General features: G+C 35.4%; 8 protein-coding genes across 8 annotated transcripts; 3 read left to right on the top strand and 5 right to left on the bottom strand.

The window, feature by feature from the left end:
• Nucleotides 1–10687: 10687 nt before the first annotated feature.
• On the top strand, nucleotides 10688–16422 carry LOC110710389 (polyvinylalcohol dehydrogenase-like). Its single transcript, XM_021888680.1, has 4 exons — nucleotides 10688–11512; nucleotides 12384–12844; nucleotides 14277–14880; nucleotides 15131–16422. The coding sequence occupies exons 1-4, from the start codon at nucleotides 11396–11398 to the stop codon at nucleotides 15596–15598; spliced, it is 1650 nt and encodes a 549-aa protein (XP_021744372.1). The 5' UTR covers nucleotides 10688–11395; the 3' UTR covers nucleotides 15599–16422.
• Nucleotides 16423–16535: 113 nt separating this feature from the next.
• LOC110710406 (F-box/FBD/LRR-repeat protein At5g22660-like) lies at nucleotides 16536–19331 on the bottom strand. The gene has a single exon (XM_021888699.1). It carries the CDS (start codon nucleotides 19086–19088, stop codon nucleotides 17562–17564), a length of 1527 nt encoding a protein of 508 aa, XP_021744391.1. The 5' UTR covers nucleotides 19089–19331; the 3' UTR covers nucleotides 16536–17561.
• Nucleotides 19332–22900: 3569 nt separating this feature from the next.
• Nucleotides 22901–28417, top strand: LOC110710164. Its single transcript, XM_021888426.1, has 4 exons — nucleotides 22901–24939; nucleotides 25681–25934; nucleotides 27132–27341; nucleotides 27791–28417. Exons 1-4 carry the CDS (start codon nucleotides 23553–23555, stop codon nucleotides 27914–27916), a joined length of 1977 nt encoding a protein of 658 aa, XP_021744118.1. The 5' UTR covers nucleotides 22901–23552; the 3' UTR covers nucleotides 27917–28417.
• A 631-nt stretch (nucleotides 28418–29048) lies between these two features.
• On the bottom strand, nucleotides 29049–30903 carry LOC110710355 (F-box/FBD/LRR-repeat protein At2g26030-like). The gene has a single exon (XM_021888643.1). The coding sequence runs from the start codon at nucleotides 30818–30820 to the stop codon at nucleotides 29318–29320; it is 1503 nt and encodes a 500-aa protein (XP_021744335.1). The 5' UTR covers nucleotides 30821–30903; the 3' UTR covers nucleotides 29049–29317.
• Nucleotides 30904–37369: 6466 nt separating this feature from the next.
• LOC110710240 (polygalacturonase-like) lies at nucleotides 37370–39543 on the bottom strand. The gene is made up of 3 exons (XM_021888513.1): nucleotides 39097–39543; nucleotides 38129–38647; nucleotides 37370–38038 (listed from the first exon to the last, which is right to left on the bottom strand). Exons 1-3 carry the CDS (start codon nucleotides 39541–39543, stop codon nucleotides 37817–37819), a joined length of 1188 nt encoding a protein of 395 aa, XP_021744205.1. The 3' UTR covers nucleotides 37370–37816.
• A 6575-nt stretch (nucleotides 39544–46118) lies between these two features.
• LOC110710239 (F-box/FBD/LRR-repeat protein At5g22660-like) lies at nucleotides 46119–47612 on the top strand. Its single transcript, XM_021888512.1, has one exon. The coding sequence runs from the start codon at nucleotides 46119–46121 to the stop codon at nucleotides 47610–47612; it is 1494 nt and encodes a 497-aa protein (XP_021744204.1).
• Nucleotides 47613–52087: 4475 nt separating this feature from the next.
• LOC110710342 (putative F-box/FBD/LRR-repeat protein At5g44950) lies at nucleotides 52088–57261 on the bottom strand. The gene is made up of 2 exons (XM_021888627.1): nucleotides 55684–57261; nucleotides 52088–52320 (listed from the first exon to the last, which is right to left on the bottom strand). Exon 1 carries the CDS (start codon nucleotides 57191–57193, stop codon nucleotides 55742–55744), a length of 1452 nt encoding a protein of 483 aa, XP_021744319.1. The 5' UTR covers nucleotides 57194–57261; the 3' UTR covers nucleotides 52088–52320; nucleotides 55684–55741.
• A 1011-nt stretch (nucleotides 57262–58272) lies between these two features.
• On the bottom strand, nucleotides 58273–59495 carry LOC110710313. Its single transcript, XM_021888597.1, has 3 exons — nucleotides 59317–59495; nucleotides 58933–59061; nucleotides 58273–58588 (listed from the first exon to the last, which is right to left on the bottom strand). Exons 1-3 carry the CDS (start codon nucleotides 59372–59374, stop codon nucleotides 58416–58418), a joined length of 360 nt encoding a protein of 119 aa, XP_021744289.1. The 5' UTR covers nucleotides 59375–59495; the 3' UTR covers nucleotides 58273–58415.
• Nucleotides 59496–64123: the final 4628 nt, after the last annotated feature.

The following is a 64123-nucleotide window of genomic DNA, read 5'->3' as shown; positions in this document are numbered from 1 at the left end:
TCAGTCTCATGCGGTATCTGGACCGCCTGGCTGAGCAAGGTGATCTTGACACTTATGTCAAGAAATCTACGGGGAACACTTCCTCGAAAAAGCAGTCGGCCAAAAAAGAATCAACAGGCCGAACAGTTCCGATACAGATGATGCAGTCGTCTACACCATTGCAGGCGGCTTCTCAGGAGGCGGCCCACTATTAGGGGCAACAAAGACAATATCAGACGGTTAGATGTAAATTCCGTTCACCAAGAACGGCCCTCCAAATATTCATTTCCTGAGATTGTCATCACTGAAGAAGATCTAGGAGGGGTAAGAGGGCCGCATGACGACCCTATCGTTATTGAATGTAAAGTGGCCAACCAGAGAGTTGGCCGAATCCTCATAGATACCGGAAGCTCCTCAGATCTCATCAGTAGCAAATGTCTGTCGAAACTAAAATATCATACTGATTGCATACATCCGGCATCCCACCCTTTTGTAGGGTTTGGAGGAGGAGTCGTCCACCCAGTGGGACGAGTGGATTTACCCATCCGCCTGGGTGAAAAAGGGGAAGGACGACACATGGTAGTCCGGTTCCTGGTAGTAGAAGAACTCTCGGCCTACAACATGATTCTGGGACGACCAACCCTGAATAATTCCAAGGCTGTTATAATCCCATCTCTTATGTTGTTCAAGTTTGAGAGGGATAATGGAACAGTCGGGTCCCTAAGGGGAGATCAGAGGATGGCCCGAGAGTGCTATCTCTCGGATGTCAAGCCCACTGTTATGGCCACTATGTCGAGCGGTGGAAAAATAGACCTTGACAATGTCAAGGAGAGTGCGCCTGTTCAAGAAGCAGGCGGCAAGAAGAGAAAGGCATCCCAGACAGGGGCCGCAAGAAAAGACAGAAAATAGCAATCATTGGCAGAGGAGCGGTCGGATGAATTCCGCCCTCAGCCAGCTGGTGAGCATACGGACCTGATGTTAGATGACTCGCGTCCTGACAGAACAATCAAGGTTGGGACGACTGCTCTAAGGGACCTGGGTGACGACTTTCACAAACTATTGAAAGAATACAAGGACATCTTTGCATTCGAAGTCCATGAAATGCCAGGCATTAGTCCTGATCTGGCGGTACATAAACTGGTCGTGGATCCGAAAAAGAAGCCGGTACGGCAGAAGAAGCGGAACCATGGCGAAGAAAGAAGTCAGGCGGCAGCCGCCGAAGTTAAAAAATTACTTGATGCAGGGTTCATTCGGCAATGTTACTTCCCAGACTGGGTTGCAAATGTGGTGCTTGTTAAAAAGCCGAATGGCACCTGGCGAATGTGTGTAGACTACACAGACTTAAACAAGGCGTGCCCCAAAGACAGTTACCCTCTGCCTAAAATTGATAACCTGGTCGACTCAACAGCCGGCCATGCTTTGATGAGCTTTATGGACGCCTACTCTAGTTTCCATCAAATTCCTTTATGGGAGAAAGATCAGGAGAAGACGGCCTTCGTCACTGATCAGGGGTTATACTGTTACACGGTCATGCCGTTTGGTCTTAAGAATGCCCCGGCCACTTTCCAGCGAATGATAAACACTGTGTTCTTTGATCAGATTGGGAGAAATGTCGAGGCATATATTGATGATATGATTGTCAAGTCTAAACTTCAGAAAGATCATCTGTCGGACCTCCGAGAAACTTTCGCCACACTCAGGCGGCACCATGTCATGCTCAATCCCAATAAATGTGTCTTTGGAGTTGAGTCTGGGAAATTTCTCGGATTCCTTATCAATCAGAGAGGAATAGAGGCGAACCCTGAGAAGGTGCAGGCGGTCATCGACATGCAGTCGCCTCGTACCATCCGAGAGGTTCAGAAGTTAACAGGTTGTCTGGCGGCCTTGGGAAGATTTCTAAGCCGATCAGGCGACAAATGCCTATACTTTTTCCAGGCAATTAAGAAAAAGGCAAGGTTTGAATGGGGGCCGGATGCTGAGGCGGCCTTCCAGAAATTGAAAGTTCACTTGCATTCCTTGCCGAAGCTGGTCAGCCCTTTGCCCAAAGAAGTACTCTACATGTACCTGGCCGTCTCTGATCATGCGTTAAGCGCTGTTCTCCTTGCTGAAAGAGACGGCTGTCAGCTCCCGGTCTACTTTGTCAGTCATGTACTGAAAAATGCCGAGTTGAGGTATCCCTTAGTGGAGAAATTTGGTCTTGCACTCTTCATGGCTGTTAAAAAATTGAAGCCCTACTTTTTGGCACATGCAGTCGTCGTGTATACAGACCAACCTATCAAGCGGCCACTGACCATCATGGAGTCGTCAGGCCGAATGATCAAATGGGCCATAGAAATACAGAGCCTCGAAGTTACTTTCGAGCCTAGAAAAGCAGTGAAGGGGCAAGCCTTTGCTGACTTTATTGTTGAGATGACTCGTCCTCCTGACTCTCAAGTTACAGACCAAGTCTGGAAGGTATATGTGGACGGAAGCTCTACTTCAAATGGTTGTGGAGCAGGCGTCATATGTCAGTCGCCAGAGGGCGACAGGTACGAGTATGCTCTACGCTTCAGTTTTCAGGCCTCAAACAATGAGGCAGAATATGAAGCTTTACTAGCTGGAATCCGCATGTGCAAGGCGGCAGGGGCAAGAAAAATAGACGCCTGTTCCGATTCACAATTGATAGTGAGTCAGTACAATGGCGAATACGAAGCAACCCATCCGGCCATGATCAAGTATTTACAGGCGGTCCGACAAGCAGTCGGCTCCCTTGAGGATTTCCATCTGACCCAAGTGCCGAGATCAGAAAACAACCAGGCGGATGCACTGTCAAAATTAGCATCATCCGCCTCCTGTGATACTCCTCGAACTGTTTTTTGGGAAGTAATGGAGAAGAGAAGCATCGAGGAAGACCCTATTGGAATCCTAGACAGAAGCTCAACCTGGATGGATCCAATCAGGGCATATCTGACAAACGGTACCCTGCCAGATGATCATCAACAGGCGGCAGCACTGAAAAAACGAGCAACCAGTTTTGAAATAATAAAGGGAGAACTTCACAAAAGGGGGTACCTTCAACCCTTCTTAAAGTGTGTTACTCCAGAAAAGGGACGAGAGATACTAGACGATCTTCACTCTAGTTACTGTGCTTCCCATATAGGCGGTAGGACGCTTGCTCAACGGGCAAGGCGGCAGGGCTACTTTTGGCCTACTTTAGAAGCAGATGCAATGGAGATGGTGAAAAAAATGTGACAAGTGCCAAAGGTTTGGCAAGCTAATTCACCGTCCGGCTACTGACCTCACTACCATTCATAGCCCACTACCGTTTGCTAAGTGGGGCATGGATATTCTGGGTCCATATACGCCTGCTACAGGCGGAAGGAGGTACATACTTGTTGCCGTCGACTACTTCACTAAATGGGTAGAGGCGGAGGCTGTAAAGGGAATCAAGACGAAGGATGTAATTTCATTCATTTGGAAAAATGTCATCACTCGGTTCAGGGTTCCCATGTCTATGGTTTTTGATAATGGTCCCCAATTTGAGACGCCTGTTCTCAAAAGCTGGTTGGGTGACCAAGGAATTGCACACTACTTTGCATCTGTCGGCCGTCCACAAGCAAACGGCCAGGTAGAAGCCTTTAATAAAATCATCTCAGACGGTCTCAAGAAAAAGATTGAACGAGCAGGCGGCCTATGGGCGGATGAATTACCACATGTTCTCTGGGCCATTAGGACGACTGAAAAAGGGGCGACTGGAGAAACTCCATTCCTCCTAACTTATGGTGCGGAAGCTGTTCTTCCAATAGAACACTACGAGCCGACTCTTCGAGTAATGCTATATGACGAAGAGGCAAACTGGGAAGCCATGCGCCTGGCATTAGACTCACTTCCTGAAAGGAGGGGCAATGCTGTCTTGCGCCATGAAATTTACCGCCTGAGAATGACTAGATCATACAACAAAAAAGTACACAGGCGTCCACTCAAAGTGGGGGACTTTGTACTTAGAAAAATGGAAGCAGTTGGAAGGGCTAATGAGTCTGGCAAACTAACTCCCAACTGGGAAGGACCCTACCGAATCTGTGAAGAGGTCAGGGACGGTACCTACCGTCTGGAAACACCAGACGGCCAACCGTTGCCTCGAACTTGGAATGCAGATAATCTTAAGAAATATTTCTTTTGAATGATATAAATAGTCAAGGGCTACTTAATAAAAGTTTGCATACTTAATATTCAATTTTGTACTAAGAGGGGCACGCCTACTAACAAACAGTCGGCTACTCTCCATACTCAGTTTTCATTTTTACTTAAGAGGGGCATGCCTACTGACAAACAGTCGGCTACTCTCCATGTTTAATTTTTATTCTTATCGGCTACCCTCCTCTTACTTAGCACCTACGTTCACCAAGAACTAACCAATTCCACAAGTCGAATGATCAGTCCAGGCGCCAAGCCAACTGATCCAATCTTTAAACTAATACGACCTGTCCCAACATCATAGCAGGCGTCCGGCGGCATCCCTCCGGATGAAATTCGTCGCAGAGAGCAGCTCCCTTTTGGGTGGAACATTGCTCTATAAACTAATTACACGGCACCTATACGACTGTCCCCAAGGGAAACCACGTAGCCGTTTTTGAGACAAGGATAACTCTATCACTAACCAAACTAGTGGTAGCAGTTGGCATCTGAGTCAGATGACCGCCTGTATTACTTGGGATAAATGCAGGGGGTACCTCTTGAGTTAATAGCCAACAAACATTGGCGAATCAAAAGGTTCAGCCGGCCTCCGCCGCCTGGTACCTTTACTACTCAAGCAGGAGTGACGGCGACTGAGTAACACCAAAGTTAACTCATAGTCACTCTCTCAAACTTAGTATGGAGCCTAAAAGGTATGAGTCGTCCGCCTGTTTTTAGCAAACAGGGGCTCTCAACCACTACTCCTGCTAGGTTAACAACCTATGAGTTAAAAGCCAACAAACATTGGCGAATAAAGGGGAACAACCGGTACCCACCGCTTGATACCTCTACTACTCAGTTACTTGGCGACTAGGTAACAATCATGTTTACTTGGTCACTCCTTAAAAATTTTAGTATGAAACTAAAAAGGTGTCATACAGCACCTGTTCACACTAGATTAAATATGGCGGGAAACAGTCGGCCTAGACGGCCTAAAGTCTCTAGCCTAAAAGCATGACAAGTAGGAAACAACTTTCCTACTTGGTTAATTTTACAAATGACAGGACCGCCTGCCTAAAGGGGATCCAGTCTTTAAAATGGTTCGAATACCGATTGGATAAATGGCCGACTGATCGTCTAGCCTGGAAACAGACAACCAGTCGTCCAGGGGCATAGGCGGCGTGACTAACTATCCGTACCTGTCTGCAACTATCGGCCATGTAAAACAGTCGGTATAGTGTACAATTGGATATCAGAATATTCAATACTTAAACAAATTTGAAGCAAAACAAAAAAATTCATTAAAAAGAAGCCGGTCATTAAAGACCGGCAAAATATTCAGAGCCCCGGCCCCCTGGCCGGGTAAATACAAACAAACGGCACGCAGGCCGTGGAAAGAAGACATAAAGCTTAAGAAGGGGGCAGATCTTCAATATTAGCAGCTGCCGCCTGGTCAGCACTCTTCTTGCTGGACTCGGCTTCAGCTGCATCCTTCTTTGATGCATTACCCCCAAGCGGCACAAGCGCCACTACCGGCTGCTCCTCCTCCTCCAACGCCTCTTCCTCAGCAGCCGCCAGGATCTCTTGATTATATCTATCAGAACACTGGCGGTACGTTTTTTCCCATGAGGCAAAGTCGGCATTGGGGAAGAGGCGGCCCCAAGTCATGCGCTGGATTTGAGCAGAGTCTTCCATCATCTCCCGGACCAGCTCTTTCTTTTCTTGCTCGGCCTTTTCCGAGAGCTCCTGAGTAAGACTCTTCTCCTGGGTCACCAGGCGTACCTTTACGCTCGCCAAGGATTTCTCCAAGGTTTCGTATGAGGACATCTTTTGGCGAAGAGGTCTCAGCTCGGCCTTGAGGTTGTTGATGGTCGCCTCCAGCTCGCTATTCCTCTTCTGGGCCGCCTCTAACTGAGCCCGGATAGCGGCGGTAGCCTGCGCCTGATAATAAAGAATATCAATGGTCATAACTTCATTTTGGGCAATTTGAAACATTGCCTTATCACAGTCAGAGGCGGCCATAGCTTTTGCAGCCTTTACCTCTTTGTTCTTCCGGTCAAGCGGCTTGCGAAGGCCGTTCACTCGGAGCAGGGCCTAAGTAAAAAGGGGAACAGGCGTCAGTTTCCAAACAAAAAAGAAAACAGGCGTCGTGGAATTCAAATACTCAAAAATATGCTAAGTATACCTCAGCAAGGACCCCTGCAATCCCGTCTAGGTCAAGGGTGCCGACACCCCTGACCGCCTTCCTTTCAGCTGGAGGAACGGCCTTGATCATAGACTTGGCCACCTCGACCAAGTCAGGCTCCTGAGGGCCGGCTGCATCAAGCATAAACAAACGGATTAGACCTAGTAAAGAAGGGAGCAAGTCTAAAATTTACAAGGATAATTTCATACTTCTAGGTGGCCCAGCTGGAGTTTTAGAAGAAGTGGCCGGCTGTTTCTCAGCCGCCACATGTTTCCTGGCAGAACCAGGAGAGCTCGCAACAGTCGTCCTCCGGGCCTTGGGGTCCGGCTGTTGGGAAGAAGAAGCTCTTGGAGCGCCCGTCTAAAAAAGAAGAAAAGAGTCAGTATATGCATAAACACAACTCCAAAAAGAGGGTGAAAGGTTCGAAGCCCACCAAGGGTGCCCCCTTGTTGGGGGAGTCGGTTGAAGACTGTTGCATGATGGAGGCCCGCAACATGGCCGCCGCAGTCTTGGAGGCGGTAATTTTGCTCATGGCGTCCGCTGCAAAAACAAATGGCAAAGTTAATAAAAGTCATAACAAGAAATGCATGGAACAACAGAGTATTCGACAGGCCGGCTACCTCTTGAGCACCGACTGCTGAGGCCACAGGCGGCCAAAAAGTACTCGTCGTAGAGCCATTTGAAGCTCGGGACGCAGTGCAGGGGTACTTGCTCTCGTACCCCTGAAGTAGGGTTCACCTTCGACTCTACTTTGAAGAGTCCTTTATCTAGGATCTCTTTCTTAGCCTTGGGGGGAACAGGCGGCATGCTGCGGCCGCCTGCAAGAAGGGGAGGATTCCTGTTCCACCTGTTGAAGCGCTTGTTCAGCTCTGTGTCTGAACTCTCAATGATAAGGAAGGTGCTCCGTCAGTCCTTCCATTTGTTTGCTTTACCTCTCGTCATGAGGTAGCCCCTGTGGCTCGTCAATTGATACCAGCCGGTACCGCCTGCCTTAGGGGTCCGGCTGAGGTAGTTCATGTGGGCGAAAGCCTCGAAGTTCGGCTCCACCCCGTGCAGTTCGCACCCGGCCACATAGCCGAGTACGTTGACCCAGGAGTTCGGGGCTAACTGCCATAACCCCAACTCATACCCATCCAAGATCCGCTGAACAGCCGGATGTAGTGGGAAGCGCAGCCCAGCCTTGATGGCCGCCTCGTAGCAGCCAAAGCAGGCGCCATCATAACTGGTACCAGCCGGCCAGACGACTGTGTCTTCTGGATCCGGCACGAACACTAAAAAGCCGGGGCCCATTGTGTGGTTTGCGATAAAGCTCTCCACTTTCTCTTGCATGGCTGTGATCCGGCCCCGAGGTATCGTGCAGTAGTAGGGGGTATTTTGCTCTCGGTGAGAGGCGGATGGCTCCGCCCAATCGTCCCCCTTCTCAACTGCGTGAGAAAGCCTCGCCTCTTGTAGGCGACTGTTTTTCTCTTCTGTGTCCAGAGAAGCATGGCCAGAAGAACTAGACTCGGAATCGTCCTCTGACGAGTCCGAAGAGGACGACTCCTCCCCTCTCCCGGAGGGGCCCGCCTCCTCTCCTTTAAAAGGAGCAGGAGAGAATGTAGAATTGTCAACTGTAAAATGGGAAGGGGTCACTTTGACTCCTCCCTCAGAACTGCCGGCTTTCAAGCCGCTTTGTTTCACTTCCACATCTGGCGCCTGGTCAGATGTTTCACTAATCGGCACCCTGTGGGAGGAGCCGTCTGAGTTTGAGATCCTGGCAGTCTTTTTTGTTCTGGCCATCATGCTCTGCATAGACACAGATACAGTCGGACTTTGTATAAAGGGCAAAGATGGGTCCAGAAAAGGGCAGGCGGCACTCCTAGTCCTAGATTCAGTCGTCCCCGGTGAGCGGCTGATCACTAACCTAGGTCGTGTCGTGTGCTTCCGTGGTGCCATTTCAAAAAAGAATAAAGTAAAGAGAAAATTAAGAGTAAGAGAACCGACGGTTACCTGAACGAGTGACGATTGATGAAGTTTTGAAAATCCTTTGCAGTCGGCTTGTCAGAGCAGGCGGTAGGCAGAAAGGGTCCAAAATGTCAGAGCAAGTTCAGGGGTCCGAATGTTCTCTCACAAAGTTTTCAAGTGTGAAAATGACCGAAGTCAACACTCCTTTATATAGGCGAAGTGAGAAGGCGAAGGGTCACTTCCAGAATTCAAAATTTTGGCGGGAGAATCTCTCGGCCTCTCGCCGAGTGACACCTGTAGCAGGCCGTCGCCTGTTACAGGGCGATACCTGTCACAGGTAACACGTGACCAGTCACGTGCCACCTATGAGGGGCAAATGATTAGGGGATTTTCCCCACCAATCACCATATGACAAGTGGACCAATCAGGTTCCGCCATGTGTCCGTCACATGGGCCAATAGGAGCCTGCCACGTGTCAAGCAATGATCCGTCCACTATGGACCAATTACGACACGACACGTGTCCTTCCCATGACACCTGGGATAACCGGTCACCTAGGCCCAACTTCCGTGGGAAGCCCAATCAGCCCAAGGTTAACCTAAACCTAGATTGGCACGTTTCCCGAGGTTATAAATACCTCCCTTAATCCTCATTAAGGGAGATTACGCAGATTACACACATTAAATTCTCTCACCTAGAGAGACCCAATCACTTTAATTTCCGCATTAATTACTCCTTAATCAAGTACTAACTTGACCGTCGGAGGCGGATCTCCAATCATCCGGAGCATCCGTTTGTTTTGCAGGTACAGGCGTCCGGTTCCAGTCTCGGAATTGTAACTCTCCCGCAGGACATCAGAAAACCCCGAAACAAGTATCACCAAGTCCCTTTGCATCTAAGTGTATTTCAGCATCTAACACCCAAGACAGATAATTGTTTCCAGTAATATCAAGAGCAACAAATTCGAGTTTTGCAAGGTTTGACATGATTCACTGATATATAAAACAATATTATAAATTAGGAACTAAGATGAAATTATAACATATATATAAATATTGGCAGTCCATATTATTAAAAACAAAAAGAGAGTTTATTAAGAATATTATAAATTAGGAACTTCATCAATCAACTTGCAGAAGCTAAGACTAGTATTTAGTTCAACTACTTTAGCCTTTAATCTTCTTGATCTTTTCGGTGATCTCTCTTATCTATTAAGCTTTTCCCTAAGTTTTTATTTTATTTTATTTTAATTGTGATGAAAATAAGATTGGCTAAACTCACAAATACACAGAAGCATGTTATAATAGATTGTGCTTCTACTAATTACAATGTCAACAATTTTCCACAATCATCAACACTTAGAGTTGCTAATGATAACATAGCTAACATCAGTCATCAATCAACAAATTGGTTCATAGAAGACAATAGCCCGGAACTAGATAACTAATTATTGACTAATTCTTACTTATCAATAAGAACACAAACAAAATCCTAAATTTAATTTTATTATTTAAAAAGAGTAAATATTACAATGAATCCATGTAAAACATTTCAAACTTAATTACTCCATTCTCCATTAATATTATTATTATTATTTTTTTTTTACTATTAATCACTACTCATAGTTCAAAATAAATAATTGAAAATACATTACATGACATGAACTCCTAGCATGATATTTAAAGTGATAATCAGAGTAATAATCCAATGCTATTTTCACACAAATTGCAGGCAACAACTCACTCTATATTACTCCTCGAAACCGTTCTATACTTCACAAAACACCAATTATATCAATTAAAACCATGACCCAATTAAACTAAGATTCAAGCAACTAATTTAATCATTATAAGTTATGAAAGTCAACTCCCTTAAAATTAGAGTGCAAGAACGAGTACAAACAAGCCCAACGAACAAGAATCGGTGGTATCAGCAGAGCAACGGTGGTTTCGGCAGAGGGGTTTAGGAAATTACTTTTCTGGTTGGTGTTCGTGAAATCAAGAGGTAGCAGTATTGGGGAAAAATTTGAGAGTATGTTGGTAGTTACTTTGATTGTTGTTTGAGATGCTTCAATTGATATTGAAATCAATCTAGAGCAATGGTGCTGATAACGTGTTATAAAAATAAGGAGAAAATATGAGAGATGGAGAGAGAATAGATCAGTTTATTATTCCATAGAGTGGGGATATATATACATGTATATTATCTAGGGTTCCATCATCGGATAAAATCAAATACCCAACTCTAGAATATTCTAGATAATACATGGGATAATAGTCATCCACATTTAATATTTTCATAACAAAAATTATTATTTTTTTTAAAAAAAAAAAACGGAAAATGGGTCTTTTAGAAAAACAGAAAATTATTTTTTTTTTAAAAAAAAAAACAGAAAATTATTTTTTTTTTAAAAAAAAAAACAGAAAATGGGTCTTTGGGTTTTTTTTTTAATTTTATTTTAATTAATTTATTTTTATTTTGATAAACCAATTAGCATGCAACACGTGTCAAATAAATAGTTTTAAATTTTTTTTAACCCTTTCTTCAAGTAACAGGTAATCCGGACCGAAGAATGAAAACACACCTCAAAGTTGGGATTATTGCACAATATTCCAAAGTTGGGATTAATAAAATAAAATCGTGCAAAGTTGGGATTAATAAATGCAATTTTTCCTTTATTTAAACGGTAAACTATGAAGAGGCCCCCACCCTATCAAAGGAATGGGGGGCTGTCAGGAATCGAACCCCCATCCTCATTCCCCATGCAAATTCAACTAATAAGCCAGTAAGCTTATGATATCAATCTTCAAAAAAAAAAGAAAAAAGAAAAAAAAAAGACCTTATGATATTAGTCTAATCTAGTGTCAAACATCAACACGTTGTTCATATATTTTTGGCGTAATCAGCACATTTTATGTTTTATATATGATGCTTGATCTTTGCAAGTCACAACCGTCCAAAAGTCAATTAAATGGTTGATTACGAAATACGCAATGATTATTCGAAGGAAGCTAGCTTAAAATAATACGTAATGGTAGTAGTCAAAGTACTTAACGTAGTAATTAAAATTTAGTTTGATCTTTATTTCATATTTAGTATAAAATTGAGGCAGGGACATTATCTAATTAATTCCATATGATTTCATTATTTAACTTCTTTGATTTGAAAATGGCAAGACGATTAAGCAATTCTTCTATCCTCCTCCTGCCTATTGCGTTTTTATGGATTCTTGTCACTGTAAATTCTTCCCTTGTAAGTTCTAACTAATTTTCTTCTATTACTTTTTATATTTTTTTTCTTTATTTATTCTATATATGTTGCCTAAAACTTAATTTACTATTTCTGTTAGAAAAAGTGAAAACTAGATAAGAAACAAAAACAAAATTTGGAGTGGTGAAGGGTGAAAATAAGGTATTTTCTTGTATTTGTGCCAATATAACTACGTGTTTTGGATATTTCTTAGTTAAATGTGCTGAATTCAGGTTATAACTAGATTTATATGCACCCATTGCATACTTTAAATATTAAATTTATATACACCAACAATATTAGAAGAGTTTGCAAAAACTACGAGCGGTTTTGTTATTTTAGGTGTACATTACTACTACATCACCCCCTTTACTTAGAGATAAACGTGAATTGGTCGAGATTTGTCCCTTAACTATCTGCTCAATTATGCTGGGATGGTTGAAGGTTTGGCGAGTGATGGGTTGGGGAAGAAGATAGTTGCATCCATTCGACTTTCACGATTGTCCATGCACAAATTTGATTATTTTAATATGGGATATGATAGTTGCTAATTAGTAAAATTTCAGAACTTTGATATATTGATAGATTTTCACTTAATTATAACTTAATCTTTTGATCAACACTTGTTTGTACTATTTCTTTTTGTTGTATTTGTTAATTGATCATCGATCTTTAAGATATTCAAATAACTAAACTTTTTGATTCAGTATATAGACTATTTTTTTTTTTCTTTTTTTTTTTCTAATTAAAATTGAAATATTATTTTCTAAGATGAGGAGAAGATTAAAGGGCAAAGAGCGTATGTATCATGACATTATTCTTCCTATACTAACATAATCATATCATCAAGCTTACTAATTCTTGATTATGATAGGAAAATTGGCCAAATCATGGAGGTGACCTACAAAATATGAGATATGCCTCAAAAGAGACCAAGATTAGTCCAAAAACTGTTCAAAATATGAAACTAAAGTGGAAATTTGAGGCTCAAAATGATATAACAGCAACACCAGCAATATATAATGGAATTCTATACTTTCCTAGTTGGGATGGCTATGTATATGCAGTTAAGGCTTCTAGTGGTTCCCTAGTGTGGAAGCAGTTCATTCAAGGGCTCACTGGTATCCCTTCGACGGGCTTAGTTGTTAATGTGAATGTGACCGTGGCTCGGGCAACGCCTACGGTGGCTCCGGACTTAGGTTTACTTATTGTTGGCCTTTATGGACCGTCTTGTGTGCTTGGTCTAAGAATCAATGATGGTTCACTGGTTTGGATGACTAAATTGGATGCTCATAATGATAGTCTTATTACCATGTCTGGGACATATTACAACAGGTATTTCGTTAAAATAAGGGTGTGTTCAGTTCACCTAATTATCACTTATTTGAATTTAGTTTTTCTTATCTAAACTTATTATTAGACCTTGTTAAAATCTATCAATGTTATAATTTCAATTTGAGTAGCCTTTATCATAACTTATTTTTCCTTAACTAAACTTATAATTTAAATTTAACTAAACTTGTTGAACCTTAAATAGTGAAAAATGGGTGAGCAGCAGGCCCTAAATACCTCTCGTATATTTATTTTGTTTATTTTTACTTTTGACATTATTTATCCACTTTACTTTGACCATCACATATATATATTGCTCCCTATGTTTTTTTTGTTAAAGTGCCCTTGTTTGACCAACACATTTGTCAATGTATAATTTTGACTAATGCTATCTTTAGTTATCTATAAGCATAGATTATAAAAAGTGATTTAGAAATTATGCATTGAGACGATTTTAACAAGGTACTACATGACTATATATATATATATATATATATATATATATATATATATATATATATATATATATATATATATATATATATATATATATATATATATATATAAAATCTAGCTTATGTGTAAGTAGGGATGTTAATGGGCGGGTCGGAGCGGATGTTGGCTTTCTCATCCCCATCTAAAATTTTCATCCCCATCCCCACCCCCGCGACGGGTCCAAAATTCGTCCACATCCCCGCCCCGGCGGGTTCAATTTCAAAACCATCCCCGCCCCAACCCCACTTGGATATCCACCACCACCTAATCGCCACCCAAGCCCCGCCTAATCCTCGCTTCACACATACACAATCATACATAATTAATATAGAATACAATTTTATTTTATTTTAAAAAGAAAAAATTCAATGCCTATATTACACGTTTTCTTGTTTATAATATAAGTGTATTACAAAGTATTATATTTACTATTTTATTTTACATAATATTTTTTATAAAATATTATATAAGTATATAATTTTGTTTTTCAAAATTAAATAGATGTGGGTATGGGGTGGGGATGGGGTGGGTACGAAGTGGGGCGGGTATGAAGTGGGGCGGTTCATCCCCATCTATCCCCGCCCCACCAACCGCCAAACCGAGACCCATTGGGGCGAGGATGGGGCGGGGATTCTACTTGACCCGCCGCACTGACATCGTTATGTGTAAGACAAAACTAACATGAGTGAGCATGATGATAGTGCCCTTAAATAAACATGGGGGAGCATGATGAAAGGTATATCTAAGTGGTGCATGTAATCGAATAGTGCCCTTAAATTATGCGTTGGTTAAAGTGGTGCATGTGATCAAATAGTGCCCTTAAATAAACATGGGGGAGCAAATAAGTGGTAACTTGTAAGGGGAGTAGGGTATAATTGTAATAGTGATAGTTAGAGGCAATGAATCGATTCCTTAAATCCAAAATTTTACTCCATTTCAGGGCCTTCTACGTGGGAGTATCATCACTAGAAGAAGAAAGAAGCATAGAAGAATGTTGTCATTTTCGTGGTAGCTTTGTGAAAATAGACGCTAAAACTGGTGTAATACTCTGGAAAACGTACATGTTGCCTAACAACAATGGACAACGAGGGGAGTATGCTGGGGCAGCAATTTGGGGAAGTAGTCCACCCATCGACGCACCAAGGAAACTTGTGTACATAGCCACCGGGAACCTCTACTCCGCCCCTCAACGAATTAGAGATTGCTCGGAAAGGGAAAACAACCAAACATTCCCTACAAACACGACGTCGTGTGTAGAGCCTGAAAATCACTCTAATTCATTTTTGGCCTTGGAATTAGACACAGGAAACATAAAATGGTATCATCAAATAGGTGGATATGATGTTTGGTTCTTTGCTTGCCATAATATCTCGAGTAGTCCTGATTGTCCTCCAGGGCCTAACCCTGATGCTGATTTTGCTGAGGCACCAATGTTACTTACTGTTAATATTAACTCTACTAGGAGGGATATTGCAGTTGCTACTCAAAAAAGCGGCTTCACTTGGGCTCTCGATAGGGATACTGGAGACCTTGTTTGGAGTACGGTATGATTACTCTACTATGTGATTTTTTTAAGTGCATCATTTTGACTTTTGCATTATTCATATACTAACCCGGAGTAAGATTACTAATTATGTGAAAATGTGATTTTTATTAAGTAAAATGTTATTGGATTAGTCACAATACACATTTTCATATCATCAACTTTGTTTTTATGTGTTTATTTTACTACTATACTAAGATATTGATTGTCGAAGTTGTGTACTAACATATGTTTCGGTTAAAATAATGTAGGAAGCTGGACCAGGAGGTTTGGGAGGAGGTGGTATTTGGGGATCAGCGACGGATGGAAAAAGAGTATACACCAACATAGCCAACACCGATCAACAGAATTTCGTCCTTAGACCTTCTAACAAAAACACTACTGCAGGTGGATGGGTGGCAATGGAAGCTCCAACTGGTAAGGTGTTATGGTCTTTAGGGAACCCTAGCAATGCCTCCGCACAAGGCCCTGTTACGGTGGCTAATGGGGTTGTTTTCGCGGGATCAACCAATAATGTAACAGGACCTATTTATGCCATTGATGCAAAGGTTGGTAATATTTTATGGTCATATGATACTGGAGCTACAATTTATGGGGGTGTATCAGTGAGTGATGGGTGCATTTACTTTGGTCATGGATATAAAGTAGGGTTAGGGTACTTTAATCCTGCTTTTAGCACAGGAAAATCATTGTTTTGTTTTTGTGTGGACAAAGATTAATATAATTCAAAGTTGGACTTACATTGTAAAACATTGTCATGTAATAATATCAACATAATATAAAGCATACAACTAACAAATGGATGTTGCTATAATAATAGTCATATATGTTGCTCTGTTGCCTCTGTATGTACGTACACAATACATGGATTATCTTGCCATACCTGCTTATTGATAGCATCAGGAATAACATGACATGTACACAACAGTACAATAAGCTCAGATTGTTTACTAATTTAATTTAACTTCCAACTTAGATGAGATCAACCCCGTTTTCCAAGTATAACTGTTCCTAGTGTTTGCTGCTTGTGTAGATTTATAAGTTGAACCGTTGAATTCCATAGTGGCTCGATAACTCTTACAGAGGAAGCATTGCTAAGCCCAAACAAAATTATATGTATACATTTTAAAAAAAAAAAATAACCAAAAAAAACTTAGAAGCCAATACCTGTGCAGATGTGCAATAATGTGCTTAGCAAAGCTTAATACTTAGAATAACTTGACATTTTTCTGCTGTATATACCTAACTTCTTCACCTGCAATTTAGTTTCCACAAGGAAGTAGACTGAACAGTTTTCTTAAGATGTGTTGTATCAAGGTCATATATTATTCGTAGAACCTTCTTTTAATATCCGTTGACTATTCTACATTGTATTTAGACCATTTTTATTGGTGAGACTCAACTTTGAGTATTGAAATACAAAATGAGTTGTTGTTTTTTACCTCCAATGGTGATACCCAATTCACTTCTCAAATTAGCAACTCATGTGAAGTCTAATTTTCCAATGGTAAGACTCTCTAAAGTATACTAATGTCACTTTCAATTTATGGCCACCAAATCCATATTATAAGTTTTTCAAAAAAATAAATAAAATATAACTTAAATAAATTACAAATATATTATAATATTAATAAAGGGTCCACACTTTTTGTCAAATGAGACTCAAAGTTGGGTATCTAAACTTAGCAACTTTCTTTTGGAGTTGCTAAGTTTAGATACCAACTTATTGGTATTCTTTGCAAAAAATAGTCACTCTCTCTTAAAAAAAACCTCCTTAAAGTCTCACAATTAGAGATAGTCTTAACATACACAAATAGAAAAATAAAAAATGAAGTAAAAAGAAGGCAAGTTTCACTTGCCAATTAGATGACTAGGGTAGTGCAAAGATCTGATTTGACTGTTTAAGCACAAAGAGAAGCTGCCTAGCTTTAGCATTCTAAACAGAAAGGGAATATACAGGATTCCTAAACTCTCATCACTAGTAAAAACAGCTTCTGCACTGTCCTCTCCTCGGAATCTTTATGTATAAAAAAAAAAAAAAAAAAAAAAAAAATCCCACCCCAACTTTTCTTAGTAATCTTTACTCCATATAAAATGTCAAATATCTATACAGATAAAAATGTATCTAACAGTTTCTTACTTTGATCTTCTGCCTTACTTTTCTATTTAGTATTTACAAATAGATCACCAGTTGCAAAGAACCCTGTTCTCATTAGTCAGCCGTACATGTTAATGTATGGGAAAATGATAGTCCTAAAATTAGTTTAGAACAACTTTCGAATTTAAGCTTCTTAATCTATCGATACACCAGTGAGCTTTTGGAAAATTTCATTACATTTATAGATGTACTTCAGAGTTCATACTACATACACTAAGGCATTAACAAATAAATGAATTACCCCGCATAACCATATAAAGAGAAGTAAAGTAGTAAACGATCTTGAATATATCATATAAACCTTACAGAAAAGAGTAAAATACATTGCAAGGCTACGATACCTTGATTGGCTTGATACATATCCAAAACTACATATCCTCCCTTTCTAGAAACATTGTTATGCCAAAATCAAAACTACATGTAATTATACATAAACCAAAAATCAATCAGAACTTAGTAGTCAATACCTGCAAGTCTGCAACGCATATGCTAGAATGTTGCATTTGGAAAACAGATTGCATATGTCAGGTGTATTCACTCAAATATATTTGACATGTAAGGAATTTACCTTCTACAGCATTACCTGATGCAGTGACAGACGTACCAGAAACCACAACCTCACACGTCGAGGAGCTCCTTGGAAGGTTTAACATTGACCTACAAAACTGACATTCCTTCCACACTGCATACGCTTTTTCACGTTCATTTTTAATATATGCCCCATCCACTGTACAAAATTGTACAAGAAGCTTTTCCAAAAGAATTGCATTACTCAGAATGTATGCTAGAAGCCTGAGTTCATCATCAATGCCCTTTAGTCCCGTTATTAGTATAGTCTTTAGCTTACTTACTAAACAATCTGGAACTGAATCCGGTGCACACCAATTCCTTTTCTCCATTATATCATCACTTAATTTTAAGCAGACCTCAAGATGCTCTAAGTTGGGAAAACAATTTAAAGAAGTCAGCAAATCCTTAAAGCAATTTGTTTCAAGACAGGTTAAATTTGAGAAGATTGGCATATTCACATAATTAAAATATCTCAAATTATTGGTCCAACTATCTAGCTTCAGCTCAAGTTTGCTAACACTAGACAATCCTCCAACAAACTTGGTCATCTGGCAAATATATTCTTTTCGTGGTCCAGATAATGAGCCGTAACCCTGCTCATCCTCCTCTTCATCTTCTAATTCCAGAAAATAACCGTCAACCCTATTCAATCCAATACACGCTTTGACTAATGTAGATGGATTCCGGAGAAAGTAATAAATTGAACTCCAATCTTCAATTTTAAGGTTTACCAATTTGGGTGCATCGATATATACTCTAGTGTCTCGAGTACTGTCTAGCATTGTTATAGACAACGACTTCAAGTTGGAAGCAATTATATTCACAACATGACTAGACATATCTAGATTGAACACTAAATCCAAATGTTCCAAAAGTGAGGAAGACTTAATTAAAGTCTCCAAACAAAGAGGGACATCATCAAGCTGGTCTAAGGAAAGCTTCTTCAAATTAGGGAGATGAACACACAAATCTTTAATTTTCGGCAATTCAAGCAAACCCAGTATTGTCAAAGTTACCAAAGATTGAGAATTGAACAGAAAAGCGGGTAATGAAAAGGAAACATCATACCCAGCATTTACACTGATATTTTCCACATTTCGGCTGCAAACTTGGAAGAACAATGATTCTGCTTCTGATACACTAATTGCAGGAGAATGGAACCACTCTTCGAGAGTGAGACCAAAGTGGCGGAGTTTCCGACAAGTAAGCTGGCGTAGGATGTAGCTGATTTTGTCCGTGGATTTTGATCGACTGTAAACATTGAGATTAACGCGGGTGACGCCGGTCCAGAGGCGGCGCCAGCGGTGGGATAAGACGGAGGTAGTGGCGGCGGAATGAATTGAGAGGCGAGAGAGAATATCGGTGAGAATGGCGTCTGGAAGTGACCTCAACCTGTCTTCTTCTTCCTCACTTGATCTTCTGGGTCGTTTTCTGACATAATATTTCATGGTTTTGCAATCCCCCATTCTCAATTTTTCCATGAATCTCACTCCTCACTCTTCACTCTTCACTCTTGCTCTCTCTGTATTGTTTTTTAGCTATTTGGGTTACAGAAGAAGGCAAAAAGGGTGTACCGGTTAAAAAAAAAAAAAAAAAAAAACAAAAAAACAAGGCAAAAGGGTGTTCAGAGTTTGGTTTGAATCACACCAAACCTTATTTTTCCAAACTTTATTTAGTAGTTTGGTTTGATTTACGGTTTTAAACTTACAGTTTAGTTTATAGAAATTTAAAATCGCATTCGGTTTATTTTCTTGAAAAATTGAAACAAATTGCAAACCATAATAAATCATTATATGCATAAAAAATATTATATTCATTTATAAAAAAATTTAATCTAATTGATGTATGTGATTTATTTTAGTAAGATGTTAGATTTTTTTTTTTTTTTTGCGTCATTTTAAGTTGTCAACTATAAATTAATAAAATTAATTTTATAATAATAAATCAAAGGAATGTAAAACCAAACCGCACCAAACCGTTTTAATGCGGCTTGGTTTGGTTTGGTTTAACATGAAATACGGTTTGGTTTGAAAACAATGTCAAACCGTATTTTTATGATTTGTTTTCTAAACCGCACCAAACCAGTCCATGTTCACCCCTAGCAAAGAAATGAAGCAAGACCGGTCAATGCCCTGATTGACCAAAATAGTCCAAATAAATCAAAACGTAAAAAAAAAATAAGAAGGTATGGAGGGAGTAGTAAAAATAATGAGGAAAAATTCATGGGAATAATCCCACCTTTGGATTATTATTTAATAATCCGACCTTTACCCCCAATTCTTTTTTAATGGTCACGGGTGACCATTGACCGGTTGAAGAGGTAAATATTTTTTTTTTGGTTTAAAATACACTTGTCACTATACAATTTGTCTAAAATTTTAAAATAAAAACAAAATTAAAAAAAAAAAAAGAAAACAAAAAAAAAGGCAACCCAGCCACCTCCTTCATTACCACCACCCCAAACCCCCATCCGCAACCCAGCCCCATCCCCACCATAACCACCACCCTAAACCCCCCACCCCGAACGCAACCACCACGAACCCCCAGCCCCCTTCGCGAATTCACCCGCCTCGAACCTAGCCATCTCGAACCACCACCATAACCGCACGTGCTCTCTCAGCCCATGCACCTCCACCCTGCGCAACCAATCAGCCACCAACCTGCAACAAACAACCACCAATCAGCCACACCTTCTCACGCACAACCTCAAGACAGCAGCAGCCCCATTACTGCCACTTCCAAACCCCTGCTGCTGCTCTCTTTCTCCACCTCGCCATCAGCCAGCAACAACAATTAATCGACCCACATCGAAACCCTAGAAACCCGAAACACTTAGCAAAGAGATGAGAAAGAGGTGGTAAAGCAGCGGTTTACGATTACAGGTGGTTTTCGGGTGTTTCGAGTGGGGTAGAAAGGTGGTAAATGTAGCGGTGGTTGGGGTTGAGTAGAGGGGCGGTTGAGTTTCGGGTGGAGGTGAAGAATGAGGGTGGGTGGTCGTGGTTGGGGTGGCTAGGGAAGTTGGGAAGGGCAACATGGTGATTCGGGAAGGGCGGTGAAGGTGGCTGGGAGTATGTCGGAATTCATGGAGGTGAGAAAGAGGGTAAGGGCAGGGGAAAGAGGAACAGGGGTGGCTGGGAGTATTTTTTTACTGTTTTCTTTTTTTTTTTTTAAAAAATTTGACCAATTACAGGCCGCCACGTGTCATGTAACCTGTTATAACAGGTTACATAACCGATTAGGACCATTAAAAAAGAATTGGGGGTAAAGGTTGGAGTATTAAATAATAATCCAAAGGTGGGATTATTAAAAACGATCGGCCCAGAGGTGGGATTATTCCCATGAATTTTTCCAAATAATAATATGGAGTATTACTCTTTTGATTGTGTTCCTAGACTCCTAAGTGTAGTTACGCTTTGCCATCCCTAGGAGTAGAGTGATTTCAACGGTTCGTTTTTCTACAATATGGTGCATTCTTTTGGCTGTAGAGAATGAACGCCCAAGCTGTCGTATAGAACACGCTAAGAGACGATTTGATCTTAAGGGTGAAGGTATTTTTGGATTTAGTTATAACATTCAGTGAACCCTGATTGATTTCTTTGGCTATCACTTTAAACAAGTCATAAAAATGTACTGTGTTTGAACTCGATGGTAAAATGAGACTTCTTGTTCACTTTATGAGGGCTAAAAAATATATGTACAGCTCCTGAAAAAAGTAAAAGCAGGCAACATGCTTGATATTTATGAAAATGAAATCGTTTAATCTTCAACTTTGATATCAATTCTCTCTCTCTCTCTTTTTTTTTTAAGGATGTCCACCCGGTTCGCCGTGGTAGTCTATGCAATTTCCCTTTCGAATTTGCTTTTGGGTTTTTGCAAATTCAGTTTTCTTCACTTGGTCCATCTCGAGTTTTTTCGGTTAGTTTGGTATTCCCGGCTTCGACGTCAATGGTGTTATGCAATTGGTAGTCTTCATCACGACACCATACCTATGTGTTTGTTTAGACGTGGTGCCTCAACTAAGGTTCATAAGGGTTTCTCTTCCAATTAGTGTGTTGATAGTAGCCCTTATAGGTTGTAATTTGTTCTTCGTTCAATGAACTTCTTACAAAAAAAATAAATAAATTATAATTCAAATCTTTATCGTAAAATAAATAAGGTCAAATCAGAAAAATATACTCAAAACAGATCAAATCGGTTTATTTTTGTTTGATTTTGTTAATTTTTCTTCATTATCGTTGATTGTTAATTGTAGATGCCGTATGCCCGTATGACTTTAATTAATAAAATATATATTGTCCTTTGAGACTTTATTTTTTTAAAAAAAAAGGAAAAATTGGTAAAAATAATTCCAACTTTCACGTATTCGCTTTAAATAATCCCAATTTTGGATTATTATTAAATAAAATCCCAACTTTGGGGGTCATCCGCTCAAAATAGGCCCAAGTGACCATAATCGGTTAAAGAGGTAAAAAAAATTGTTTTTGGCTTTTTTTGTAACACATGTCATCGTTTGATTAGCTGAAAATTAAAAAAAAAAAAAAAAAAAACTAAACAAAAAACATCATCCCCAACCCCAACCCACGACAACCACCACCACCAGCCGGATTTCCGGTAGCCTTCTCCCAACGGCAAGCCCAAGCATCCCCTGCCCCAAACCATCGCGCCCAGCCCTCCTCCCCGCGCCGGCATTCCCCTTCCCGGCGTACCTTGCCCCAAAACCACCAAACCCGCCCACTGAATTAACCACCTGAAATTTCTAAAAACTAACTTCCCGTCGCAAAAAACCCCCAAACGACCCTTCCCCCACCACCGGGACCCTAGCGCTACGGTTCCAATGGTGGGGAAAGGGTCGTTTGGGGGGTTTTTTTTGCAGCGGTGAGGTTGTTTTTAGGTTTTTCGTGGGTTTTAGGGTGGGCGGGTTTGGTGGTTATTGGGGAAGGAGCGCCAGGAAGGATAGCTGACCGGCGCGAAGGACGAGGGGAAGGAGTTATTGCCGGCGCGTGGGTAGCGAAGAGGCATCCAGCCGCCGCGATGGTGGTGGGGAAGGTGGGTGGAGGTGCTGGGCAGTTTTCATTTTTTAAGTTTTCTTTTCTTTTTAATAATTTTATTAAAAAAGTTTTGTAAAAAAATTAACTAATCACGTGATGCCACGTGTTCCTAAAACCTGTTATAATAGGCTAGTAATTGGTTAGGGACTGTTTTGAGCGAATACACCCCAAAATTGAAATTATTTAATAATAATAATTCAAAGTTGGGATTATTTAAAACGAATACGTGAAACTTGGGATTATTTTTAGCAATTTTTCCAAAAAAAAAATACTCCATAAAAAAAATAATTCAAAACAGATCAAACCGCAAAAAACTGTAGAATTAAGTTGTAGTAAACGAGGGCCTAACTCAAAGTTTCTGAATTGAAAACCCGAATTTGGGGATAAAGCCCATTTAAATAATTCAATTTCCTAATTTCTATGCATCTTTCTCTCTCCTCTCCTTCCCTCTTTTTCTCACTCTACCTGTGCTGTGGTCTTCTGAAGCAGACGACGCTCATCTTCTCCGCCTCTAAATTCACCTCCCTGGTATCGAATTCAAGCTTTTGTTGCTGAGAAATTTCAACGGTTTTCCATCTCTTTCAGTTTTGTACGTTGTTAATTGGCCTTATTTGATTGCTAATTTTTATGAGAAAAAAGAGGAATTTACTGGCTTTAACATTTGGGAATGTTTAGGCTGATGATTTGCTGAATTGGGTATTGCTTTTTACTGATGGGGGATTAGGGTTCTTCAATTTTGTTTGATTGAGTTATAATTGGCATTTTAATGAAAGTAGCGATATAGTAGTATTCAGTTGGTTGCTGGTTGTTTAATTTGATTGATTATTGAGAATTATATTGGACTTTTCATTGAAATAGAAGGATAAGATTGATTAAGTTGAATTTCGAGTGGGAAAAATGGTGGCATTGGCGAGTTTGCCTTATCCCTTTGCCACCTTTGTCTCATACAAGGCTCACAAATCACCCAGAAAAACGCTGATTCGATGCTCGATTCGTGTACCCTCTTCGTCTTTGAGGCGTGCTAAGAGGAAAAACTACTTGCGCCCTAAGATCCTTAAAACCCTTACTAAACCCTACAATATCCCTTTGGATGATCATATAGAAGCTCCCATTCAGCCAATTGAACCAAATGTTGAGGTTCCTTCGGATTCCACTAAGGAACAATCGAGTTCTAGGTTTATCGAAGAATCAGAGAATGAATCTGGTTTGAGTCAACTAGAAGTTGTTAGGGATTCTGAGGCTCGAAGTTTGGTGGGTTATGGTGGAATTTCAGGCAGTACCATTGTTAAGATTGTTGGTTCATTTGTGGGTTTATTTGTTTTACAGACTGTTGTTGCTGTTTGGGTAATGGGTTCTAATAAGTCTGATGAGAATAATGGGAGTTTGGTAGTTGGGGATCCGAAAAAGGAGCTTATGCTGGGGATGCGAGAAGGGGAAGTGAAAATAAATGGGAAAGCTTTTCTGAAGGATTGGGCTGGTGTGGGTGTGAACGAGTCAGAAATGGAAGCTAAGATTTCTGAAATTAGAAAGATGGCATGGGAGGTAAGAGAGGCTGAAAAGAGGAAGAAGGTAGAGAATAGTGAAGCAGATTTAGATGATGTGAGTGATGATGACAATGATAGTGAGGATTTTGAGAGTAATGATTCTAAGACCAACAGTGGTATTGTGAAGGAAGTTGATGTACGGTTAAGTAAGTTGAAGAAAAAATATCCAGCACCTTCGCTGAATGTTAATTTTTTAAATAAATCAGAGGGGTCTGGGAAGGAGGAGAAAAATGAGGCTTTGGATGGTAAAGAAGAAGATAGTATGTTATTGTTTAAGATGAAGCATAAATTTAGAAGTCATCTGACTAAACCTGAAGAGAAACCTAAAGGATTTCAAAATATTGATGGTGTAAGAGGGAGACATGGTAGTGGAAATGATGAAAAACCAGTGGAGGGAACAGGAAGTGGTAATGATAATAGTCAGATAATAGATGTTCTCGAGGAAACGATTCCTGAAAACCGCAATAATGGTATGGATAAAGAAGGGAAGATACCAGTACCTCAAAGTTCTGCACAATTGAAAGGTCCTGGGAAAGGGTTTGGAAGCAATGGTGCAAGAAAGAAGTTAGACAAGGTAATCAATGGTCCAACTTCCTCGGGAAGCAATGGCACAGCAAAAAAAGCGAGCAAGGGAAGTAATGAGGGTGCCAAACCAGGAAATGGTTCAACTGCCTTGGGAAGCAACAGGACAGAAAAAAAGTTGAGCAAGGAAATAAATGAGGGTGCCAAACCAGTTAAAGGTAATATGGTGTTTCATGTGTTAGCCTTCTTATGTTTGTCAAATATGATTGCCGAGTTTCTTTCTTTCAGATTAGTAGTATTCAAATTTTGTATTGTTATTTTTTTTTACTTTTTTTTTTGGTTTGAAAATGGCTCTTAAGTTGTTGCCTTTTATGGGAAGCCTAATATCTTGACTTGACAAAGTTTTTGGAAAGTGGAACATATATGATATATGAAAGCTTCGATTCTAGTGGCAGAGAGTTAGGACATCAGTCCATCAGTAGGTGTGAAGAATAAAAGAAAATACTTTCATTTTGATAAAGCTTTTGTTGCCATACAGGTGTAGTGTAGATTTTGTTACCTGAGTTTTTGGGAGTTAAAATGGTACTCTTATTTCACTACAAGTTGTTATCATGTAGGTATAGTGTGGATTTGTTGATTACTCATTCGAGTATAATGTATATGTAGCTATTTATTTTAAGGAAATTTGAAAGCTCAACCTATAAGAAGTTCTGAGAAAGCTATGGTATGATAATAAACTTCAAGAATGAAAGATTGAGGATGGCCATTCTTTCGTGTCTCTTTGAACATTCTTATATGGTGCTGTTGTTTTCAAGGCATTCAAGTCATCTAATTGCAGTTGTTAGAAGTGCTGGTCATATAGTTTACACTAATTGGATTCACTCAGAGAATACTAGTTCTTAACTTTGCAATTGTAAAAAATTATTTGTGCATCTTTCAGTTATTTGTTAAATCTTTAGGTCTTGTCCAGGACTCTAGTGATGGAAGCAGTTTGGATGAGGGTTCAGGAGCCAAAATGTACAGCACTATTGCAACTGAAGGCAAAAAGAAGATGGCTGATCATGCTGCCTCAACAACATCCGAGTCACCGATGATGCCACGAAGAAAAGGTCAACCCAATTCTAACAAACTAGAAAGAAAACTACCCCGGAGCATTGACAAGGATGACCTAGAGAATGTTAATCCTTGGTGGTCAAAACTTCCATATGTTCTTGTGAGTAGATAACTCCGGCCAACCTTATTTGCTCATTTTTCCATACTGTTTGTTTCAAACTTAATTATGTTCTGTCATCAGAGAATATGAATATATATATATATATATATATATATATATATATATATATATATATATATTTTTGAATATTGTGTTAATTTTTTCCTAAATGGAATAATCTAGTCAATTAACTTATGGATCTTGCAAGCTGAATATGTGACTATAATATAGTATTTTGCGTTTACTGGTGTGACAATTTTATGTAGAAATATGACATATTGATGTTGTGATGTCTTGCCTATTATTATTACTGATTTTCTGGAAAGGGGAATAACCGAGGCAGATGGGACTATGGGAGGCTTTTCTAATGTTTTTACAAGTATTTTTGGAGTACCGATGGTTGATGTAGGACATGAATCTGTATTTTTTCCTTGCTTTGATTAAGCCTTCCATTTTCTCTAAACCTCTTAACGAAGAAATTGGCACTCTTGTTTGTAAATAATTGTCATCATGATACGAAGTATATATAGTTTGAATAGCATATTAAATCTGGACACAGCTTATGGATCCTTTTTTTGTTGAATTTGGTGAAATCTGTTGTATGTTATTTTTTTCATTTTTTATTTTTTGGATTTTTTCCCCTATTAAAGTCCTCTGTTACGAAGTACAAGCTACTATGTTCTTGAACTTATTCTAACATCTACATTCTATGTCCCTTGTTGAACAAACTGAATGCCTTTTTTTTACGTAGTCTTTATCCTAGTCTAGACTATTGTAATAGCAGCTTGGATTGTTGTAGATGATGATTTACGGGAAAATGATATGAAGTATTATCTAAATACGCAATAGCAGTTTTAAATGTGTTGCATCCTTAGTTTTCAACCTACAGCTTTATTTTGGTATGATGGTAATTCTAAACAGGACATTCTTGTAAATAATCTTAATATTTTGCTGTCAAAAATCTCAGAATAGCTTCTGAAATTTTGTCTATCAAAAGTGTATATTGTGCTCCTCTGAAATATAATCTTTGCTTCAACTCATTTGCTTTTATGGATTTGTGATAGCATTTGCCAACTGTTCATCTTTTAAACTGGGGAACCTGTATCAAAATCCTTACAACTATTATCTGCCATTGCTCCCAATGTATATAACTTTTAAAATCTCCACATTTGTCCTGATGAGCAACACCTTTTCTAGGTCATTTTGATGCAAAATGGTATAGGTGATGAAGCACAGCGGGGATTCTATAACATAAGGATCTACACTGATGCAGAGAATCAGTCTTACTCGTCTTACACTGTTGCTTTTGAAGATCGCAATGATGCTAAGAACTTCAGTTATCTTCTGGAATCAGCTTTTGAGGATCTACCTGATGCTGCTGTAGATATCGCTCCTATTTCAACAAAGGTAAAGCTCAAAATATGCTGTATTTGCTTTTTTTTTTTTTGGTCACGGAAACAGTAGTTATTAATAAGTTATTCATTATGGCAGCTAGCCTGTAGTATCTTGAAGTTGCTATCCATAGCCTGAAATATTAATCTGATATACTTCCTCCGTCCCTAAATAATAGGCCAAATTTCTATTCTACCCTTTCCAAATCAAACTATAGCATATTATAATGTGTGATTTTCCAGCATTAATGATACCTTTAACATAAAATTTGTAGGACTACAATAGAATGATGGAGATGTGAATTTTAAGGATACTAGTGATGCATAATTTATAGGAATGAAAACAATACCTTATTAGAACTCTTTTTTTTCTACATAGCTGTGCATAGACCTTTATATCACCGGTAGGCAAGGCATATTGAACTGTCCATATATTCGTAACATGATGGGCTATGATTTTTGCAGGAATTCAAAGAAATGGCAGAAACTCTTGACAACGAAGTATTTGTTCTAAGGAAGGGAGAATTAAAGCTTTATGCTGGTCAGCCACTTGCTGATGTTGAGGCTGCTCTGAGGTCATTGGTGAAATGAGCATCAACAGTTTGTGCGACTGTCACCTATAGTTCACAGGAATGATACATTGGTTGCATCAGAATCAGCATCTAGTATGGTTTTGCATTGACCGATTTGCTGTGGATGCCCTTGCATACGTCTTACAAATACTGGGTACTTTGAAGGTCGCATGGCTTGGTGTTTTTGCTATACTCCATTGGGCAGCAAAAGAATTTTCTTTCGAGCTCCCATCTCTTTTTCGGCCTAAATCTTAGATCCTTACTGTAATACTGTTGCTAGAAATAATGGTTGAAAATAGCAAAAGTTTTGTAGGTGAAGATATTTAACGTTAATTTAATGAAAATAGTTAAATTGATGTTTTATTAAAGCTGTATTGGTGCACTTGTTTTGAGCTCATTTTAGTTTTGAAATTAGTAAAGATAGTCCTGTAATTTAGGGAGTAAGAGTTTCTTAAAACAACTCTTTCAAGCTTCTTCCTCCTGGTTCTTAGAGATGTAATATTCATTTCTCTGAGACTAATGAATCCGTGCCTACAATGTCTTTACCATTCAGAACATATATTTTGTAGGTTTAAAAGATGCGGAAAAAAAAGGAAATTTTCAATGCTGTTAATATTTCAGAATGAATTGTACACAACAGATAGGTTCAGCTAATATGGAATTTTATGTGATATTAATTGTGTTATGTGTCACAGCCAGCTTCAAAAAGTGCAGCACTCGTTCTTTGAACGTGGTTTCTCTTCGGAAGTTTGGGGTAACAATTTGAGGCTGCTGCAGTATAAAGAAGTGGCTAAGATTTTGAATCTGAACTTGAGAGCAGCTAAAAAGAGCAGGAAGGCTAGTGACAGAGATAAGCTGTATGTTATGTGCTTCACTGAAACTATCTATGAGCTCTGATTGCATAGGAATGATACTATTTTTAGGTTACACCTTACACCATAAACATATAAGGAAAGAGAGAACTAGATTCTACAATGTCCAAGGTTTTCAGTCTCACACCCTGTTAGCATAGTTATTTTTGCTATCTTCTTCCTTATTTGTATTGGGCTCAAGGTTAGTCTATAATTTCGTCAAATAACCTCAAACAAAATCAAAGGTAAAAAGAGAATTCAAGCATCTTAATCCCTTGATTTGTTAATGTATGTCCAACAAAGCTAAATTCATGTGTATGATGTATGTTTTCCCATTACAGAAAACAATTTGAGGCATACATGGATCAAAGAGCCACCTTTGTATGAGTAAAATAAGTTCACATTTAGTAATTACAAATTACAATAGCCATTGTATGAATAATATAAGCCAACAATAACTCGTTTTATATACAACTGCCATTAAGTAAAAGAAGTTAACATACAGAAAATAAAACAGCCATTGTATGAGTAAAAGAAATTATAATTTGAGTATAAATATCTACAACAGCTTAAATATTGGTATTTGGACAGCAAGAAGTTGCATATCCATTTTTGAAGACATCACTTGATGCTGTGACTCTCTTTGGAACCACAACCTCACAAGTTGAGGAGCTCCTAGGAAGATTGTACAAGGACTTATAGAAATGAGATTCCTTCAACACATTAGAACGCATTCTATGTTCGACCTTGAAACGAATTGTTGTGCAAAGCTTTTCCAAAACCATTGCATTACGTAGAATGTACTCTAGCAACTTAAGGTCATCGTCAATCCCCTTAAGTCCCTCTATTCGTACAGTCTTAAGCTTACTAACCAAACAATCTGGTACAGAATATGGTGCATACCAATCCCTCTGTTCTGTTGGAACATCATAATCTTCCGAACATAAGCTCACCTCAAGATGCTCTAACTTTGGAAAATTATGTAAACAACGCATCAAATCCTTGAAACAATTTGCTTTAAGACGCACTAGATTATTAAAGATTGGCATATCCACCCCAAGACGGGTAAATATATTGGTACGTTTTCCTACCATTAGCTCAAGGTTGTCAACACTAGACATTCTTTCCAAAAACTCGAACATCCCATTAACATACAGATCCTCTTCATCTTGTAACTCAAAATCATTAGACTCGACTATTGAATTCCCCTTCAAGTCAATACAAGCACTAGCTAATGCAGTTGGATATTGGACAAAGGAATAAAACGAATAACAATCACTAACCCTAATGTTTGCCAATTTCGGCGCATCAATAAAAATCCGACTCCGTTTCAGATGACACCACGAATTCATACATATATCCAATGACTTCAAATTCGGCGAAAACACATTCACCAAAGAATGTGGATTCTGGGGTTGTGGCAAAGAAATCAAGTCAAAACTCAATTGCACATCTTCCAACAATGGACAAAACTCAAACATATTACGCAACATGATCGGAACATCGAGAAGATAGCATAAACTAAGCTTCTTCAAATTAGGAAGCCGAATTTCAATATTCTCAGGCAATTCAATCTTAAGCATACCAATCAATTTCAAACTTACCAGAGATTGCGAGTCAAACAAACAAGCAGCAGGAACCCTAAAGAAACTCCTGAATCCTGCATTGAACACAATTTGTTCAACTTTTCGGCGAAAAATTGTTCGAAAGCATTGTTCAGCAGCATCAGGTTGATCTAAGTTAGATTCCGATGGAAATACCAGGTGAAATCCATAAAGTTTTGGGGCGATCATCTGTTGTAAGATGTTGTTGACGATTAAGAGGATGTTTGATGAAGTTTGTTCGGAGAGATCGAAGTCGAATTGGAAGCAGGTGACGGTGGTCCAGAGGTGGCGCCAACGGTGGGATAAGACGGAGGTGGTGGCGGCGGAATTGGTTGGGAGATGAGAGAGTATGTCGGTGAGAATGGAGTCTGGAAGTGAGCTTAATCGATCTTGTTCTTCGTTGTTTAGCCTCCGGCGAAGGCGTCTGCCATTGTTGCTGGTTGTGGGATCAATCTCATGGAGTTTCATTTGTGAAGAAAAGAATTTTGCAAGTGTGACCTCTATTAACACCGAAATTTGTTAATATTTAGGCGTTAAATATACTTAAAATATTATCTTGTAAAATATGTGATAGCTATCTTGTTTATTACTTTACGACACTCTATATAAAGAGGCTCAAATGGAACAAGTCACAAAGACCCCATCTCCCTACTACCAAATATTGTACATATATAGTATGGATGAAGCCGACAAGGCCTCGTACTACTCAAAAGATCTACGAGAGTTGTAACCCACAAATATATTATTGTTTCCGTATATTTTTCTACCTCTTTATTTTTATATTGCAGGTTTAAATTTTTATGGTTTACAACTTCAATTTCTGGTCATATATTCTTACTGGTTCAAAACCCGTGCTATTCACGGTTTTACAATACAATACTTCATCCGTTCCTTTTTACTTGACTCGTTTTGACTTTTACACTATTCACCACCCATCCTTTGACCATCTTTTGTGAATAATATATAAGGAAAAACATATTCATGTGAGATCTTTTTTAATTCGTCTCAATAGTACTATCATAATACTCCCTCCGTTTTTAAATACTTGCTCCATTTCTCCATGCGCGGAGTTTTAGGAGAAATTGGAGAAAGTGATAAAATATGAAGGTAGTGGGGTAGGTGGAAGAATAAAAAATTGTAAAAATCAAAAGTACTTGAGAGAATTGGAGGAGAGAGCATATGAAATTAATAAAATACTTCGTATGATTTATGTTGGGTCCACTAGTTGAGAGAAATGAATTAAATATTATTAAAGCTTTCCAAATAAGGAAATGGAACAAGTATTGAAAAGGAAAGTGGAGCAAGTATTTAAAATGGGAGGGAGTATATAACTTTTATAATTTTTATTAGTGGAGAATTAAAGTTATTGATCGTTAAAGTTTTGCATTGGCAAGCGTGATAAAAGAAACAAGTCAAGTAAAAAAAGCACAGAGGAAGTAGTATTTTATTATTCGTTTATTAAAAATCGTACAAAACAGAAAGTAAACATAAAAAGAGAATAAAAAAAAAGCGCAATAAACATTGTGATACTTTTTTATTACAAGTAATGTGAGATGGAAGGAGTAATAACATTTTAGTATTCGTAATATGAAAGCTTACCTTTATTCTCAACTAAAAAGTATTCACTATTCATGTTATTCTTGACGATAACAAAAAAAAATGATAATATCCTTAGTAGTATTTTATAGTTTAGTATAACGTAACCTTTTTTTTTTTCAATGCTTTACCACTACAATTTTTAATTTTATAATAATTATTATTGTTGTGCATTATTCCCTTCCCTAAATATAAGGCAAAAACTTAACAAACTTCTTTCAATTAGCGGGAATTTTTTTTATGAGGTGATAACACGTGTATTTTAGGAATAATTACGGGGGTTACTTTAGTATATAAGTATAGATTCTAATATTAGGGAATTTAAAATAAATTCATCAACTTAATTACTTGATTTCCCTAAAAATTGCTTAATTGTAAATTAATTTCCTATTGCGTTAGTTTAAAAACTTATGCCCATAATATTGTCCACGTATGATAAGGTTTGTTTTTGTTTTTGATTTTTTTTTTTTTTTTAGGTTCAGCAAAGAATCGCTAACGGTGATAGTGGTTCTATACTTATAAAACCTTTAAAGTCGTTAGCGGTTTTTATATTAGGTTCTTGTATTAGGAAACCTCACTGGTTAAAACCTAATACATGAATCGCTAACGACGTTAGCAGTTTTATAATAAGTATAGAACCACTATCACCGTTAGCGATTCTTTGCCGAACCTAAATAAAAAAAAAATACAAAGCTTCTACCAATCCTACGTGGACAATATTGTGGGAATAAGTTTTCAAATTGACGCAAATAGGGAATTAATTTACAATTAAGGAATTTTTAGGGAATTCGTTCAAATTAAAACTAGTGTGTGGCCCGAGCGATGTCCCGGATTGCAAGTTTGTACCAGTTTAGTTTGCTAATCATGTTCGACTTTTTTTTCTTAGTCTCTTGAAAATCATTTTTTAATTTCTTAACTTGAAAAAAGATTTATATTGAGAACTATATTCAATATATGATATGTTAAGATTTAAAGATATTCAACAACTATTGACTATTTAATAGAAAAATAAAATTATTGTTTTTCATCAAATTGGAAAATAATACATATTTTTTCAAATTTCAAAATTTAAATTGTCAAATCGTCTTATAATCATTACATAATGACAATAAAACACTAATTATAGTATTATACCAGCAGCGAATGCCAAATTAAACCCCCCTCCCCCCCAAAAAAAATATACCAACAGCGAGCTCCTGGTTTTATAAAGCCAGCACCCTCCTCCTTGCTCTCTTAGGCGGGTCGCCGGCGATCGGTGAAGGCGGCTTCTCCTCTCGATTGCCGGCGATCTCTTTTCTGCCCGGCACCACCAAATCGCGAGGACCCTTATCGCTGTTTGACAAAGCAACCTTCGTCCCCGTACGCCATAGCTCGAGAAAGCACCTTGCTAGTAAGGGTGTTCCGGACAACGACTGTCCTGCTTGCCTCTGCATCCTCCTGCCGCCTACCACTAAGGTAGTTCGCGGTTGTCCATTTCTAGCCCTTTCGCTGGTGGTGGTTTTTCCTTTTCTGGATTTCTTGAGGTTTTCTTGTTCTACTACTTTCCTAGTTTTCTTTAATCCAAAAAAAAAAAAAAAAACCTTTAAGAAAGATTTCTTCCTCCTACTTTAGTGCTTTTGCCTCCTTTTGTGGTTTTTATTAAAGTCTTGTCTTTGGTATATTATGAATTGTCGACCTTTACTTAACGCCCTTATGGTTACTCACTTGAATGACGACTATGATGAAAGTATTGTGAACTTTGCTACAAATAACTTCCCTCGAAATATATTTAATCAAGCCAAGAGTTTGAAGGACGAGGGTTACTTGTACTATAAATGTGGTGAGTTTATTTGTGCTTGGGCTAAGTATGATAAAGGGTTGAAATTTTTGTGCTTTGGTTTACCAAGGAATGAGGAGGATTGTGATTTGCTATGGAGTCTTGCTATTGCTTTGGAATTGAATCTCGCAGCTTGTGCCTTAAAGGTTCATGATTATGAACAATCTAAGGAACTTTGCCCCTTGGTCATCGAGTTTGATAGTAGCAATGCTAAACCTCTTTACAGAAGGGCTTTAGCAGAAATCAAGCTTAATTAACTGAAAGAGGCTTATGAGGACCTTGGCAAGGCATCCAGGTCAGAGCCTAATAATCAGGATATCCTTCGTGAACTGGAGAAAGTGAAGGACCTAAGTTGTGAGGCAAGCAAGACCTTTGGTAAGAGGGGTGCTGAAAATTCTACCATGACTCAGTATAACTACAACAAAAAGGGGAAAATCAGTGAGTCAACTATTAGCCTAGTGCAAGGCCTAACTTCTCGAAGCAATGACCAGAGGAGTAATGTTACTAGCCTGTCTCCTACATGCCATGATAGTGAGATGGAGGTAGAGAGCTCCATCCTTACCCACAATGAGATGCTCCTTTGGAAAATAAAGAAGTTGGTTCAACCTACCCCTTAAACGATCAGGAATCAAGACAAGGCATGGAACCTGGAAAAATCCATTGCTTCTCTAATGGAATGAAAAGAAACAAGTCCCTTAAGATCTCCTCCTTAACCTATATGAATCTCAAGCAAGGGAGGATTTTGAGTTTCTTCAATCAATCTGCTGATTCGTGGATGACTATAGGAATAAGGAAAAGACTACTCAAGATAGGCATTCAGAAATTTACAAGGATATGGATTCCAGAGGCCCAAATTCCTTGTCCATGCCTATTAAGAAGATGAGTTCGAGTAGGAGGAGACTTGACAAAAAGTCCAAAAAGAAAAGGTCATGCCCCCTCTTGGTCCAAAAGTGGTCAACCCTGTTGTGGCGTCTGAAAAACCCTACACTACTGTTATTGAGAAGTTAGATGAGTCTATGTCTTCAAAATTAATTGATAACAACAATGAAGGTTCAATCATTGAGAATAATGGGAGTGAAGATCCAGCGAGAGACTATCCTACCGCTGACCTTGTTGAAGTGGAATATGTTGGATCCAATGAAGATGACCCCATGACTTTGAACTCGACCAGGAGCATTTCATCCCAACATCCACTACCTTTAAGTTTTCTACCACGACGAGGAAGCATGGTAGGTCGTACATGTCAAGGAAGAAGAACAAGAAAGGTAATCGTTATTCCAGGTATTGTTTTTGCAGGTCCGAGAAGCGAAAAGGAACAAACTCTGATCATCTTATGGCTAGCGTATACGGCGGAACGTGTCAATCCCCATTTGTATCCCATAGCAAGTCATGAATGTTGTACCCCCATTCCCTATTATGGTTCTTGTGTTAGTATGGTTAAGAGAGCTAAACCCTCTCCTTGTTTTATTTGTAGTCTTGAGTCAGTTGGGAGCTAGTCTCCTTTTTTTTTTTATCCTACTAGATGGAAGCCTGTGCGATGCACGGTTTTTTCATCTAAGATTTTTAATTATTTGATTTATTGTATTTAATAATTTCAAATAGAATTACAAAAGTTTAATATTTTTTTTACTATAATTTATAATGAATTTATTAAATATAAATAAATTGTAAATATGATATTTTTTCCGTTATATAAAATAATCGTTAATGTGAAATGATAAATTTTTAATAATTTAAATCCAAAATCATTATTCATTGTTTTACCATGTCTTTTATTTCGATAGAATCACCAACCTACTACATCAATGGATAAATTAAACCGTGTTGCGAATAAAATCAAATCTATGCATTGGAATTTTTTCATCATCTCCAAAAATAACCAAAGCCATCCATATATTAAGTACACAACATCTAATTGTATGCCATTACATAAACAAATAATCGTTAAGTATGCTAAATAAATACAATATAACTAATAATTACAAATATAAATTTAAACATAAGATTTTAAAAATTACTCGGATATTGATGACCTTACTAACACAAAATTCGCTTGATGGGGTTTTGTATTGATACGAAATTTTATTTGTGTCATATGATGTGTTAGATCTGCATGTAAAAAAAACATTTAGTAAATAAAACATAAACCTATAATAGTTGAGTATCCCAAATTAATACAATGTAAGTAATAATTAGAAATACTAATTTAAACATAGGATTTTAAAAATTAAGCTAAAAATTAACACAAAATTACTAACACAAAATTCGATGATGGGGTTATTAACGAACAATTTGTATTTCTTATCGTAAATACTATCAAAATTTATTTTATAATGATAGGTATCAAACTTTATTATAAGCGTTTATCATTTAAATATTTTTTAGTATATTTTTTTTTGATTTCTTATACTCGTAGTATTGGATTAATAAATTTATCTTTTCCTATATTTTTACTTTATTTTTTCATTAAAATAATTTAATTCGTGGATTATAATCTACGTGACATTAAAATTTTAGATATATCAAATCTAATTCGTTACTTTTATCTAGGTAGCGACATAATATTTTAATTCAAAAATAAAATACAAACCTTTCTTCTTATTGGTCGAAATAAGTATATTTCTTACGTGGCGCTCCGAATGCTCTCCAAAAATGCCTACTTTATTTATATAAAATACTAGATTATAAAATTAAACATTAAATCTTCAAGTTTATGAATATGTTTAACTTTGTTTAACAAAACATTTTAGACATGAGATGTGTTATTACTCATTAGAGTAGGTGTTGAAGTTAGAGTATAATACCCATCATGGATTTAAACATTAATGCCAACAATTTATTATTTTTATTTACTGTAATGAATAGTAATTGTATTTTTTTTTTTTTTTTTATTTTTTTGTTGCCCAAGTTTTATGGTGATATAACTTATGTTAATTTATTTCTATTCTTATAATTATTATATATGTCATGCATACACAAATACATTGGTAAATTAAGCCTAGAAAATGAGCATTTATGGACAAAAATTATTACCGGTGCTGATTAGTAATGTACCTTCGATATAATTCTAATTGCCTCGTTTTTTTTTTTTTTTTTTTTTTTTTTTGACGGGACCTCGTTTTCTTCTTAAGATCGAGATTTTATCTCTTTGCATTATCTCTTGAATATCTCTATTAAAAAAAAAAAAAAAAAACTCTCTAAATACCATTGTTGTCTCACATACACCCACCCACCTATTTTTCCTACAATTTTTTGATTAAGGTCTCATAAAAAAAAAAAAAAAATAGTTACTGTAAAATGAGTTAAAATTAATGTACTATCCCTAGTATTTCTCCTTATGTACTGATGGATGCTCTTTTGATTAATGAGTAATTTGCTCGCTTCCCCTCATATATATATATATATATATATATATATGTTAAAATTACCCTAAAAATTACACTTTTATATTACAAAACTTACCATTTTCTTAACTTATATTTTACCCTTAAAAAGCCTTTATAATGTACTATATTAGATTAATCATAAGTCTTAACAATATGTATCAATAAGAAATTATACATTTAAATACAATTAAACTCATTACATACTTAAAGTTAAAGACATTAAAGTTACCATAAAAATTGTTAAAGTTACCTCAAATTAACCGTCTCACCGTATAATATGGTAATCTAGAAAAATAAGTACAGACAATTGTCTAGATCAAAATAGAAAAATCTTGTAGAAAAAATTAGAGTACGTAGATAAGATTAAATGTAATTAGAATATTGGAGTAATGAACCGACACTAAAAACACATGTTAGGTGTATCTATATGTAGTAAGATTTAGTGTGAAAAAGTATTCCACTTAGAGCTCTTACAAATAATGTAGTATGAAAAAGTATTCCACCAAAGTTTGGATAAGTTAAGAGCTCCTACAAATTAGAGGAGTAAATCAATGTACTTTGTATTTAACTTTACTGTTGTATATACTTGGAAAAAAACACAGGAACAAAAAAAAAAAAAAAAAAATTTAAGATTTTCAATTTTGTATTCTAAAGTGTAGATAAAAATCACTCTAAACAACTATTAGGTTGAACATCCCCAAAAGTTGAACCCTCACAATTACTACAGAAAGAAGAAGCTTGCTTGTTCTTGTAAGTCAAATTTATATTCTTCAACTTTATGCCCGAACAACGATGTTTTGGGCTACAATCAAATTTCACAGCAATCGATGTTGCTGATGATCCATGGATATCGTCATATGTCACGTCACTTATTCTTACCCCAGAAACCTATTCACAAAAATAAGAAAAATCGTTAATTTTTTTTTTTAAAAAAAAAATTGAAATAAGATCTCGAATTTAAAAATATAGTTTATATACCTCTCCAGGACAATTCTTATGATTGGGGCAATATTTTTGGTCAATAATAATTGGATTTCGAGCATTCTCCATCGTAAGATGTTGAAAGACAACATTACTAACTAATCCATCACTTGGTCTCCCCCATGACTTAATTCTCACTCCATTCTCCGTATTAGTGAAGGTCGACGTTTGTACAGTGACATTGTGCACTTTTGCCTCGTGAAAAGTTTTTCCTAAACTCCCAATACTTATGCCATGACCGGGACCACATGTAATATCTTGAATCCACAAATTTTTAGTTCCCGGGCCAATTGAGATACAATCATCTCCCGTAGCAATGTTCGAACTCGATATTGTAACATCAGTTGACGATTGTACATGAATACCATCGGTGTTAGGACTATGACCCGAGGCGGAAATCGTAACTCCGTTCACTTTTACGTTTCGACAATCATCAATAACAATATGGTACAATTGACTATCTAATGAGGTTATACCATTTATTTCAATGTTTTGGGAATTTAGAAAACCTAAACTCTGCAATTTTAAAAAAATTGTTACTTATTTTAATATAAAAAAATCAATAATATATTATATGGATTAATAAAAATTATTAATTTAATATTTTTAAGCATCAATAACTATATATTAAAAACAAAACTAAGAATTACATTAACACAATAAAATATAATAAGTTAATAACATTAACACAATAAAATACTATAGGATTATATATCGGAATAACAACCACAAATCCTAATGCTAGAAGGTTAAAGATTAAATAAAACTAATTAAATAGATTAATATATTATTCTTTTAAAATTTTAAAACTAACTTTTTAATTTAAATACATGCGTCACACAATAACTTTACGACTGAGATCAAATAACATAACAAAAAATAGGTACTAGTTAAACTATATATTAGAGCATTACTTTTATCATACTAGCATATCCAAGTTTACACAGAGAAAATAAATAACTTACTTCCACACCACGAGGACATGCTCCATTTCCAGATCGTTTACAATTCCATAACTCAGCTCCTGCAGCGTCAAACACTCCACCAGAAAGAGTAACACCATCGACATGCTCAAATAACACCCATGTTTTTGAGTTTTGAAGCACCCGAAAATCACTAGGGGCTTTAAGGGTTCCGTTGATAACAAAATTAATCTTACTACTTTGACATCCCTTTCCAGAAAACTTGAGGGATTTTCTAACAAAGAATTCTCCTTCCGGCATATGAATTGTCGACTCGCCCGATGAGTTACAAGCTGTACTCCAAGCCGCCTCCAACGCCTTAGAAGAGTCCGAATTTGAATTGGCTTTTGCTCCAAGGGTTACTACATCATAATAGTTGTAAGTTGCGCTAACAATATTTAGGTTGACGATCACTAAAATTATTGACAATGTTACAATTATGATCTTCATAATTTTTATTATGTAACAAAAAGCGACTGTATAATTATTAAGAAAAGGAATACGTAAAATTTTGGTGCGACTGTAGAGAAAAAATATGTGAAATTTTGGTGAAAGAATCTTTAATTTATAGATGTTGGATATGATATACTAGTTCCAAAAGCATACAAACACAATTTTTTTTTGAAAATTATGGATAATATTGTTTTTAGTTAAGATGATTTGATAAATTTTCATAAGATTCTAATCATATGTCATTTTTTTTATCTTTTTAAATATTTTACTATTGAAATTTACTGTGTACATTATAGATTGATAAGATAAAAAATAAAAAATTTAAACTTATTTATCTCTAGAGCTACGATTACAAGTGATGAATCTGATGATTATATTTTTAATTTTAATCAATTCAAAAAAAAAATAAAAAAATATGTGTGCAAATATTGGAGTTTTGCCGTATGACACAATTTTTTTTTTTGTGGAAACTGTATGACACAATTTAGACCATAAATAAATTCAATATTCTTTTCTAGGTTACTAGATTTTAAAAATTTTGTGCTTTTGCGTGCGTTGATACTAATTTAATCTACCAATGTTATTTAGGAAATATATATTTTAATAATTTCAATTATGGGCGATTTACCTCTAATAATCTCCAATAATCCCAACTATGACATGTGTTGCCTCCAATAGTTCCAACCAGTAAAAAAAAAGGAAAGTTCTCATTGGTAGCCTCAGCTTGTACTTTTGCATATTTCTATTGGTAGCCACTTCGTATATGAATTATCTTTGGTAGCCTTAAAATTTTATTCTAAAAATAAATATAATTTGAAATTTATACGTAGCATGTTTGGGTTTTATTTTAAAAAATAATAATGATAATAATACGTAGCATATTAATTAGTTTGTTGCACACTTCTTTAATAAATTTGACATTTTTTTAGTTATTTATGGAAACTTAGTTCTAAGTATCAAAATCAAAGATGTAAATTTTTATTTTACACGCAAACACGGTAGCAGCTACATTGGAAAGTCTTGAATAATTCTTTATTTATCTCAAGTATTAAAACTAGGTCATCACTCAAATAGAGATTTAGGAGAATTGACAAGTAACAAGGCAGAGAAGTAAGAGGGATTTGATAAACCTATTCAACTCTGCACTGCTGCATTGAGGAAGACCGGTTGAGTTCACTTCCAGATGATATCCTCACCCTTATACTCTCTCGTCTGCAAATCAATTCAGCCTTATGTGACTTTGCAGACGCATGTTTCCGAGAAGTTTGTAGCCGAAAAGTGGAGCAGATCATTGTTGAAGAGGATCGCCGTAATTATGAGGATTACATTTACGACTATTTTAATGCAATATGTGTAATTTTTAATTTTCATGCATTTTTAAATCATTTAATTTCATGTAGTTCCATTATAATTGATTTTTTGCTTGATCTATTTTGCCATATATTAATTTTCAACTATGACATTTAAATTGGATTAGAAATTTGTAACACCAATGTGAATATTAATCACAAGTCCCAAAAGGTGAAAGATTAAAAGTTCAGGTCCAAATGGTGAAAAGTAAAAAAGTTTAGTCCCTAATTGTTACCAAAACTCAAGTAAATAGGGAAGGAGGAGATAGTTATAGTGTGCTTGTAATTTTTTTTTTATAGTGATAGTGAGGTATGACTGTATGAGGTGACAAAAAAAAAAAAACTTAGGTTAACAATAATTTTTCATATATTTGTTTTTTTTTATAGAGAATATCAGTAAAATATTTTCCTTCTAGTTTTAGGATATAATTGTATGAGAATATCTTTATGATATCTACAAATATTATCTATTTATATCCATAATTATAATTAACTAGATGGAAGCCCGTGCGATGCACGATTTTTTCATCTAAGATTTTTAATTATTTGATTTATTGTATTTAATAATTTCAGACAAAATTACAAAAGTTTAATATACTTTTTTTTACTATAATTTATAATGAATCTATTAAATATAAATAAATTGTAAATATGATAATTTTTCCCTTATATAAAATCTTTAATGTGAAACGATAAATTTTTGATAATTTAAATCCTAAATCATTATTCACTAGATGGGAAGCCCGTGCGATGCACGGTTTTTTATACATAAATCTCATGAAAAAGATTTTTTACTTAATTTAACCCTATAATTGTTTTATTATTTTGCTTGTTAGAAAACGGATAATTTGTTTTATTTTTATGCAACTTATAATGCAACCTTAATTTACTAATATTAGTTATATGAAAAATATAATTATGATAGATATTAGAATAAAATCATATTCCTGTTCGTATTTTTTTAACCTATGATTCGTTTGTATAACGAAAACACGTTGTTCCACTATACATATATAGTTATAGAATTACTATTTTTCTTTCACAAACAATAACTTAGATCACCATTATTCTTTTACTCTGTATCAACTTTATACAATGAAAAATTAATAGAGTAAACCCAAACCTATATGGTTAAAATAAAGACGGTGGGAGTAATAGTAAAAGATATGACTTTATAAATTTTTAAATAGTTAAATGAAATATATATATACTACCAAGAGTGTTGCATTACTAAAATTAATCTAATTGAATAAAATTAAATCTTTATAATGAAATTTCATTATCATATGTCTTAATAATAGAGTTATATGTATACACTACTACAACGATTTTTACAATAATAATATAGATATTCTACCAGAAACTATAATACACAAAAAATAAAAATTATCAAAGACATCTCTTACAGTCTTTAATTTTTTTTCCCTACTATTGTAACATTATAGTTGACTTAGGGTCTGTTCTGATTTACTGAACTGAGCTGAGGTGAACTGAACTGATTGAAGCTGAAGTTAACTGAATATTTTATGAGAGAAGGAAATTAGGAATTGAACTGAACTGAACTGAAAATAAGCTGAAGAGAACAGATCCTTACTTTTCCAATAATTTCTTTCAATTGGCGCATGGACATAATCCCTTCAAATACAGAATTAATATTAAGTTACAATTAAGTTGTTTAACAAAATTTAATACGATAAGTTACATAATTAGATTAGGTAAAATAAAACAAAACATACATCTTATAAAATAATGAATAACAATCAATTTATTTTGTTTACCATCAGAAAGCCTTGATATACTTACATTATTTCCAATATTTTTTGTTAATCAACGAATTAGACTTGAAAAAAATTCACACCATGAAAAATTGTAGATAAATAATATTCACATGTTTGTGTTTTTTGTTATTATATATATATATTGTCTATTTACAATTGAAAAAAAATCAAAATTATATTTTTAAGAGGATGTATACAAATCTTTAATATCATCCTATCTTATATATTTGTGGAGTAACAAATAAATCTCTTATAAAAATTTTATCTAATCATGAAATAGGTTACTAGATAAGATAAAATTTGAACATTATTGTTTTTTTTTTTTTTTTTTTTTTTTTTTTTTTTTGAAGAATATTGATAAAGACTGAACGTTATTGTTATTTATTTTTTTTTGAAGAATATTGATTTTTTTGAAAAAAATTGAAGAATATTAGTTAATTATTAATAATTTATATTTTTTTAAATTTTTTTTAAATAAAAAATTGATTGAACGTTTTCTTAAAACAAAATGAACATATATTTTCCTTTTCAAATATTTAATTTTAAAGTTTTTGTATATAATAATTGTATAATTTATAGTTTTTTTTTTTAATTTAAATCCTAATATCAAAAGATCATCTTTTAAAAAAGATAATTTTAGTTTTAAAATAATTTAAATAGTAAATCATTATTCGTTATTTTTACCTACGTGGCAAAAATTTTAAATTTCATTCGTCACTTTGCTTATGTGGCGAGTGAATTTTTTAATTCTAAAATAAAATACAAATCTAACTTTTAATTGGTTGAAATAATATCGTGCGATGCATGAATTGTCATACATATATCTCAAAAAAAGATATTTTCCTATATACTCTAATTTTTTATTTTTTATTATTTATTTATTTTTTTTATAATTATTTGATTTATTTTACAATTTAATATTTAAGACAAAAAAAAAACAAATAATAATTTAATTAAAATGATATTGCCAATAAAAAAAGTAATTTTTTTTAATGTAATTTATAATGCCACTTAATTTATTGTTGTTTGGTATTTTATTCGTTGTTTTTGGTTATATGACAATAATATGATATCTTTAAAAAAAATGTAAAATATGATATTTCATTGATTACATATTAGGATAAAATCTTTAATGTGAAAAAGATAATAATTTTTTATTTTTAAAATAATTTAAATCCTAAATCATTATTCGTAGAACAAAATCAAAAATAAATATAAAATTATAATAATAAATTTTGAAAAAAATTGTAGAATAAATTTGACTTTAATTGATGGAACGTAATCACCTTGTAATTAAAAATAAAAAATTAAGTTAATTTTATGACTTAATTAAGCTACCTAAATCACAAAAAATTTGTTTTAATCATAAAATTAATTGATAAAAACTAAAAGGTTCATTAAAAGATTTAATAAATGTAAACGATTTATAAAGATATAATACCTTCTCATCCAATAAGATTATCAAGCGAGAAATTCGTACTTTGATATTCTAAAGATTTTTGCTCTAATTTAATTCTCTGATTAAATTAGATCTGCATGTAAAAACAAAATTCAGTAAACAAAACATAAACATATAATCATTAAGTATTCATATAAACACAATTTAATCAATAATCACAAACATATATTTAAACATGGGTTATAAAAATTAGGCTAAGAATTACCCAACCATTGATGACCTAATAAAACTGACACAAATTAATGACACAAAATTTGCTTGGTTTGGTTTTGTATTGATACGAAATTTTGATACGAAATTTTGTTGGTGTGATATGATACAACAATTTATAATGGTAAATATCACAAATTTTAATTTAATTATAATTATAGAATAATTTTTATTTCTTACCATAAAGACTATCAAAATTTATCTTATAATAGTAGGTATATAAATCCTATATCTAAAGATGATTTGTTTAAAAGATAACTTTTAGTTTTTTAAATAAATTAAATCCTAATAAATCAATATTCGTTGTTTTTACTTATGTGGCAAAACTCTTAAATCTCATTCGTCACTTTTACTTAGGTGGCAAACGAATTTTTTAATTCTAAAATAAAATAGAAATCTAATTTTTAATTGGTCGAAATAATGCCCTTGCTTATGTGGCGCGCCAAATGCTCTCCAAAAATGCCTACTTTATTTATATATATTAGATTGTTTTACCATATCTTTTATTTTGATAGAATCACCAACCTCGTCCACAACCAACCTACTACATCAACGGATAAATTGAACCGTAAAATGTTAGCCAAACTGAAATTGATATAAATTAAATCTTTACATTTATATAAAATAAATCAATATATTTACCAATAAATGAAAAATTGTTGCGATATAAAATCAAATCTATACGTTAGAATTTTTTCATCATCTCCAAAAATTCCAAAGCCATCCATATATTAAGTATACAATATCTAATAGTATGTCATTACATAAACAAATAATCGTTAAGTATTCTAAATAAATACAATATAACTAATAATTACAAATATAAATTTAAACATAAGATTTTAAAAATTACCCGAACATTGATGACCTAAACCTAACACAAAATTACTAACACAAAATTCGCTTGATGGGGTTTTGTATTGATACGAAATTTTATTTGTGTCGTATGATGTGTTAGATCTGCATGTAAAAAAACATTTCGTAAATAAAACATAAACATATAATCGTTGACTATCCCAAATTATTACAATATCAATAATAATTAGAAATACTAATTTAAACATAGGATTTTAAAAATTAAGCTAAAAATTACCCGGCCATTGATGACAAACAATTAACACAAAATTCGCTTAATGGGGTTTTTTATTGATACGAAATTTTGTTTGTGTCGTATGTTGTGTCAATTTATAATGGTAGGTATCACAAATTTTAATTTAATTATAATTAACGAAAAAATTGTATTTCTTATCATAAATACTATCAAAATTTATCTTATAATGATAGGTATCAAACTTTATTATAAGCGTTTATCATTTAAATTTTTTTAGTTTATTTTTTTTGGATTTCTTATACTCGTAGTATTGAATTAATAAATTTATCTTTTCTATATATCAAATCTAATTCGTTACTTTTAATTAGGTGGCGACACAATTTTTTAATTCAAAAATAAAATACAAATCTTTATTCTTATTGGTCGAAATAAGTATATTTCTTACGTGGCCCTCCGAATGCTCTATAAAAATGCCTACTTTATTTATATATATATAATATATTAGATTAGATTATGTTAACCATGGTATATATGGAACGTTTATAATTTTATAAATTTAATATCTTCGATTATTTTTCAAGTATTAGCACCTATACCATCACCTTTTTTTTTACAGGACCAATACCATCATCTTAGCCCTCAACTTATATAATAGAACTCTTAGATCGACAAGAAGCAAGGGAGAGAAATAGGAGGGTTTCAATAAACCTACTCAATTCTGCAGTATGTGCACTACTAAAGTCTACAGGAGAATAAAGGGCACGGAAGATCGTTTGAGTTCACTTCCAGATGAGATTCTGGCCGATATACTCTCTCGTCTCAAAATCAATTCCGCCGTTGCCACCTCCGTCTTATCCCATCGATGGCGCTACCTTTGGACTGGTGTCACCGCTTTCAAATACTACGACAATGACGTACTTTACGTTTCCGAACTAGCCTCAAACAAATTCTCCACCATTGTCGTCGACATTGTTCGACAACTGACCTCTCAGACACTCCATGTCTTCAAACTTCAGTTAAGTTCGCTGTCCAACTTATGTAAACCTAGTGTTGCAGACGCATGTTTCCGGGAAGTTTGTGGCCGAAACGTGGAGCAGATCATTATTGAATCGGATTGCCCTCATTCTATGGATTGCTTTCCTGTTCCGGCGTTTCTGTTTTCTTCCAAGAATCTGGTAGTTTTGATATTAAAAGGTATGATCAAGTTTGATTTGCCAGATATTCAACTTCCGAATTTGAGGAAGATTGATCTAAAGTATCTTGTTAACATCCCTCCTTCTCAGTTTATGGGGCGTCTATTCAAGTCTTCTGAACAATTGATAGAAGCAGAATTGATATTCTGGGACTGTATAACCCAACCCGAACCCCAGATTGTTCTGAATATATCAGCACCGAATCTGAGGTCGTTGCGAATAGAGATGATGGCAGATAAGCACACCCAACGACCTAAAACCTTCATCGATGCACCCAACTTGGAGACATTTTATGTAAGTAGCCTCACTTCAGATTATTACTCTATCCGAAATTCAACGAAATTAGTCAAAGCATCGATTCTCACGCATTGGAATGGAGGGTATTTAAATTTACCAGTTGGGCAAGAAGACTGTCTACGGGACGTATTCAAGTTTGTCGGGCAAATGTCTAGTGTTAGGGAGCTTCGTCTATGGCTAGAGGATGACGAACTGACCAATGTATACCGTTACCTTAATTCTGTTAACCTCGGGCTTATGACAACCTTTCCTAATCTAGAACATCTTGATACGAATTTGGATTATGTTGGATGGAAGGATTTGCTACTTTGTATGAAACGCTTTCCTAACTTAAGGCGCCTTAAAGTGTACCTAAATACGGATTCAGATCTTGTTATGGATCCCACAAATTGGTGTGTACCAGAGTGTTTAAGTAAGTTGAAGACGTTAGACATATCTGGACTAGATGCTATTGATGATGAGCTCGTGTTGCTAGAGTACATTCTACACAATGCACTTGTTTTGGAAAAGCTTTATGTAACATGCGGTGAATATTTTACTGCTGAGGAAGAAGCTCGATTAAGGGAAACGTGTAATTTCTGTGAGTCTTTGTTCCGTCTAGCCAGGGCATCTTCAACTTGTGAGATTGTGTTTAGTTTATGTGGCCTTATAACATCAAGTGATGATCAGACGCTTACCCTTACACCTGAAAGAATCAGACAATGTTTCCTCATTAATCCAAGCCTATGATATCAATATAAATTCTAATGTAGTCTTATGACTTTTGACTACCACAATTTTTTTTTTTTTTAAATTGACGGCTGAGATTGTTTGTTTTTTAGTTTACCTTTAATTAGTAATTTTAATTTAAAGTTATTTTTTTTAATTATTTTATATATATTTTTTATTTTCAAAATTTCGAAAATATTAAAAAATAATTTCTATAGATAAAAATGTATTTAAAATAATTAAAAAAGTTATTATTAATTAAATATAAATACAAAAACAAATCTCAACCGTCCATTTTAAAAAATTGTGGTAGTCAAAAGTCATAAGACTACATTTGCCTTCTGAAAGAATCAAGTGATGATCAGACGCTTACCTTTAATCCAAGCCTATGATATGAATGACACATATTGCCTTCTGATCACTTCATTCTCTTTTGATGTATGCAGTAGTTTGTTTTATGCTTAGAATGACTTTAAACCTTGCTAATTACTCGTATTATCTTTTTGGTTATGGTTATATAATCGCCTTTAATTTAATGGTAGTTCAGTTTTTTAAGTAAATTCTAGTCATGTGCCTCAGGATGACATGGTTATTATGGTGTGTATATGACTCAAAATGTCATGCTCTATATCCGAAATTGGCTAATTCATGTATATATGTTCGTTGTTATTAACTGAGTACTAAGAAATTCGATAGTCATAACATAGATATATAGAATCGAGATAAGGGCACATATATTAATACTACGTATATATTTTCAAAAAGTGATTGCACAAGGTAAAGTAGTCTATTGAATTTAATTAAGACGATATATATCAAAGTTATAGATCTTTTGTCTCAGGGGTTTTAATCGTTTTGTCTGCTATCAGTGATCAATCTGTAGTATGCAATTAACAAGCCCAGTTTATGGCCATTGGAATATGCTCTTGTGCCTCTTTTGCTTCCTGGCATATCATATTGATTGAAACATAGTGAGCCACTTTTAGGATTTCATGCATAATTATATTTCTATAATTTAGTTATGAGCAACTTTATTAAAAAAGATAAACACATCATTAGTTATTTGACCAATGGTATCTTAATTTAATTATCAACTCGAGAGTGCTCTAGGCGATGCACTGGATATTGTGTTACAAGGTAATCCCTATAACACTGACCTGGCTTATATAATACGGAGTACGAAATAGAGATTTAGGAGAATTGACAAGAAACAAGGGAGAGAATTAGGAGGGTTTCAATAAACCTACTCAATTGTGCACTGCTATAGGAGAATGGAGAAGGAAGACAAAGTAAGTTCTCTTCCAGATGATATCCTGGCCAATATACTCTCTCGTCTCCAAATCAATTCCGCGGTTGCCACCTCCGTCTTATCCCATCGATGGCGCTACCTTTGGACTGGTGTCACCACTTTCAAATTCGAGAATGGACTTTACGTTTCCAAACTAGCCTCAAACAAATTCTCCACCGTTGTCGTTGACATCGTTTGACAATTGACCTCTCAGACACTCCATGTTTTCAAACTTCAGTTAAGTTCGCTATCCAACTTATATGACTTTGCAGACGCATGTTTCCGAGAAGTTTGTAGCCGAAACGTGGAGCAGATCATTGTTGAAGAGGATCGCCGTAATTATGAGGATTATTTTCCTATTCCCGCGTCTCTGTTTTATTCCAAGAATCTGGTAGTTTTGATATTAAAACGTATGATCAAGTTTAATTCCCCAGAAAATACAGATATTCAACTTCCAAATTTGAGGAAGATTGATCTAAAGTATCTTGTTAACACCCCTCCTTATCAGTTTATGGGGCGTCTATTTAAGTCTTCTAAACAATTGATAGAACCCCAGATTGTTCTGAATATATCAGCACCGAATCTGAGGTCGTTACGAATAGAGATGATGGCAGATAAGCACACCCAACGACCAAAAATCTTCATCGATGCACCCAACTTGGAGACCTTATATAAGTAGCTTCACTTCAGATTATTACTCTATCCAAAATCCGACGAAATTAGTCAAAGCATCGATTATCATGCCTTGGAATGCGGGATCTTTACATTTACCAATTGGGCAAGAAGATTGTCTACGGGACATGTTCAAGTTTGTCGGGCAAATGTCTAGTGTTAAAGGAGCTTTATCATATGGCTAGAGGATGACGAGCTGACCAATGTATATTGTTACCTTAATTCTGTTAACCTCGGGCTTATGACAACCTTTCCTAATCTAGAACATCTTGAAACGAATTCGGATTATGTTGGATGGAAGGATTTGCTACTTTCTATGAAACGCTTTCCTAACTTAAGGCACCTTATGGTGTACCTAGATACGGATTCAAATCTTGTTATGGATCCCATGAATTGGTGTGTACCAGAGTGTTTAAGTAAGTTGAAGACGTTAGAAATAGCTGGACTAAAAGCGATAGATGATGAACTCAGGTTGCTAGAGTACATTCTAAGCAAATAAGCAATGCACTTGTTTTGGAAAAGCTTTATGTATTACATGACGGAGACAGTGAGGAAGATGCTCGATTGCGGGAAGTGTGTATATTACTCAAAATGTCATCATGCTCTATATTCCGAATTGGCTAATTTATGTATGTTGTTGAACTATCTGACTACTAAGAAATTTGATAGTGCGGCCAGAATCAGCACATATATTTATATATAACAAGTGATTGCACTAGCTAAGTAGTCTATTGAATTTAATTAAGAAGATATCAAAGTTTTACATCTTTTGTTTCAGGGGATTTCTACAATATAATATTGTTTGTTAGTATTTTGTAATCTGTATTATAACAATAAAGGTATCGGAGATATAAGTATATAACTACTTGTTAAACTAAGCCTGTGTACATTTACATTTGTTACAGCCTATATGTCGAATTTTGGTAGAAGAATTATATAAATTTGACGAAAGAAAGTGACCGTTTAAGAATTATCTGTTTAGCCCTTGATATTATGCAGCTCGCAAATAAGTTCAGGAATCAGGACTCGTTAAACTGATGAGTTCTCATAACTTGCATGACTCTATGACAGTGCAGAAGCTGTAACTAACTGATGATAAGAAGAAATCCAATTAATTTCCTTCTGTTCAGATGATAAAAGTGGGTAGTTTTTATCTGCATTTAAACTGACTCGTGTAAACAAGTGCTCAAACTGACTCGGATAATGATCTGAAATCAACTGTTATATTTGTATATACATTTTATTTAGAATGTATAGGAACTAGGAAGCATGATATCAATGAATGACTTATGCGTGATTGAGCCATTGTTACCAAGCTTGTAATCCACTGATCATATTGTTCGTACCTATCCTTTGAGATTAGAAGATAGCGATGATTGATAACTTGGTACTAAACCTGGGCGTGCCGGGCCGTGCTGCCGCGGGCCGTGGGCTCCGGCGTGCCGTGCCGGTCGTGCCGCCGTGCCGAAGACCCCGTGCCGTGCCGTGCCGGCCATTCTCACAGGCCAGCCCACGGCCTGGCACGGCCCTCGTGCTTGGCGGGCTCGTGCCGTGCCGGCCACGTGCCAGCCTGGGGGCTGGGCTGTTTCAAGAATATATATATATATATATTTTTTTATATAAAATGTTTACACTATAATACTATATAAATAAATATATATATATATAGGGCGTGCTGGCACGGCGGGCCTAGGGGCGGGCTCGTGCCGTGCCGAAAAGTCCACCTCTTGTCCGTGGCACGGCCCACGGCACGCCGGCGGGCCACCGTGCCGTGCCTCGTCGAAGGGCGGGCCGTGCCGGGCGGCACGCGGGCCACCCCGGCCCGTGCCCAGCTCTACTTGGTACATTGGTAGAAACTTGGCAATAAGACCTACTTCAATTCCATGCTACTGATTTTTATGACATGGGATATTGTATATGTTATACACTTAATTGAATAGTTCTGATCTCCTTGGACTCCTTCGTCACTTCATCAGCTCTCAGCTGTACACATTAACAACTTAACAGCCATGTGGAATGGTGGACTGTACGAAATGAGTGCAAAAGGTTTAATAAGTATTAGGCTGAAACAAGATAGCTAAAAACCATATATAGACCAAGGAGGCTTAGGCATTAGGTGTTGCAAACCCCTCAATAATATGTATCCTCTCTTAATCCCTCTGCTTCAACATACTTTCATCAACGCCAACCCCTCCTCTAGATGAATTCATCATAATTTTTTTCAGCAATTCACCTTTCTCTTGACTTTTATAATCCTCTTTTAATTAGTTAATTCCCTAGCATATTTGTTTGTGATCAGTAATGAACAAGCAGCAGTGATTCAGTGAATATCAGCTACTGATACTATAATTAAAGCAATCAAATCTGTACTGTGCTCCTTCAAGTAGGATTCAAGCAATCAAATCTGTACTGTGTTCCTTCAAGTAGAATTTGAGCAATCAACTCTGTACTGTGTTCCTTCAAGTAGAATTAGAATATATGGAAATATCGATTCAGGAGGTCCAAACCTTAGTGGACACTAACCAGTTCGTAGAGAGAAACAATAGCAAAATTTACTAGCAAAATAAGGTATAGCAGCAACAAGCATGAAGCAAGGATAACATGTATCAAAACATGCACTTACAAAACAAAACCTGAACCAAACATCAAATTAGCTCTGACAGTTTGAAGCTTCTAAACCAGGTAAATCTAGTCAGTAAGCAGCATTACAAAAAGGCAACTCAATTAAATCCACCTTGGATCCTTGACATCAGGCAGCTGGGAGAATTTCTGCAACAAACAGATGCTATTATCTCAATATTCTTTTGCCCTGCTGGGGAATATCATACCAATCAGCTCAGATAAGTGACCAAACATAAATTAAGGACAGAAATGAAGGGAGGAAGAAGAAAGATATAGGAAGAACAATCAGAGATATATATGCGTTAATATTAACCAATGTAATCAACTAATCACCAATTACAGCCTTTGCCAATCTTTCGAGGGGAAGGGCACTCTCCCAAAACTACAACTAATTACTCATCAAAATACTCAACATAATTCCCTCAAAAAAAAAAAAAAAAAAAAAAAAAAAAAAAACTCAACATGATTATCTCTCTCTCATTAACTCTATTTATTATAGAGCTTTTCCCTAACAAACAAACTAAGTTCTCCTTCAAGCTATTAACAACTTTATTATAACTTAACTCACTATTAGCCCTCTCCCCTAATATTGTAAACCTCAAAAAACATCTTTGATCAACCAACTCCAGACCATGACCCCTCTCCTTATCCTGATAACAACTGATTTCTTTCTAATTTATTTCTCTGTTTTCTTGGTTTGTCTAAGGTTAGTAATTTTCTCCATACCTGTTTTATTTTTGTTAAACTATGTTTTCTGCCTTAACTTTTCCTCTTTTGATTGGTATATCTCTAGCATACTCGTTTATGAAAATAAAATCTCTATTGAACAAGCAGCAGCAAATGTCAAATAAGCCAAACATTCAAAATTATATTTTTCAAGTGGGATCAGAGTAAGATTGAAACATCAACTCAGGGAATATACATTTCAGTGGATTCTGAAATAAAAATCATTGACTGTGCCATAAATAGCAAATATTTCGGGTAATTTAAGGTATAGCTGTAGCAGGCATAATTGCATTAAGAGAAGTAGCAAACAGATTATTATCACTTTGATCCTTTGCCTTTGCCTTTGCCTTTGTCTTAGTATTATTTTATATCATTTTATTTATTTATTTTTTTTCTTTTAAAAAATAAATAAATAAATAAACCCTTTTTCTTTGACTTGAAATGAGTTAGGAACTGATACGAGCTTTAGCTTATAACATAATCTTTAGATAAACAAGTACCCGAAGCTATTCTCTAGTCACTACTCTCCCCTTCCAATACCCTTTGTTAGGATGATATTCTTTCTTCTGCGGTTCTGCCTCACACCTCCTCCCCTAACCCTGTTAGCAGATCAGATCAAGTGGAATCCTAACTATCTATCTATTCCAAATTAACCATCAAAGAGCAAGTTTAATTAAAATTGAACACAGGCTCAATTAGCTTCATCCAGATTTTTAATATATCACTTTCAACACGACATGATAGGAAGTAAAGTGTTTACTTATTTTTAATCTGATCAGATATGCAAATGTACAATGGTGTTCAAGAAAAGACTATCCATGAGGAGCAAGCCTAAGATGTCATATCCTACCACCACTGACCATTTCCATAGAATCCTCATGAGTCAAAGTTGTATTAATTCCAAGAAATTAAAATTTCAATAAACCCTCTTGAGACCAACCTACAAGCATCAACACTCGTTTTACCTGCAGCTCAAACTTTGTAAAACATGTGCATCAAATCTTCAGTGTGGAGCATGAAGCTCATAATTCAGGCAAATGCAGCTGGGATGCCTGTAGACAGATTCTTTTCCCTCATATCTATCAAACACTTTCTACTTTACTACTTGTTTGGGTCCAATTTACTTCAATTGGGCCGGTCCATAAATGATTTAATTACAAAGCCCAAGGCTAAGGTTCAACTCTCCAAACAAATGCCAAGTCAGTCAAAGGCCCGGTCAACATGGCAAGCCCGTTTGACTTCAAAGCCCATTTACCTATTGAGTAAGGTATAAGCCCGTTTAACTTCAAAGCCCATTTACCTATTGAGTAAGGTATAAAAGCCTTCATTATCCTCTCTCTACATTCATTCAATTCAAGCCTCAAGCAATTAATACTCTTGTAGGAAACCCTCGGCCCAGTCATCACTTGGACCAAGATCAGCCTTCAGCCCACAGAAAAGGACCTTGCCGAAGGTTTCATTGTTTTTACCCGAAACACTACCTAAGACTAATATTCCATAAGTCCATACCAGTATACCTTTTAACACTTCCCACAAACAGAGATACTCTTTAGCTCTACTAAGAAGAAATAGGAACTTTCCTCTTTCAGTTAAAAGCTGTTTTAGTTTGTAATTCCACCAAAACAAGGACAGCTTCCACTTACCAATAGTCGTTAAATCAATGATATCAGTTACATATTACTTTTATACTCTGAAAAGAGCCTATCTGTTAAAAAATACCGATGAAATAAATAAATAAATTCTTCAGTCATATTCAGAGTTCTTCAAGTTACAAGAAGAGCCCATCCCCGCCTTCTTCAATTAATCGCCCTTATCGATCTTAATTGAACGCTTAAAATAAATGAAAAATAGGTGAGGAGACCAGAGCCTGAATTCACATAAAAATAAAAATTAAAAAAGATTATATTCTATGAGCCACCTATTGTCAAAATTCCTTCACTCCCTCCCCCACCCCACCCCCTTCTATATTTTCTTTCACCCAACTATTTCCTATATCCTCCCCCAACACCATCAGAGCTATCACCCTTGATCTCTCTCCAATTAATCTCTCCCACCTTGCCTATTATATGATTTCATCAAATAACTTGAAGCAAACAGCAAAAAAATAAATTAACCAACTTCATATCCATCAAAAGTATGCATCCTCCCATGTCTTTTCTTTTGCCTCTCATTTACATAGGCACTTTATTCCAATTTGCCCAACAAAGACCTTAGTTTCATTTAAAAAATTTAACCAAAAAAAAAAGGTGAAATTTTAAATTGTCTCACTGATAAGACACATAAAATGCTGCTTACACTTGTGTTTAAGCCAATATATGCCATAAAATCAGTCATATAGAAGCTCTTCTCTTCAAGAATTATACTCCATATATAGGCTTTCTACAAAGTCATTAATCAACACCAATTTCCTGTTTTAAATAGTAGTAGAAGAGTCGAAGACTAGATAATAAAAATCCTCCCTGAAACAGATCATTCATTACTACAAATTCTTAACATGTTATTTCTACAATCATGATTCTTGAATTCCAGAATGTCATTTGTACAATTATGATTCATGCATTCCCAAAATGTCTTTTCTACAATCACATTTCAGGTCACCAGATTCAATTAAATGATGGATACACCAAAATCAAAAGCAAAAACCATATTTACAAATGGAACAATTTAACATGTAATAGTAGTGACTGATACTTAACAAGGTGTTTATATGATGAAACACAACACAGACACACACACACAGGACTTCAGAAATCAGATACATCCAAAGAAATTGATTATCAATACCTGCTGCCCAGATGCTTCACTATTGGTCTTTGGCACCAGAAGAAGTCAGTGCACAATTTCATTCAACATAGGGAACTTGACAAGCAAGTACCCCATTTTTGAAGTCATTTCTTGATGCATTGATAAAGTCACCTTCAAACAGAACTTTGCAAGTTGAGGAGCTCTTTGAAAGCTTGAACAAGGCTTCACAAAACTTGTATTCATTCCATAGTTGAGATTCTTTACGTGTATGGTAGTGTTTACAGTGTATGTGAAGCTCTTCCAAAACAATTGCATTATTTAGAATAAACTCTAGCAACTTAAGCTCCTTGTCATTTTCTATAAGCACTTTAATCTTTATTATCTTAAGCTTACTTAGTAAACATTCCGGAACAAACTCAGGTGCAAACCAATCCATTTGCTCCACCGATTCAAACCATATTTTACTCACATCAAGATGCTTTAAGTTGGGAATATACTGTAAAGAAAGTAGCAAATCCTTCCAGCCAATAAGATTACCAAGGTTTGTGTCCAAATAGACAAAGTTATGAAACATTGGCATAACCCCATTACCTACAGAAATAAAGTAAGTAAATAGATTGACAAAACTATGTAGCTTAAGGTGGCTAACACTAGACATCCCTTTAATAAACTTCGATATCTCGTTACAACATTCTTTTCCCTGCATACCCACATTGTTTCTATCCGGTCCAAGACACAGATCAATGGATGCTTTGACTAACCTAGTAGGATTCTCAACGAAACAATAAAAGCAATACGATCCAAGTATCGTAAGGTTCTCTAATTTGGGCGCATTTATCATGACTTTATCAAGTGATGTTTCCCTTTCAGACGTTATTTCTATAAACAAGGTCTTCAAATTGGGAGCAGCAATATCAACAAAATGCTCATCCTCATAAAAATCAAACAACAAATATAAATCTTCCAACATTGGACAAGATTTAAACAGGGTTTTCATCAAATCACGGGCCTCATCCTGAAGATGCAATCCAAGCTTCTTCAAATTAGGAAGATTAACAACATCATTCGCGGTAAATGTACAATCAAGATCAATGCAAAACAACTCCAATTTCACCAAAGATTGGCAACAAAATAGAGAAGCAGGTACATATAAAGGTGCAGGAAAAAAAACTTCAGCACAAACCTTAATTTCTTCCACATTCCGATGACAAAGATGAGCAAAGATTGATTCCCAGTTGTATGCAACTAATTTAATTATAACCGTGAAAGAGCTGAGTTTCGGAGAAGTGAGCTGCCCAAAAACGCAGTCGACAAAGGCGGAGGACTCCGAAGAGAATTCAAGGTCGGTGATTTCGGTCCAGAGGTGGCGCCATCGGCGGGATAAGACGGACGTGGCGGCGGCGGAATCGATTGAGAGGAGAGAGAGAATGTTAATGAGGATGGCATCGGGGAGTGAGCTGAGTCGATCGTCGCCATTGTTACTGTGGTTGTTCTTCAACCTAGTGCATCTGTCACTGCCACCATTGTTGGACTTTTCAAGGTTTTCCATTTTGGGTTTGAAATTACAAAGCGACGAAGGAGATGAAGATGAACTAGTTGAGTGGTGCTACCAAGGAAAAATGAATGCTAAACAAAAAATATGGGCCTTATTTTTCTTTTTGGGCCAGACCCTATAAACTTATACCTGTAGAGATATCAAAACTACATTCAATCCGACTCAAAACCAACTCGAAAAAATTCGATTCAGATTTTGAATCAAGTAGACACATATAATTTAGGATGGCTCATAGTAGTTAAAAATAGACTTGACCCGATTTTACCGAATCCGATCCGAACATCTGAATTGACACCTTTATCCCTCAATCCCTCTGTTTCTCGAGCATCTCATTTTTTACTTATATTCATTAAATGTATTTGATTATTGTTTGTATATTTGTACATAAGATTAAACAGTCATATTTGGTATGATACCAATCATATTTGGTGGAGAGCTCATTAGAAATTTAGTTGATACCAGTCATATTTGGTGGAGAGCTCATATACATAGTATATGTGACCTTGTGTTCACAAATTTGAGCCATGTCATCTAACATTTTGAAAGTGGGGGATTTTCTTGCCTTTTCCTCCACTAAAATAAGTGTTAACCCTTATAAGTGGATTGACTAACGTGTAAGAAGTGTCGATTTATTAAACTCCAACATACTTACAATATAAAAGAATAAAAAATCATGTTCGTGGTGGTCAAAGTAATCTTTAATTCTCCTTTGTTTATATCGCTGAGTTGTTGCTCATAGGTTTATCAGCATCCTTCATTACTCACTGTGCTTGAAATCGATCTATCAAAGATGATAATACATGTGTAATGTGTTACTCATTTTTTTCGCATCAGGAGACCAAAGAATTAGGAGAAGTTGGCGTTCAATTACTAAACAAATTAGTATTTTAACCTCCGTGTTGCCTCGGATCATTACATAATATTAACAAATACGAGAATTATATTATTAGTCCGATATTTAAGGGGTTTTTTTTTTTTTCCTTTTAATCCTTTGGCAATGATACAACTCATGTATGAAGACTTTAAGATATCCTTTTATGTTCTTATTTTAGTTTAGTATCAAGAATTCAAGATAAAAGTATGAAGTAACCTTTTATTATTACAAAATCAACAAAACTTTGATCAAGGACCAATTATACACCATTTTAACATAATGAAGAAAACATGTAATTAATTTTCAAAAATTAAAGCAACAAATTAAACATAATATATATGCTCAAATAGTGTTGAACAAACGACCCATAACAATGTGGGGAATTTCCTGCATCTTGTCTTCTGGCAGCTCACATTTGCCTTGAGAAAAAGTGGATGAACACACTAATGTATCACAGCAAGAGTCATCGAACAGCCCACAACTTTCTCCTACACCCTTGCAACTACTGCTAGGATCTGTCAACAGTTTTAATGAAACATATTTAATCAGCATATATTTTGTAATCCGATATTATACACTTCTGTTTAAATGTTTTCTTCACTAATTTTATAACTTTCTGTTTATTCCTTTTATGACATAGGGAATTCTCTCTTTTACCCTACAACATAATTACATACATGAAGTAGAGTTCAACAATACTCATTCATCTAAATTAAACAATATTCTTCAGATTACAAAAACATAGGTATCCATGATTATTTATCTTTATAAATGTCTAAAACAAGCATTCAATCGTCATGCAAGCAAGCATTCATGTTTGAGAATTTACAGTCAAAAGACTAAAAGAGTAATAACTTACCATATATGCATGTTCCTTTATCAGAACATTTGCCGCCATTACAACAATGATGGACTAGTCCACACTCTTTCCCGATAACTCTACATTGTAGTTTTCCCTCCAAAGTCCTTTCAGCGGATATTAGTTGCACTACAAAAATGAAAATATGAATTACATTTAGTCTACTAATTAAATGGCCAAAAGAAATAATGTTCAATTACATAAAAATAGAAAATGATGATTCCTGATTTCCTTTAGAAGTAAACAAGTTTAACATTTTATTTATTAAATTACAATTTTGACGGATTTTGATTTGCTTTAATAAACCTGCCTGTAGATTAACATAATTATTGATCTTTGGGTGATATAATTATGATTAAAGAAAAAAAATAGTATTGTAATTACCTAATAATGCAAGAATGGCAAAGATGGCCAAAAGATTTTTCTTGTTACCAATTGCCATTTTTTTTTTTTTTTTTTTGATATAAAGACAGAGAAAACACAATATTTAGAAATTAGTATTACTTCAATATAAATATGAATTTAGGTGCATTATTTATGATGCTTTTTGTGGAGCTACTGCCCGTAATTTTGGTACCCATCTGAAAACTATAATATTTAAATGACTGCCGACATGGATATAGTAAATGACCATTAAAACCTTATCAAGGGACCTACCAACCTGATTAACCACTCAAACCTTATCTACTGTTATAACACCATGAGTCCACGATCCTCATGTGTTAAATATCCAGCTAGCTTGTATTATTAATGATTTTCATGATTTTAGATGCTTCTGTCTCGTCCTCGATTCCTTACCGACTTCCAACATGTTTGACAAATGCTTTTTTTTTTTTTTTTTTTTTTAATTAATTAATTTTTTTTTTTTTTTTGATTTGAAATGTATTCAATAATCAAATCATTATCGTTGTTTAAGTGTTTAGTTAGAAGATTTGGATAACAGTTACAGAGTACCTTTATTTAAGGGTGCAATAGTTTTCACTTATATGTTACAAGTATATTTTAAAAAACCTAAAGTACCAAATACTTTTAGGCCTTGTTTGGTTCACCTTATTTCTGCTGATCTGATCTGATCTGGTCTGATCTGATTGTCTGATTTGATCAAACTTTGACCTTAAGTGTACGATAATTTATAAGGAAAAAATATATCAAGTGAGATCTTATTAGATTCGTAATAATGTGTAGTTTATTAATATGTAATTTTCACAATTTTTTTCATTATGAATTATTAAGAATATTTAGCGATAAAAAACCACACATAAAACGATGTTCTGATCTGATCTAAACTTATTTTTTCAGATCTGATATGAACTTATTTTTTCTGAAATAAGTAAAAAAAATAAGGTGAACTAAACAAGGCCTTACTCTCCTTGAACAAAACAAAAGAATATTAATTTTAAATGATTTATTCCCATGTTTAAAGTTTAAACTAAAACAAATGAAAAGGTAAGTGTTCAATGATTACTTTCTCCATTCTTATTTGTTTATTTTCTATTTCATATCTAACATTGTGCCAAACACCCCCTTAAATTAGTCATTATATTCATTCTAGAATAATTGTTATGATTAAACTTTTTAACTAAATCCCTTTGTTTCAATACAACTGTCATAATTTAACTTTTTACACTATTCACAGTTTCACATACTCCACTTTAACTAATGTTAGTGATCTTACTAGAAGTAAAAAAAAATACATTCTTGCAAGGATCTTATTAGTAGTGTTTTAATATTAGCTTCGTATTAATGCAAATCAAAGTCCGTATATAATTCATATGAGATCGACAAAAAGAACACATAAAATTGAATAATGTACTCTATGGTGCCTAAACAAGTAAACACACCGTATAAGGAGTTAATGATTTTGTGCAATTCGCTGCACGAATATCATGATACTCTTCACCATCTTATGTTAATTTTAGCTAACTATACTTTGTAATTTGTATATAATTCATGCTCCTACAAATTGTGTAACTGCATTCCAGCAATAGTCAAACAAACAGTACAAATTTTGGTGCAACATGAATAACACAGTAGTCGAGTGTCTGACTCTGCCACGAATATTGTTGCAGAAACAATGAGTTATAATAAGACACCAAGTTAAACAAAGCAACAAAAAGTGAGGTTATAATCTAAATAGAGGTACTCGAACCAGCAGAGGACAGCAAGTTACAGATGACGGTCTAGAGAGCATCAACAGGGCATAATGCAAACACTGAAGATCAGCTTCAAACTCGCTGCAAACACTGCAGCGCCACAATCAAAGACGTGGATTTGCTAACAGGGTAGACATTTCAGGTAGCATTACTGGTGGTTCAAGTAACATGACATCTTGAACTCAGCTTAGTCTAAAAAACTTTTAGCACTGGTCAAGACAAAAATTTCAATAACTGAAACTATTTGGTAACAATTCCGAGGATTTCTAGGACTCGTATAATTAGAGTCATATATGACTCTAATAAGGACATATTCGTCTATTCACTGAAACAGCACTTGGAAAAAAAAATATCATAACACATGTTGGTATTTCATTATATTATAGATGGTATCATCATGATACCAACAACCTTATTCAGTAATACCAACGAATGCAAAAATGTTTTGTTGGTATCGATATAATTTGTTGTTGGTATTATGTGAAATACCAACGTGGGTTATTAAAGTCATGTACGACTCTAATTACTAGAGTCCTAGAAATCCTCACAATTTTCATCTCTGATTGGATATTAGACAGACAGTGATGTTCAGGTTCGTGGTAAATTGACAAAAGATTATGGTCATATGTGAGTATTGGTACCTTTATTTTAGTTTGAAGCACTTGTTTGCAAGTTCGTGCACAAAACAAAAGGCTTTCACTTGCCAGTACTCAGATGAGCGCAAAACTCTGTTGAATAAGATCAGAGCGCAGCAGTCTGAACAAAAAGGGAATCAGAGCTTTCCCTAACCACCATCGTCAATACATATAGCTTCTGCACCCTCTTCGGAGTACATGTTACAAAAAAAACCCTCATCCCCACCTTTTCTCAAAAATCTTTATAAAAAATCCAAACTCCATACAAACAAGAAAAGTAGCAAGTTCTGTCACTTTGATCCTTTACCTTTGTTTTTCTGTTATCTTTTATCTCGATTTTTAAACGAGCCACTATCTGAGAACCCTGCTCTCATTAGTTACTTGTATACATTTATAACAGGATTACAGGTTGATGATTAGATGAATAGATGATAACAACTTAGCTACGTCAAATCTTCTGATGATCAACTACCAGAAGCTATTTTTCTAATTTCCACCTTCCCCTTCCTAGTTAATACCCTGATACCCCTTTCCTCAGAAGATATTATTCTTTCTCTGCCTCAACCCTCGCTCCCCTAACCCTGTCGGCGTTTTGAGCTACATCCTTGATATCTATGCCAATTTAACTAATTAGTAGAAAAATTAAATTTAATCAAACATATAAACAGGCACAATCAGCTTAATCAGGATAGTTTTAATTTACAAGATTTTTAATTGTGCAATTGAATTGCATTCTAGCCTCATTAATAAGATAACATGCAAAGGAGAAACTGGACTTTTAGCAATGTAAAAGCAGCTTAAGTATCACAATTAAATGAATTGGAGTAATTTTAGGCACTGTCAATTCACCCTACAACCTGGAAAGCCATGCCAAAGCTCCATTGTCACCATCTCATATTCTCATCAATTGATCTCCCAACAGTAATAAAAAAAAACGACTAACTTTCAGAAAGCCTTCATCTAATTTAAAAGTTAAAAGTACTACTTTTGTTTAAGAGAAGACCTTGTGCTGGATTGGCTTTAATATACATAAAAACAGGAATTGCAACCTGCTTATGAGAGGTTTAGGAAGTGCAAAGAAAGGCTGTGTTGTGCCGTAAAGTATAAGTTTACCAGGTTAGTAAGCCTACAAAAAAATCCCCAGGCCAGTAAACTGTTGCATCAGAAAATTAATATCTGCAGTAATATTGCTACAACTTCTATGAGTTTAAGCAACAATCAATAAACTTATTTTCTTATGCATCATTTTAACACCAAGAGGTTCATGTAAAAACAGATTGAGTTAGTTTCATTTCATTTTCTGCAAAACGATTTCTAACCTTATCAATAAGACATAAGTTACACTCCAGTGTTAAAAGACAATCTATGGCGTAAAATAGGCTTATTTTTGTTTCTACCAGTCACCCATCAACTCTAAGTTCTATTCTGGACTAGTTGTAAGAGTAGACGAAACGACAACGCCCTCTGAAATCAGATGATTGCTACTGTTTTCATCCTTGACTCAAATATACAATTTATGAATAGCAAATTTCAGATGTGGCTATATGGTACTGAACTTGTCATTGGTAAACCCATTAAGTTCTAGACATCAACTGTATAGATTCTGTAGAACAATATACAATATATAATCAAGGTTAACCATAATAAATCAGAGAAGAGAAAAGAAAAGAGAAAGACTTAGAAGTGTGATTTTTACTGATGGAAAGAGTCAGAATTGCAAGAAAAGAGATGTTCTAAGCTAGTCTACAATTTTATCAAACAACTAAAGCATAAGATATGAAGAAAATTCAAGGATCTAAAGGTTCTAAACCACCAAACTATTATAAGAGGAAGCTTTGCACTCAACTTACTCTTTTTCTTTCCTCACCTTTATAAAGGTCCTTCAAACTTCACAGCAAAATAAAACGACAAGCAAAGTCATAATTGAATGTGAACACAAGCTCAATTAGCTTTATTGATTTTTTCCTCCTTTAATTACATGACAGAAGGCAAACTGTTCACTTGGCATGTTTTATAGATCTTTCATGAGAACTCAAGCATCTCCATCCAATAATTAATTGCCATAGTGCTTTTACATTCTCATTACACCTTTTTCTTTGCGTTTATATGTTCATAGACGTCCTTCAGAGTTCATAACACTTACACAAGCTAATTTAAGATATTTAAACTACTTCCAAATAATATGCCGAGAGATTCATAATATTCATATAGAGAAGTGAAAGGACTAGGATTTTGTAATCACCATTATTCCGAGTAATAGTATAAGTTAAAATTTCGAATAAACCAGAAAACAAATACATTGCAGCACAATATACCTTTGTAACAAAATCTAGCATTTCAAGAGGCATGGTTAATGCAAACCAAAGTTACCAAACTATAAAATCAAGACAAACTGAGTAGTCA

This window comes from Chenopodium quinoa, unplaced genomic scaffold, assembly GCF_001683475.1.
Source record: "Chenopodium quinoa cultivar QQ74 unplaced genomic scaffold, ASM168347v1, whole genome shotgun sequence".
Classification (NCBI taxonomy): domain Eukaryota; kingdom Viridiplantae; phylum Streptophyta; class Magnoliopsida; order Caryophyllales; family Amaranthaceae; genus Chenopodium; species Chenopodium quinoa.
This window is presented reverse-complemented; position numbering and strand designations above follow the sequence as displayed.

Excerpts from the sequence above, each read along its gene's own strand:
- LOC110710355 (XM_021888643.1), bottom strand. The coding sequence starts at position 30,820 with ATGAAACTCCATGAGATTGATCCCACAACCAGCAACAATGGCAGACGC.
- LOC110710313 (XM_021888597.1), bottom strand. The coding sequence starts at position 59,374 with ATGGCAATTGGTAACAAGAAAAATCTTTTGGCCATCTTTGCCATTCTT. Across the intron at positions 59,062-59,316 it reads TGCCATTCTTGCATTATTAG|TGCAACTAATATCCGCTGAA; the intron begins GTAATTACAATA and ends TCATTTTTGTAG. Across the intron at positions 58,589-58,932 it reads TAAAGGAACATGCATATATG|ATCCTAGCAGTAGTTGCAAG; the intron begins GTAAGTTATTAC and ends AACTGTTGACAG.
- LOC110710406 (XM_021888699.1), bottom strand. The coding sequence starts at position 19,088 with ATGGAAAAATTGAGAATGGGGGATTGCAAAACCATGAAATATTATGTC.
- LOC110710239 (XM_021888512.1), top strand. The coding sequence starts at position 46,119 with ATGTGCACTACTAAAGTCTACAGGAGAATAAAGGGCACGGAAGATCGT.
- LOC110710164 (XM_021888426.1), top strand. The coding sequence starts at position 23,553 with ATGGTGGCATTGGCGAGTTTGCCTTATCCCTTTGCCACCTTTGTCTCA. Across the intron at positions 24,940-25,680 it reads GGGTGCCAAACCAGTTAAAG|GTCTTGTCCAGGACTCTAGT; the intron begins GTAATATGGTGT and ends TTAAATCTTTAG. Across the intron at positions 27,342-27,790 it reads TCGCTCCTATTTCAACAAAG|GAATTCAAAGAAATGGCAGA; the intron begins GTAAAGCTCAAA and ends TGATTTTTGCAG.
- LOC110710240 (XM_021888513.1), bottom strand. The coding sequence starts at position 39,543 with ATGAAGATCATAATTGTAACATTGTCAATAATTTTAGTGATCGTCAAC. Across the intron at positions 38,648-39,096 it reads CATGTCCTCGTGGTGTGGAA|AGTTTAGGTTTTCTAAATTC; the intron begins GTAAGTTATTTA and ends TTAAAATTGCAG. Across the intron at positions 38,039-38,128 it reads ATAAGAATTGTCCTGGAGAG|GTTTCTGGGGTAAGAATAAG; the intron begins GTATATAAACTA and ends TTTTGTGAATAG.
- LOC110710389 (XM_021888680.1), top strand. The coding sequence starts at position 11,396 with ATGATTTCATTATTTAACTTCTTTGATTTGAAAATGGCAAGACGATTA. Across the intron at positions 11,513-12,383 it reads TCACTGTAAATTCTTCCCTT|GAAAATTGGCCAAATCATGG; the intron begins GTAAGTTCTAAC and ends TGATTATGATAG. Across the intron at positions 12,845-14,276 it reads TCTGGGACATATTACAACAG|GGCCTTCTACGTGGGAGTAT; the intron begins GTATTTCGTTAA and ends ACTCCATTTCAG.
- LOC110710342 (XM_021888627.1), bottom strand. The coding sequence starts at position 57,193 with ATGGAAAACCTTGAAAAGTCCAACAATGGTGGCAGTGACAGATGCACT.